Genomic DNA, 72089 nt, shown 5'->3' with positions numbered 1-72089 from the left:
TGGTCGATGTTCAAAAATCACTTGTGGAAGCCAGTTATACCCAGTAAACAGAGATGTGAGAAACACAACATGTTATATTGATGTGAGTTTGTACGCTGCTATGTCTGCTCGAGCCAAAGCTGCTCTCCATTTGACAGATATTAGTTTATAGTCGAATCCTTATTGGCTATAATTTACTTGTCCATATGTACAACGCGAAAAAAGGTGCAAAAGTCAATAAAATATAATTTCATTAACACTTTGTCCACCAAATTAGAACTACTGTGCTGAGCCATTACTGATACTATTGTTCAAGCTAATTAATATGTCATTTTAGTATTTATTAGAATGTATGTATGTGTAAAGAGAGAGTAAATTTATGTAGAATTTGTGCACGAAAGAAAATGTGTAAACAATTTCCCGCATGCATGTATGTATGTGTGTGTGTGTGAGTGAACATATTGTAGTGCATATGTTAACAGCATGTGCGTGCCAACGATTTGACTTACTCCATATTTGTTTGAGGCATGGGCAAATATGTTGATATCAGTATAAAATCAGCTGCACACATATGCATTTTGAGAGCAATAAAAGGTTAATGTTGTTGCCATGAATAAAATAAACGAGTTGGCCATTTGTGTGCATACATAATATGCATGCATATATACGTACAGATGTTTTGATAAAGAAAAAAAATTATGGCACAATGTTAAAGATAAATGATTGTAGCAAAGTGATAATATCTATACACTGAACAGGGTATATTAAGTTTGTCACGAAGTTTGTAACACCCAGAAGGAAGCGAAGGAGACCCTATATACATATATAAATGATCAGTATGTTGAGTTGAGTCGATTTAGCCATGTCCGTCTGTCTGTCTGTCTGTCCGTCCGTCCGTCCGTCTGTATATATACGAACTAGTCCCTCAGTTTTTAAGATATCGTTTGGAAATTTTGCAAACGTCATTTTCTCTTCAAGAACTGCCGATATCGGACCACTATAACATATAGCTGCCATACAAACTGAACGATCGAAATCAAGTTCGTGTATGGAAAACTTTCACATTTGACGTGGTATCTTCATGAAATACGGTATGAGTTATTGTTTTAAAAACAATGTAATATCTGAAAAATTGTTCAGATTTACTATAGCATGTAGCTTCATACAAACTGAATGATCGGAATTAAATGCTGGTATGGAAAGCTTTTGCATTTGACAAGATATATTTACGAAATTTGGTATAAATTATTTTGTAAGGCACCAATGAAATCTGTGAAGGGTATATTAGCTTCGGTGCAGCCGAAGTTAACGTTTTTTCTTGTTTTTTACACATTTCGACAGTTTTGAGCCTGTTTTTCAGTTGAAAAAAAAAAGTTACCTCAAAATGGCACACCCTAATGTATATACATTCGAACATGGCTAAATCAACTCAGCTGACCATCATAATATTGGGTAGTTGAAAAAGTCTTTTCGTATTTTGTCAATAGATGTCGTTGCAGTCGTATATCTCCAGTGCTACCAATCACGTTGTATCATACTATATAGTGTTGGAAAGGTAAGATTTTAAGCTTCATTTAATCAAAAAAGAATTAAATTCGGAGAAGTTTAAAAAAAAGTAACAGCTGTTTAAAACTGAGTGAAAATAATGAAAAAATTCGTTATATTTTGAAATTTTTTGTATAAAAAAGGGAAGAATGCCACGAAGGCCAAAAATGAAATTTGTGAAGTTTACGGAGACAATACTGTATCAGTTCGTGTAGAACAACAATGGTTCGCTCGCTTCCGTTCTGGAAACTTCGATGTGAAAGATGCATCTCGCTCTGGTTGACCTATCGTTGAAAAAGTCAATGAAATTATGGAAAAGATTGACCAGGACCCTAGACATAAGCAGCCATGACATAGCTAAGCAACATTTATCATCAAACAGCTTTGAACCATTTAAAAAAGGCTGGTTTCAAAAAAAATCTCGATGTTTGGGTACCACATTAATTGTCTGTGAAAAACTTAATGGACAGAATTAACATCTGGAATACTTTGCTGAAACGAAATGAAATCGAATCATGTCTGAAGTAAATGGTAACAGGAGAATATAAGTGGATCAATCTCATTATTGTCATATGTGCGAAAAAGATCAAGTTCCAAGCGTGGTGAAGCTCAACAAATGGTCGCAAAGCCAGGATTGACGCCTCGAAAGGTTATGCCGAGTGTTTGATGGGATTGGAAAGTAATCATTCACTATGAGCTGCTCATAGCCTGGTCGGACGGATTGATTCTACATTTTACAACTGTCCAAGCAAGCAATCGTAAAAAACTGATGAGATTGACAGAACAACGCTAGACTCTAATAGTGTAAAAGCAATGTTGCCACCCTCCAAGTTTTGAGTTAAAAAAGCCAACTGAAGAAAGTCCGAAATAATATAAAGAAATAGTATACAAAAATGTTCCATAAATCCTTAACAACATTCAAATAATCACAAGTCCGATTAAAATACTCAACCCTACTCAGCAATCCATTTATTCATGTGAAGCACATATTCTCTAGATATTGCGCATGTTATATTCACATATTTTTTTTTTTGGTATCTGCAGAGTAGATTTACAGGTACAGGTATGATTTCGTAGCTGAAATCATTCATTTATTTTAACTAAAAATGACATATTAAAATCAAATAAATTGTATAAAAGCTTCTTTGGCACATTTATTATTTCACAGCGCAATAAGTAGATAATTGAAAACACTTAAGTTCTGAAATACAATTCAATTATAATTAAATTTTGACGTCAACATCTACAAACATACATACGCCTGCATTTTCACATAATCCTATTATTTTACTCGAAAAAAAACTTCTGCACGCATAATAAATTTCCATGCATTACTTTATTGCACTCGAGCGTTCGATATGCATCAGCAATTTACTGACCCTTGTTCAGCGTTTAGCTATAAAAATGCTATTATCCTTAGTACATACATACATGCATATGTGTATGAGTACAACAATATAATAATGATGGCAATTGTGATATTAGATTAACGATCATTTGCTGCTTTGTTGTTATGTGACCACAATTCAAAAACGGGCAGTAAGTCAATGCGTTATGGAACGGTTAGCCAACAGAAAGGTTGATGATGATGTTAATCGTAAGCTTTTTTACTAACATTAACATGCATTATTTTTTCTTTATTTTTCCAATGGCATAGTACCAAGTTCTTTATGTATATACATATGTATCTCATTAAATATTCTGGTGTTACCTTTAACTTAATACTTTGTATAATGAATGTTTAAATAATAATAATTGCTTAATTAGAAAAATTCATTAATTTTGGAAGATCAATTTGTTCCCGAGAATCAGATGTGAGCCTGAATTGATAGCAAAAAATCTGAAGATAAATTATAAAATTGTTTTAAATTAAATGAAATCTACAGTTCTTTAATATACATATATATATATATATTATATATTGTGTATTTTGGAATAGAGTTATCAACTGCCGAAGAAAATAAAACTGACATTTCTTGGTTTTATGTAAACGATAAACACCGAAAATATACTATTTTATGATTAAAAGATTGTTCCTCCTCTTGCATTAAAAAAAACACTAACTGAACGGTAAACATGTAAAAACGGCCTAAGTTCGGGTGCCACCGAACATTTTATAATCTTGCAATTTGCAGGAATCCAAGCCTTAAAGAGTAAAAACAACCACAGGATTGGAATCCAATTCAATTTGATGTATACATATGTTGACGTCTAAAAATCTTACAATCACAAAACATCGGCTGACATTTTTAGAAAAACGAGAGTCATTATATGTAGTATATGAGAGTCGACCCGATTTTATCCATTAAATATTATCATACCACATACTAAAAAAAATTTCCCTGGGTTTCATTAAGGTACTTTTCATACAATCACCAATCAAATGCAGTAAAGTCACCCAGCAGTTCGAAAATCCTGGTAATAGTTATATGGGGGCTAGATCAACTTTTCGCCCATTGTATCTTATTGTTATGAGTAAAACATGTTCTGTAACTTTCATTGAGATAACTCAAATATTGGCCGACATATCCAGTATAAAGTAATCTGAAAGTTCGAAAATCTTTATATTAAATATATGGGGGATCAAGGAAGTATTGACCCGATCCAACCCATTTTTAATACAAAAAACTATTATTGTCAGGAAAGGAATTTCTCTGAATTTCATTTGTATAGACCGTACATTGACCGATATATTCGAGCAAAAGTCAACTGGGGTCCACATATTCGGTACCTAATGGCTTAGTCATAAATTGACATACTTTGAAGGCATTATCAGTGCGTAATTTTATGCCATTATATTAACTAAGTTCTAATTTAATTAAAATCGGTCAGTCGGGTTTCGAGATATGTGAGTTCTACAAAAAGTGGCCGGTACTACGCCCATCGTCCAATTTTCACACTGGCTAAGGACCTCTCATACCATCTCGCAGGTAAAATTTAATTTCTCTGGCGTATTTAGTTATACATTCATAGTGCTTTTGGTATTTTTTAACAGTACCCTTATATGGGGAGATTATCTTCCGACTTCTTCCATTTTCAAACTGTCGGTAGGAGTTCTTATAATATTTGTTCTGGGCGAATTTTGTTGCTGTAGTTTTATTGGTTTGGGATATATGTACAATAAACTTAATAGAGGGCGGGCCACTTCCCCTTTTTAAAAAAATTTTACCTACAGGTGCCCTTACTACAGCGATTCCCTGTGCGAAATTACAGTTTTATATTTTACAAATTTTGGTGCTTAGTTATGGCACTTTATAAGTGTTCGGTTAATGGCGATTTGTGGGTGTGGCAGTGCTTACGCCCATTTACGAACTCAAAATATTTTTGTACTAAAGAATCCACATCCAAGTTTCATCAAGATATCATAATCAAGAATTTTTACTCAAGTTAAAGCTTGCACGGACGGAAGGACGGACGAGAAAAATAGCCTAAAAACTACATATAAGCCAAAACACAGTAGTTAATGTCCAAAAAAGGCGAAATATTGTACATGCGCAACAAATTGGCGGACGCCCTAAACTATTGATAGACTCTGATGCACGTTTAATGGAATGAGAAATGTATAAAAACAGTTCGACGACAAAAAAAACGGCTGAAAAAATGTTTAACAAACCAGTTAGCGAAACAGCTTTAAATAGGATCGGTTCGGAATCAGCTATTAGGGAAAAACCAGCTTTACCGACCAAAAATATTAGGTCGCGTCTAGCTTTCTGCAAACAACACAAAAATTGGAGCTTAGAGGACTGGAAACGTGTGATTCGGTCGGACGAAGTGAAGATTAACCTACTTCGGTCTGATAGGATAAGTTATTACTGACGCCGTACTAAAGAAAGTATCCAAAGCATCATGTAAAGCAAACCGTAAAACACGAAGGAGCCAATTTGATGGTATGTGGTTGCTCTATATGGTGGCATATTGGTCCTCTTGTTGAAATAACAGGAATAATGAAGAAAGCAGAATAAGTAAACATTTTGCAGTCCAATTTGCCAGACTGCGCAGATTTAAGCGCTAACACTGAAAACAAAGTGATCTTCCAACAGGTCGGTGATCTAAAAAACACCGCCAAGGTAGTTAAAAAGAGATTATCCAAGCAGCATTTTCAGCTAATGGAGTGGCCGGTACAATTCCCTGATTTCTCAATCCAATTGACAATTTAATGATAATGAAAAGACGGCTGGGAAGTTATTAAGTTATTTTAAGTTTCTTACTTTTCGGTTTATTAATTTGGCTTTGAAGTTAATTTTTAAGCAATTTTTGCATAAATGAATTAAAGATTAGAATACTTATTGTTTTATTGCATTTAGTTACGTATTCATATTTGTACAGCATTTTAAAGTTCAGTTGTATATACATACATATGTACATATATAGCAATATATTTTCATTTACATGCAATACAACATCACAAGGGAGCTTTATCATGGTTGACAATCTCCTTTTATGTAAACAAGCCTCACAATGATAAACTTCGTAACTTTGACGCGAAGCAATTAGTCAATAACATGTCACCGTTAGTTGAGTTTGTCAAAATTTGACACTTCGACATAAGCTGTGATGTTATTCATGCCTGCAAATCCTTTGTGTTTGCTAAAGCCTTACAAATGTATTCATGTACATACATAGACTGCTTTCGGAGATGGTTTAAAATGTGGTTTGACACAATGAAATGAGTGGTCTTCATAAAATGGAAGGTTGAGCTTTGTAAATTATGCTTTCTGCAAAAGATTATTTTCGTATATGTGCTAAAGTACTTGAAATCAGATTTTATACCGCCCCGAGCTGGCAATATTACGGTGTAAATATAATAGCTTTTGAAGGATTTTGTTACAAAAATATCAAACTTTATAAAATTTGTGTAAATCGTCAAACTTTTCAAAAAAATATAAAAAATTATTTAAAAAATAATTTTTTTTAGAGCTAAGCTGTGCCCCTTAATGACTATATTACGAAAATACATTACCAAATATGATAAAATATGCGCTCATTTATCTCAAAGAGAAAGCGCGCCTTACAAAATATAAATTTATGTAAATTAGCACACTTACGTCATGCTAAGTACCGCTGCTTTGACAACACATTACATACATTAAAATATGTGTGCACTATATGTATAAGTGGACGTACATTCTACATGAATACTTGGCATTACAAAGGCATCCAACAGCTGAACTTGTTGTTTTTGTTAATAAGTGCCGACCTCGATGACGGCGTTAAGCTGCGGCGACAAAACCTTTTAATTTCATGCAAATTAATGTTTGCACGCACACACCCCCGCACTCACTTTGTGGCAGCGTGAATTCATTGTTACTTGTTGTTCTCACCGCTCAAATCCACGCCTGCAACAACATATTGCTTAAGTAATTATGTTTGCCTGCGCGGGTTGTTAGTCGTATGTAAATCTAGATAAAGCCATTTTTATGTGATTCGCGCTTTAAAACTAAATCATGCTAACATGGTTCAAAATTATATACAATGTTATAAAATTTAAGAAATATTATACTTGAAAATATATTATTGAGTTTTATAATAAAAATTTTCAGAGCAATTGTTTCGAAGTAATGACTTGTGATACTTTAATCGAGTTTTTAATGCAATTACTTGCGGAAAATACACACAAAACACACATTTTTAACACAAAAGAGCTCTGCAAGAAGTACTCTACCATATTTAGGTCTCAAAATTATATGAGCGAAGTTATCAGCCCTTAAAGCAACAAACAAATTAAATTAGTATCCTTTGCTATTAATGATGACTTCTACTAAGAAAATTATATGCTAAGCATTCTTCTTCGTAATAACTAATTAACTTTTTAACTTGTTAGTTAAGAAACTTTGCCAAGTCTGTCAGCGCCTTGTAAATTGCTTTGGTATATTTATGCGTTATATTTGTAAGTATATAATCTATATATATTATAGGTGTATATTTATATATATACATAACATTATTCATTTCTTTTATTCAACGCTCAACTCGTTTTAACTTTCCAACTATGTGCGGAAGATTTCGTGAGCAGCAGCAGAAGATAGCTTCAACAAAGCTGATAATTTCACTTGAAAAGTTGTGAAATTGATGGTTGCGAAAACTTATTATTTGCATGTATTTGGTACAGGGTGAGATATCCTTTGAGCTTCACAAAAAATAATTAACTTTTTGTATATAAAATACTTTATATTATAATTTGGCTCATTTCAAAAGGAAGGATTACGACAGATATGTAACATTAAAGGGTATAAACGTATATAAATACATATCCGTCAATTTTTATGACAGCTACATTCTATGTGCTATATGCTGTCATACAAACTGATCGATCAAAATCAAGCCACAGATCTTTTTATACACTCTATGTTATAAGAAACACAACTGTAAAGAATGTAAACAAGTAAAGATGGGCTAAATTCGGGTGTAAACGAACATTTTATACCCTTGCAAATTTTAGGAATCAAATCTTGGGAAATTCCTCCAGGAAAGTATGGAATTTGAGGGCAACACAAAAAGCCAACTACAGATACTTTAGTCCACATTTCCGATATTAGTGGACTTGAAAAGTTTTGTTTGGATTTGGACAATTTTCGCTTATAGGGTGACATAACATAAAGAAATTATTAGTGCAAAGTTTTATATCGTTATATAAATTTCTTTTTGATTTTTGCATAAGAAGAATGTCACGTACTTAATTTAGTCGAAATAGGTCTCGGGTCTCGAGACATGTGATTTCACTTAAAACCGGCTACATTAAAGCACTCTCCATCAGGGGTAGAATTTTATGTCTCTGATATTACTAAGTACTGATTTATAGCGCTTTTGGTTGTTTTTAGAAGAATGGCAGAAGAAAAACCAAGAATCTGCGAGCGACAAACAAAACGCAAAAATTTCTGCGTGAGAACTTACGAAAAATACTACAAGCTCATTGCAATAAGGTAGGTAGGTAGGAGTGCAGCCCTATCGGGCTCAATTAGCACTTGATGTGCCATTTTGATGCACTGTTCGTAGAACCTCCTGTATCTGCTATTACGTTTCACCTTCTCTTTCAAACCATTTTGAGGTTTCGATGAAACTACTTATGTCCGATATGCTTTTAGTGGAAATCCATTCAAGGTTTGGTGCTAGATGGATTCCAAGTGTTTTGTGTCGGATCTGTGCTAGAGCTGGGCATTCGCAGAGAAAGTGCAAGATTGTTTCATTGTACCCTGCTACTTCGCAGCAACGGCAGATGTCGTTGTAAGGCATACCCATTTTGGATGCGTGTTCCCCAAATGGCCAGTGCCCTGTTGTGGTAGCTATTACTCTGTAAATAATTTTCCTTGACCTATTTAATAAGTCGTTGGTTCTTTTCCTGTCATATGTTGGCCATAATTATTTAGTTATGACGCATTTTGTAATGTTTTTCGACCTGTTATTTGCAACTTGTTGAAATTGTCTATTGATCTCTTCTTTGATTGATCCTAGCGGACTTGGTATTATCTCCGCCTCGGATTCGTTAAGGAAAGTTACTGCCTTTGCCAACTCGTCTGATTTTTTGTTACCGAAAATGTTCCTGTGGCCGGGAACCCAGATCAAGTTTAGTTGGAGCTTGTCTTTTATTGAGCTTGGTGCTCCCTTGCAGCTGTGTACTATGCTGGAGTTTGTCATGGGTGAAGACAAGGCCAGGAGCGCCGCTTGGCTATCCGTAAATATAGATGCTTTATCTATATTCCCGCGGTTTTCTAATAGAGCTTCGTAGGCTTTTCCATTGCAATAAAGTATGTCACCAGCACGTCACGATTTATTATGTGTTTTTTTCGATTTAGTAGGATTGGTTTTTATATGTATAAAGACTTCTATATTTAATATAATAAGCTTCATGTTTTAAGTAAATGTTTTTTTCACACCCCCCAAAAACTATTTCCGGATCCGCCCCTGACTATAATGACACCTTTAAAAGCCACTCTATATTTCATGTTATACAGTTTTATCCGACGTGTCACACCTAAACTTGCGAAATTTTTGGAAGCATAGATTCCACAATGTACATTCTCCTTTTGATGATTTCTTCATAACAATTTATCTCAGTCGAAAATTATGAAATCATGGTGAGTAATGCTTTGAAAAATCAAGCTCAAACCAAACTTTTTGTTGTACTTTTAACTATATCAGACATTAATATCATTCAACTTCACTTTGTCCACTCTTTGTACAACCTTAGTGTTGCGATTATTAATCTCAATAAAGCATAATTTCAAATTTAAGTTTATGCTATTTTTACACACCACCCCGCACACAAAAAGTATGCAAATTCGGTCACTCTAACACCGTAGCCGACCGCCAACTGCCGGCCACGGCCAAGAAATCCCAGATTCTTAGTAGCAATTTACATATTTTTTAAACACTGATGCACTGTGCGAAACTGATATTTTAATAAATACAAAGAAATTTATTCTGGCAAAACCTCCGAGCGTAAAGCAAAGTCTGTGGCAAAAGTGTGGAAGCAGAAGTAATTTAATATAATCAAGCATTTGAAAAATTTCCGACTGCCTTTTACTCGCATAAATAAAGAAAACTGTAATAAATCAGTACACTTATGTGCGAAATGTTAGGGGAAAAAGGCTCATAAATTATTAAGCAGTGCAGAGATTGCACAACCAGTTGCAAGTGTTTGTTGTAAACGCGCTCGCAACCAAAGTGCGGTTAGTTGCAAGCTATCGATTTTTATGCACTCCAAACTAACATGCTTTCGTACTTTGCTGTGAGTGAATTTGTGGCACACATCAAATATGGAGCGTGTTCAAAAATGGCTGCAACACGCAACATCCTTTCGACTTGCACTCAAAGCACGCTTATAAAGACTGCACTAAGCGTTGGCAGCAGAGCGTTTTACTATTTTTATACTTTTTTATAGACACAACGTGTTTTTTAATAGTTTTCGCAAGCATCACTATGCATTAAAATTCAATTATTTAAAGTTTAGTTTGTGTTGGTTTGCCTTTATGCTTGCTAACAGCGCAGCATAACTCATACGCCGTGGCGGACACAGTGTGCAGTAATCCAAGAGGCAGCGGTGACGGCACGTCTCCAGCACGTAAACGCTATGAATAGCGGAAAGTTGCACACAAATTCAATTTAAAATGGCGTTGTCTTCGGCGCCGCCGCTCATTCTTCCTCTGCCTTTCGAGCTTCTTTGCGCTCTCCCTCCGTGACAGTTCCTTCGAGCGCGTGCTCACATTTGAAAGCTGTTAGGCATTAAAATTTAATTGGAAATTTCTACTTCGCATTTTCATTTTATTTATATGACTGTAGCTGCAGCTTGACGGCCGTTGACGGCTATTGTTCCCATCGGTTAGTGGTTCCAGCTATCTGGCTGGCCGCAATTGCAGCAGAAAGCTGAAAATTACATAATAAACGTCGAAGTGCAAAGCCGAGTGTAAATTAGCTTGCCAATCGGCGATTATTCTAATAAATAACAAACGCTTAAACAACAGTTAGCGCATAAGTATGTGTATGCATGTTTGAGACTCGTTGCTGCTGCTGTTTTAGTTTTGTTTGTGCAGACAATTAAGCCCAAGTGGCATGCGTAAATTCAACTCAACAGTGACTATCAACGCAAGTGCTAATTAAGCCCGTCTTAATTGTAGTGGCTTGTTACGGAATAGGTTAATTAATTGTAGCAAAAGCTGGCGAAGTTAGAGAAAAGTTTCAAACGAGCAATTAAGTAATGGTTAGGGACTTTTATTGAAGATATTTATTTTTTTATTTACAACTATTTTGAACATATCGATTATTACCAATATATTATCATAAAAATGAAGCTGCTAAAACTCATCTGTTATCAGATGGAAAGAAATGTTCGAGGTCATAGCCTATTCCTAACCCCAGACTCTGCCATGGAACCACCTGAATAAGTATTACTTCGTGGGAGTGATAAGGCATTTAAGTCTCCTCGATGCCACGGACTAAGGGACGCCCAATCTGCTATATATGTCTCCGTTTTGTTGCGATTGAGACTGCCGCTTTGCTGACAGCTTTTCAGTTCACAATGGACTGATACATAAGTGTCAGCAAATTTTTCACGGTAAAACTACCATCGAGTGAAAGTTTAAGTTTTCCCTTCTACTTAAAAAGCGACAAGAATGCATGCTCAGAGTCTTCAAAGCACTCTGAACATGTCGTACAATCCGGACTAATGTCATGCTGGAATATGTACAGGTAGTCGTCTGTCTATCCACGAATGGATGTCTGGTATCAGTCTGTGGATCCAACGTCATTTGAGTGAGGTTTACCATCGCTACTGCTATATTGTTAAGTTATTGGCTTTCTCTTCTCTTTTGGCTTCTATACTACGACTCTGATAACTTGTACTTGTATACCCGCTCGTATTCGTTGGATGTCAATGGACATCATACGGCCATTACTTCAGGAGCATCGCTTGATATTGTTCGAAAAGCATATAACAAAGCAAGATAACTCTTTGTGCCGACAGCCTGTGCACTGTGATTATTTGTCTGACATATGCTTTAATGACTTGCGCCTGGATTCATATTGGAGCCACTTAAAATACAACCGATCTCATTACCTTTGCGAGTAAGTAATTTGCCATCGGCCTTGATAAGGCGTTTAGGATTTGATTCGCTTTACCTGCAGTGTATTCTACGTGATCCCTAAATTTGAGCCTTGAGTCTATTATTACTCTCAGATACTTAGGTGTGTCTGTGAATGAGTTTCACACTCCGTATGATGAGAGATATTCTTTCCTCCACTTTGCTTGTACTTATTAGCAAGATTTCTGTTCTAAACTCATTGAAGGGAACCATTGGCGCAGACCATTTATGTACTCATTTCATTTGCTCCACAGGTCATCTTGGCATAAGGTGATCTGCGTAAGCAATAAATTTAACGGCTTTTAGTTTATTTAAATGTCTATCTGTCTGTAGTTGTAAAAGCAAGCTAGTCTCTCAGTTTTTGAGATATCCACCTGAAATTTTTTTAATAAAGGGCTCTTCATTTGTTGGAATCGCCGATGTTGGAGCACTGTAGCACATAGCTGGCATACAAAATGAGCTGTCAAAATCAAGACCTCGTACGGAAATGTTTTCTATTCGACAAATTAACGTCATAAAATTAAGCATGGACTACTGTCCAAGTTAACGGTACAATCTCGGAACGTATTGTTTAGATCCGAACGCTGTATCATATAGCTGTCTTACAAACTGACTGAACAAAATCAAGATAAAGATCTTCATTAAAAACAGATTAACTTTTTCTGTTCTCTCGATTGTCCATTTACTTTATTTATTGAGTGTAATTAGACATATCATAAGAGATACCCTTTAAACAACGTGTTTTTCATCGATCGAGGCATCGAGTATTAAGCTTACCACGATCTTTGTAACACCCAAATGAAAACGTCGAAGACCTTATATATATTTTTGAAAAGTTTGTTTTTGAGACGTCGGTTCGCATACGTCCTATTCTTACCTACAAGCTTCCATACAAACTGAAAGATTGAACTAAAGTCCTTGTATGGAAAACTTTTTTTATTTGTCAAGGTATCTTCACGTAACTCAGTATGTATTATAATCCCAGGCATCGCTAAATCTACGAACATATTGTCTAACCGTTTCAATCAGAAAAGTGCAGGCGAAGTTAACGTTTTTTTTGTTATTCATGCGAAAACTCCGCTCTCAAATAACAGGAGAATGTCGAGGAAATACAAGATTTTTATTTGTTGCATATAATTTTTCGAATTATTGCCTTAACCCTTTGCACTCCGCACTATTTTGGACGTTCGCTATCAGCTAATCAGCGCCACTTTACAACAGAAACAAATATTTACAAACCGTATCGTATAATTTTAGAACGAAGTAACGTATTATAATGGTATTGGAATGATATGAATTGGTTGAAATCAAGGATTGTTTATTTGTAAAAAAAATCAATATTTTATTGTTTATAATTTTGCAGAGTACGGTGCATTTTAAAACTCCTTAATATGTATTATCTAATTTTCGTCCCCAGAATTTTTCTTGTATATATATTTTAGTATCTTTACGATATTTTGATGTGATTTCTTATGCTATTTCAAAAAAAACCTAAAATTTTCAAAAAAAATAACTCAATTCACTATAATGTCCCCTGATATTTATATTAATAAAAATGATTTATAAATGCAAGAAAATTTATGATATACATGCATAAATATATTGTATTAATATTTCTTCAATAAAAAAATATAATTCTCGAAAAATATTTAATAAATTTTTACATGTTTGCTTACCTCAACGACAACCCCATTTTTTATCTATTTACAGCTATGACTTGCAAATCAAGGCAATATAAAGCCTATTAAAAAATACTTAAACTTAAGTGAAGACATTGCAACATGCAAAGTGAACGACTTGTCGATTTCTTTGACGACGCCAATGACAAATGAAAGAACAACAAACACGCAGAACTTTTCAAGGAGCCAAGATAAGTTGGACAGCATGGGCGGCGGCATTTACAGTCACAATAAAGTTTAACGACGCAGAGTCAAAGGTGAAAATGTTGATGGCCAAACTGGCATGCTTAAAAGGCAACTGAGGCAAATATTTACACAGACGAGGGTGGCTATGCTCGCCATGTTGGACTCAAGAACACGCAAGCCAATAAAAAATGATAAAAAGTGGCAATTTCATGAAAGAAAACAGGGAGAAAATAGCCTGGTTGCAGCACAAAGGCAAATGGCGCTATGAGTGGTAATTATCGCGTGTTGACAACACATCAAAGCGAAAGGCTGAATCAAAACAACGGCGAAATTGTGATAATAGTTAGAAGTGCTAATACTGGTTAGAAGTGCTGCAGCTGGTTAGTAAAGCAGTGTGTAGAAGCGCGCTAGGGCGGTTTGGCTGGAGTAAAAGTGACGAATGGGTGGTCGCACGCAGCGAGCAACATGCTGTGGCAACTGCTACTATAGCTAAAGTGACATGCAACATGTATAATAAATAATAAATTATATTTAAGTGCATAACGGTAGCTATTTTTAATATAATATTCGGTGGAAAATAAAAATAGATAATTCTGGCTAAATAAAAATGTTGGAAAAAATAAACGCCACAACACTACTAGAAAATAGCTTCAGTAGATAAAGACCCCAAAAATAAAACAATAAAATATCAGTATGTATCACAAAATAACGGCAAATATTAAAGCAGCGATTAATCAGCATTGTCACGATAACATAAAGTGAGGCCGCAAAAGCAATACCAACAAGTCATAAATGTCAGACAACAACAAATCAACGTTAGAACGTTAGCACAGTGCATTAAAATAGCATTCAACAGTAGACACAACAACAAAACAACTTCGTTGGCAACTAGAACATTTTTGCACTTACTTACACCCTCCTAAAAAGTAAGTGTCGGCGTCGTTATCGCCAACAGCAAAATGTCATCGTCAGAGCAATTTGCAACACCGACTTCCTCAACAGGTGAGTTTTTGTGGCCGAATTGGCTGTCACTTCATTTTACACTTCCCTGCATACAAATGTGTGCTTTTGTCTCGCATTAACTGTCAACTTCCGCCTTGTTGCTGGCTTTATTTCCGCTTCTGCATTCTGCGGAATTTGCAGCAATTTCATTTTGAATGGAAGCGCTGGCAAAGGTTATAAAAGCATTTTGCATTTATGGAGCCACAGCAACATCTCTTTTGTATTAATCTTTATTAGTGAGAATGGAATAGTTTGCTCTTCACAAGTTCAGGTGGTAGGTATTTAAACTTCGGACCTTAAGCTCGTTTATGGTAGTTCTGAAAGAACTCTTTGAAATGCAGGAGATTTTTTAATGAGAAATATTTGGATAACGAAAATAAATGACTCCTGCTCACGGTCGCCTTTCACCTCTAAGTGTGTACTTCGATTTAATTTTTCAGGGACATTATCATTGACTTCTGACACACCGGTCATATTTCAAACTTTCGTTTCATCATTATTAGCGAAAAAAAAATTTAAATGTCTAATCTTAATTATACTAAGGAAATATCCAAGGAATAGTGATTATGCCCTCAAGAGTATATAACAAATTTACCACGATGTTTTTAACACCCAGAAAGAAACGTCAGAGACCCTATAAAGTGTTTACCTAAATAAATCAAAAGCCTGGCGAGTTGAGTCGATTAAGAAATGTCTGCCTGCCTCTCCCTCTATATACGGGAATTATCTCTTACAGTTTTTCAGATATTGACTTGAAACTTTACGCATGTTCTTTCACCAAGAAATTGCTCATCGGATAACTATAGCGTAAAGCTGCCATACAATTGACTGATTTAATTTTAGTTTTCATATGGAAAAATTTTCTGTTGAACCAGGTATCATCAAGAAATTTGATAAAATTGCTTAGATCGGACCACTATAACTTGTAATGGAAGACTCAAGGAGAGGTATTTTTTTTAATAGCTACTGAACGTACTATTCCCAACACCATCACCTATCTTGAGACCTAACATTAAATATTGGATAATACTTGTACTTGACTGAATAGATCACTTCCAGCACGCAGTGAATAAAATATAGCAGCCCAAGCTGAGAGTGTACACGTAGACCGTTCGCAGCAACTCGGACTAGGATTGGAACGACTTGGCACATTTTACGTAGAGATATTAAATTTAAAGCATGCAAAATACAGATTATGCGAGAACTGAAGACGCTTGATCATCTTAAGTGACATCACATCGCTTTATGGGCTCTTGAAATGTTCGAAGAAGGTCCGACGTTTTTGAGCCAAATTTTGTTCAGCGATGAGGACCACTGGAACGAAGAGAAACCTGATTCAAGAGCTGCATTTTCATGCAGAAAAAACAACGGTTTGGTGCGGTTTGGGGGTCGGTGGAATCATCGGTAAAAATTTCTTCAAAAACTATGCCGGTGAGAACATGAACGTTAATGGCAACCCTTATCGCGCCATAATAACCGACTATTTGGTACGTGGAATTGAAGCTCATGATCTCGGCAACATTTGATTTCAACAAGCCAGCACCACTTCGCACTCCTTGCCTCAATCAATGAATTTATTGAGATAACACTTCGGTGAGCAGATAATTTCACGTTTCGGACCAGTCGATTGGTCACTAAGTTAGTGTGGAATCACACTTTTAGACTTTTTCCTGTGGGAAGTCCAAATATATGCGGAGATTCCCGCTTCGAAGCAACCCTTGGAGCAAACCATCACGCGTCTAAATATCGAGAACTCTCTCGTTTTATGGTATGAACGATAGTGTTTACAACAGAGTACTTTTCTATTCATAAATCCGATTCTTACTTTTTTATATCACTTCGTGTCCATGACTCAACATCGTCAGGGTTTGATCTGCTCGAGTGAATCTGTGCATTTTTTCCATCATACCTCTGCACTGATTGCTCCCACTGCAATATGCGAACCAAAAATGGTTTATATGTGAAAAGGCTTGGAGCTCGGACTACATGCCAGCAGAAGCACTCTAAGTCAAAAAAAATTTCATTCGATATATTGATAGACTTTATTATATTCGACATGACTGTTATCAAAAACCCTCCTAATAAATTGAACTAATATTAAATATGTATATATGATGTCAAATGAAAGAAATGACCTAATAATTTGAAAAAAAGTGGTTGAAATTGCAAGTATTCTTAAAATTCAAAGGACCCAGCTGGTAGCCATATGCCATGCTGGCTTTAAAATTCTATAGTCCGTAATACTGTAATTTTATCAAACGACTTTTATTATATACTTCAGAAAGAAGCACTTAAAAATGAGGTTAAGGATTTTTAAGAGTTTCCGCAACACTTAAGAGCATTTCAGGCAGCCGACTCAACGCAACTACAAATATTTCCAAATATTTCCAGTAACACCTACCTCTTTCTGTGGTGAAAACACTTTCATATGCGTAGCACATACTATGTGAGCCGTTATGTATACGACAGAAGGATCACAAAACGCAGAAAATAACAATTTGTGTCAAATTTCTCCCAAAGGAGTTGGTTGCCGCTAAAAATGCATAAGCACATATTAAATTACGGGCATTCAAATATGCACATGCTATATATGGTAATAACGCATATGAATACGCACTTGCATGTATGTGTATGCACGAGCACATCAGCGGCAACAAGCTGCTCTCGTCGTTTATCCTTTGCAATGCATGGCCTGGATAACAAATAACAAGCCAAGCAGCAGCTGAGTATACAAATGACTGCGTACTCATTCACCAAACCCACTCTGCTGACATTAACTATTGATGTTCGTGTGTGTATGTGCGTGGAAGTTGCTGAATTGCCGGTAATTTGCCAGAAAGATAACAGAGAATTGAAAAGCGGAAACAGAAGGGTAATCGCATGCTATCGACGTAAGACCGTTAAGACTTACGTGCGCATGTAAGATAAGTTCACGCAAATAAAGCTGGTGGAAGTTAACAACAAAAACGGAAAACAAGAAAACCGTTAACTTCGGCTTCAACGAAGCTACATACGCATTCAAGTACAAATTGCCGCACATAATTTCATATTTCCATAAAATTTTTTTGTTTACTTTCCCCAACGAGTGACAAGCGATGTATTTTTGTCTCTGTCGCGTATAAAAATGATGTAACGGTACTCGTAGAGTTAATTAAAATTTGTCACAGTTAATTTGCCAAAGTGCTTTTATGTCCGCTTCCAGGTGTTGTCTAGGTCATTACTATATATGGCGTGCAGTACATGAATGCATGCGCATTGGCTGGTTATAGCTGGCAGGTGCCTCATTTTGACTGAAGCGGCTAATTTGCAGGTTGACATTCCACTACCTTAATATTGAGGATGACACACAGTTATTGCCTGGCTATGGCATGCAGCCAAGCCTAAATGACATTATGAAACGCATAAATATTTTATTATGATAATCAAGTGAACTGCTGGTAATATGATACTATGCCGAAATAGTTGTCTCACTTGCTGTTGCAGGAGTTCAGGTGTAGAATTAGAGCTTTCTCTAGCAATTTGTGGAAAAAAGTAAGTAATTATTTACATAATAGTTCTTTTCGCTTTTTGATGCAATTATTCTCATAATTTCGGTATCGCAAGTGAGAATTTTTCGTATTTTGGCATTTTATATATGCAGTGAAGGCTAAAAATTAGTACAACAAATATATCACATTGTAACATTAATTTAGGCCAATTTGCTTTGTGTCTATCAAATTCTATGACAAATTACAAATTAGTTAAATTGACAAACATTTAACTTTGACTACCAAAATATTATTTTATATCGCCCAAATATTCAATTGTGGTGATATTTGCATACTAAATTAAGTTTATGCACGATATTGGAAGCATTTTACCTTGAATTTCTATAAAAATTCAATGTCAATCTTTGCTATCGGCTTAACTAAAACTAGCAGTGAGTTAGAGGTACTGTAAACCGCACATAAACTATTTTTAAGTTCGTCTTACGATAAGTGCTGCTCTCTGTACGAACAATATCTTCCACTCAGTAAATTTTGTTTTCGATTTCATCCATGCAGAAGGCTGAAATCACTGCAGCTATGGATCAGCTCTTGCTTTGAATCATCGTAGAACGCGTTTAACTCAAAAATTACTTAATTTTTTTTATTGTGGAGTGACAGAATGATGTCAAGATCACTAAGTCTACTTCGCGGTTTAGACTCGTCAGTAGAGAATTAGAAATTGTCGCTCATAAATCACTATTGACACCTAAGCATGAGAGGGTCTGATTTCCTTATGTGTAGGTGGTTCGGGATGGCACTGTGTCCAAATATTTCCTGTTCTAAGCTCTTAATTCCTTTATCCTTATTCATTTCGACGTTTCCTACTTTTTTCAAGAAAAAACACAGAATGTTCAGATTTTATGAAGAATGTTTATTATTATTATTCGAAAGAACATTCTTGGAATTTATTTTTTGAAAATTTACTCTTTCATATGTTGACAGCGGCTATGTCTCAAATGGTACATCCGTTGAGCCCAATTTTCAATGACTCGTTCGAATATTTCGATTGGTAACTGGCAAATGACAAGCGTAATGATTTCCTCCAAGACCTGAATCAAAGTGGAATTGTCCGCATAGACACTAGACTTTACACATTTCCATAAGAAAAAGTCTAGCGGTGTGATATCACACTGTCTTGGTGACCAATCGACCGGACCAAAACGTGAAACGCTCTTGAATTTCTTCAGGTTGCTCGTTTTATTGCGAACAAAACTACAGTACTTGGAAATATATAATATAATAATAGTATTAAAAATGTATTCAAAAAGACACAATCCAACCCACTCGAAAGACTTTAGGCCTATAAGCCTCCTTCCTGCTGAAAACATCAGTGACAACCTTTGGTACATTGCCACATATACGAAAGGCAGATCAGTCGAGACTGCACTCCATTTAATATTGAATGAGCTCTTGATCCTTCTATACAAAGCTGGATCCGAAGACAATTGACCTCTAGAAGGACAAGAGCAGAATGAAACGACGCTGGAATGACGAAGGAAGTATGTAGAGGTATTACGCTATGCGGAGTGAGTGCTATTTCCGCTTCTATGGACACTAGTGAGGAATAAATTGCAAAGGAACTTGGACGGCAAAACCCGTCTGCTTTACGGTGTATGGTGGATAGGCATACAGAAACCCACCTTCTGGAAGCCAACAGAAAAGATTTAGATACCCGCTGCCCTGTGCAAAAGGTGAGTTTTAGGAAAACCTCCATCGATGGTTATTGAACTGGTACTAAACCTCCCACCTACGGACCTCTGCGCTGAAAACTGCGCAGCAAAATCGGAGGGACGATTACTGGCTGCAGGAGAATTTCCATATAGCACCTTCGGGCATTGTTCAGCGGGAATGGCGGTTTGGCAAGCACCGACTACATGATCCCACTTTCCAACTAGAAAGAAGATTCAAAGTAAACATAGGAAAGTATGGTTGGCGTAAAGGTATGTTAGCTACGCTCAACACTCTAAACATCCCGGATGGCACAAAAATGAACGGTGGAGTTGCATATACTGTTCAGAATTAGGCATAAGGTAGCCTTTTATGTTGTGGGACCACTGCAGTATAATTCAAGCTGAGGTCTTTGCTATTTCGAATGCTGCCGAGCTGAACTCTAATGCACCTGCAGGCAATTCCAAAGTCAAAATCATTGTAGACAGCCAAGCTGCAATAAAAGGAGTAACCTCGTATCGCATATCGGCCAGAAGTGTCTTGGGAAGCAGTGCAGTAGTGAAGAGTGTTACCAGAAGCAAGCAATTTCACTTTTACTGGATACCAGGTCACAAAGACATCGAGGACAATGAAATAATAGACGAGGTTGCCAAGAATGGTGTACGGCTAACACCCGAAAACGTGATCAACATTGGGAAGCTCATGCATTGTCTATACGACGATCTGAACAAGCTCAAGCATCCTATAGAATGACTACTCCTAAGGGACTTAGTAACTGAACTCCATTTGGTATCGCAAAGTACCAAAATTGGTCTATGTGTGGCTTATTGGCCTACCAGATCTAATTTTTATCTCATTTTTATTAAATTTAGTCACATAATTTCATTCAGAAAGTTCTATCGGGTCAAAGTATATGTAGAAACTGCACGCGTTTATTGTTCACCTATGTATAAACAAATTTTCACTAAACATTTTTTCTCAGAAAAAGTGAAAACAGGTGTCTCATCAATTAGTTCACGTGGTGTTTAGACACGAAATATGCATTTATGTATGCATAAAAACGTTAATTGATCTTTATATATATACAAACAAATCATTTCGAAGCGAAAAATTTAGTTTAGATAATAAACTTGCCGTTCTATGACCATGAGTTGGCGCATGTATTCGAATCTTATATGTATATGGGTCATGCCATATACATACATACATATAGACTGCCAAAGTAAACAGACAGTGAGACAATGCTTGCCACCTTTGCTCTGGTCGGAGTGAAACCAAACAATAAACAAACAACACCTGCTACAACTTGAACTGTCCCATTTCCATTTTGCCAAGAACTATTTGCATACGTAGCATACATATCTACATACATATTTATGTAGAATGCTTATGTGAGCTTACATAAATGTTAAATATCTGCATATTCATGATTGAGAACATAGCAGGGGTACTTGTATAATATGTTTTGGTTGCCTTTGCGGTCAGGTGGAGAGCTTTTGACTTTAGCTTTGATACATTGCCATATGGTGAGCGCAAATCTCAACGAACTTGCGGTAGTTGGCACATTTGCAGCATTTAATTAATTTTTTTTTTTATAAAAAGGAAATAAAATTCATAATTTTTACTGCGGAAAAAGTAGAGCTTTATCTTCGAATAAAAAAACACCACTTTTTCTAACGAGTGATCCAAGTAAAGGTACCATTTTCTATACCATTTTTTTGACAGATTGAAGAAAATACATAAAATACCAGAAATATGGACTATAAATTATATATAAAATTTGCTAAATGGTTGTCTAGGGGGATGGCTTCATCAAAATCTGATTCGATAAGATCCAGAGAGAAAAAAAAATTTAAAACATTCTTATTATCGCCTTCAAAATAGGCTTCATTTTAGACAATACAAGCATGACAATTCTTAATTCATTTATTCATATACTTGTTATAGGTCTGGGATGACCTTCAGTGTCGCCAGCGAATTTTGGTGTTTTCGGTTTCGGCTAATTTTTGAAGCGCAATTCGTTGAATTGTTCAGCAGTTCCGATGTCATACTACCATCCGCCTTTCTTCACCATTTATGATAAGTGTGATGTATATAAGGTCCTCAGCTATGTTGTCAAGCATCCCTTTTGGGATATCTACTCGCCATCGTTTTTGCAAAAGATATGAGTCTCTTATTACGAGTTTAATATTGAGACGCTGCATATCTAAAATATTACCCAAAAGGTAACCCTAAAAAATACCCGAAATATTGACCAAAATGTGTTGGAAACAAAAAAATTTTAAACAAACGCGTCGTTAAAAATTTTACAAGCCAAAAGTCAACTGAAAAACTTAAAACAATGGTTTACCAATACTGAAAAAAAATCGATCCGGGTCAAATTTGAGCCGACACCATATGAAGGAATACTAATATTGTGATTTATGAATAATTTTCCCGCCGGGTTTTAGATACCATCTACTTGCTTATATAGTTCAAAATGTCACATGTATGCATTTATGACTTCTCACGCCTACACGAGGCCAGCTCCTTTAATATTTGAAAAGCGAAATTGACGCAAAAATTTCTCACATCCGCTACCATTTACCACTCAAGCGAGCGCGGTTGTAAGTACATGCCACGATTTCTATGTACTTAGCATACATTTGCTCACACATACAGGCAGCCAAGGCGTACGTGAGATGGCAGAGCATAAACAGTTATTCAAAATTGGTTCACCTAGTCAACGGTGAATGCACTCACCAAACAACAACGCCACATGCATACCAAAGCAAGTCACAACATGTAATCTCGGTAACCCACATCAACACGAACAACAACAACAGCAACTGCAGCACCCGCGAACCGCATTATGAGCAGCAGCTTCCTTTGTGTTAAGGACATACATACATATATACCCACTACATGCATATCTTTATATGTACCTACATACATACATACATATATGTAAGTATATTTGTTTGTGCCTGCTTATGTGGGTGTGTACTTGCATTCGTTGTATTTGCCACTCGAAACAATTTTCACTACACCGACGCGCGCTAAAAACCACCCACACACACACATAAACATATGTGCCTACTACTTGTCTATATGCAGCGCCTGGGGATATGCTACACGTTTGTTTGTCGCTAAGTATGCATGAGCACATCTGTAATAAAAATATTTACAAATTATTGTGGGTACGCGAGTGCTGCTCAGCGCAACACATTACACAGCAGATAACATTCAACATTCGCGCTGTCAGACAGTCGGGCGAGGCGTTTATTTTGAAGCGCAGCTGGTGTCCAATGTCACATTCCGATGCCAGCATGCGCATCCCCCCTGTCGCTGTCACTGTCACTTTCCTCGTGGCCGCTGTCGTTGTCGTAAGCGTCATCGTCGTCACCGTCGTCGTCATCGCAGCTGTCGTCTCATCACGTCACTTGTGTGTTCACACGGTTGGCAGTCTTTTAGGCGCTCGGCACACAACCGGTTCGAAATAGTTTTCCACAGTGCGTGCGATGCGTTGCACATATCTAAACTTAGCGCTTATTAACTTGTAATGAGTTTCACCTTTGGCAATTTGTGACTTTAATCGTTGAAATAGTTCGTGTGAAAAACTCGTGCGGAAAATTTGACAGTAAAAATTTTTACCGTTAGCAAGTGTTTACATTGTTTATGTTGCTGTGTGCTGCAGTTTTGTTTTTTACTCTGCTATGGTGTTGTGTTGTACAGTGCGTATGAGTAATATTCTGTGAAAGTTTGTTATAATTGATAATATTGTGATAACATCAACTTGGAGTTACAAATAAAAAATGTAAACTAAAAAAATTTTAAATTTGAAATCAATAATTAAATTGCAAAAATATAATAATTTGAAACTAATCTAATTAAATCATTTGAGTTTTTTGGAGTGCGCTTTGGATTTTAAAATTTTAAAATAAATGTTTTATATTTGGTATACGATTGATTGAAATGATTCGAAGTTTTTTGAATGGAAAAGTAAATTATGAGCATGTATAACAATGATGCCTCTATAAGATTTTATTTCTTAATATTAAAAGAATTAATTGTCTTACATGTTCTATACCCGTGCCTCACGATTTTTTGAGAACAGCTTGCGCAGTTTTTTGTTAATAAAATTTTTAGAAATAGTAAATAATATAAGTATAGAGCTATTCATAAATTATAGCATTATTGAATTGCATCTTGAGAATTCAATTTATATATGATACTGATGTGATGTCAATTATCTCTTTTTAAATGTGATGATAATAGCAATCAAGCAGTGAATATCTCAGGAAAAATTTTAGTGATCTGCAATAATGATCAACCAAATGGCTATCATACTGGGTTTTTTCTAACAAAAACATTAAAAGAATCAAAAACAGATAAAGCTTCCAGTTCAGCTTTTTCATACTCCCTTTGAACACCTCTCTTTCGTAAATTTTGAAAAAAATTTCTAAGTTAGATGTTAGAAAAGACGTTTCTATGACTCCGTGAAAAACGTCACGATAACATCAAATAAAATTTTATTAAACCATTAAAAATTTCGCACGAAACCCGAATCTTTAAAAAAAAATCCGAAATTGATCTTCATATGTCAAATGGTTTGTGTTTCGCAGCTGTTTATTTTGATACGACAAATTTGGAATCGCTGATTAAATTAAAAAAATGTTTCAGTGAGTCTACTTTACCACGAACTAAAGTATTTGAATGGCTCAAAGCACTTAGTGAAACGAAAACTTGCCTCATGCTTTCATGATTCGTTCAGCCACCTCTTAAAAAATAAATGCTTACTCAACACATTGTGGTTAACATTTGGGGTATAAAGCGTTTTAATGATACACCTGAATCTTTTGAAAAAAAGACGTCTAGTAGAGATCGCAAAAGAGGTGCGATAACTAACTTATTGGACGATATATCCAGCATAAAGGCACCGGGAAGTTCGAAAATCTTTATATTAGGTATATGTGGGTTCTGGGAAGTATTGACCCGATTCAACCCATTTTCGATACATACAAAATGGTGACTGCAGGAAAAGGATTCTGTCTGAATTTGTATTACATGTCTCGCACATTGATCGATATTTTCGAACAAAATTCAACTATTGTTACTGGGGTCCTCATATTCGGTACCTAGGGCCTTGAACAGTTTTGGTTGGATTTGAACAATTTTTGGTGATAAGGTGGCATACACTAAAGACATTATTCGTGCAAAGTTTTATTCCGTTATATTAATTGCTTCCTGAATTGTGTTCTGGAAACTGAACGAATGAAGTGGAATTTAAAGTTGTGCTATATAGGAAGTAGGCGTGGTTATTGTCCGATTTTATCCATTTTCACAATAGGACATAAGAAAGTGAAAAAAATGCTACGTTCTAAATTTTGTCGAAATCGATGGGACAGGTCCCGAGATATGGGATTTCACCAAAAAGTGGGCGGTGCCACCCAATTTTCCAATTGTCCAATTTACACACCGGCTCCCATAAATCCCTCTCATATCATCTCGGTGGTAAAATTTAATGTTTCTGACGTATTTATTGATTATCGGGCTTTTAGTAGTTTTTAACAGTACCGTATGTGGGGAATGAGCGGGGTTTTTATCCGATTTCAACCATTTTCGCACTATCGGTAGGAGGTCTTAGAATATTCGTGGGGGGCGAATTTAGTTATTATTGCTTAAGTGGTTTAGAAGATATGCACATTATACATATTAGGGGGCGCGCCCAATTCCACTTTTTCAAAAAATTTTGCCCACAAGTGCGTCTTGCTACTGCAATCACCTATACAAAATTACAGTTTTGTAACTTAATTTAGTGCTTAGTTATGTGATTTTCGTTAATGGTTACGCCCAACTACGAACTAGATTTTTTTTTTTTTGTTTTAAGGAACTTGTATAGCAAGTTTCATCAAGATATCTCGATTTTTACTCAAGTTACAGCTTGATATAATATATATATAACCCACAGTTAGAAGACCGAAAAAAGCGAATCTTCCAGAAGTTTTTCTGAGAAAACTTTTAAATTTATTGATTCAAAAATGTTAAATCTAGTATTGAATCGAAGGAATCGGCCTTAAATTGTTTATAAAAAAATATTTATCGGTGAGAACAATTCTTCATTTAATTACAAAAATATATATATTTAAGAAGCTCAATTTGAGACTAATCGATTTAACGCTTTTCGAGTAATATCACCGATTTAAAAAAAAAAAACATTTTAAGGAAGATTTGAATGCACTTCCGAACACTTTGAAACGCCTTTTCAAATTTGCGTGTAACTTCGAAAATATTCACCGGAACGATTTGAAATTTCCTGTGTGTATACTTAAACACACATATATACATTAAGATAATAAAATAAAATAAGAAAATAAAATTCTAACTCTAAAATTTAACTCAAAGGCCTATTTTGAAGGCTTTAACAAATTTGTATTAAAAACGTAAAAAGAAATTTGTCTGTCCGTATCAAATTTGATCGGTTAGTACAACAAATAATTATGTATATTTGAGACTCCCCCCGTTTACAAATGCTTACAGTTTGTTATTTAATAAATAGATAGCATTAACTCCTTAGCTTATTTTATCCTAGTGCTTTTATTAAATTAAAGTCATACTCACTTGAGATTTTGTTATGCTCCTTAACATTATGATTAAATTATTTGTTATTATTATTTATTTTCACCGAATGTCACACAGTTATTTAATTGAAACATCGTGGCAATTCTGCTACATATAATATTTGCTAGGGCACCATGGCGTATAAGTGACAATTTCCGTACTTCAGTGAGTAGCGTTTGCAACAAATTTCAAATGCATTGCAATAAAAACAAGTGTGCAGTGAAATAAAATTATCTAAATGAAATTTATGTACCCAACATAACAGTGCAACAGAATATATATGCGCCGTAAATGCACGGAAGTGCCAAATGCAACTCCTCGGAGAATCCACATAAAACCACAACAGCAGCAACTGCAAAGTGCACATGTACATATTTCGGTGGATTGTAAATAATGCGGATAAGTGCAATTTACCAGCGCATAAGCAAACAAATAATAAAGTGTGTTATGCAGGGAACGACGCGCAAGCTTGTTTATGTACAGACAGACATATAGACATAGTATATCATGTGAACCAACGCACTCTTGTGTATAAAATGGAATTTGAAAATTTATAGGCAAACTTTGACATTACAAACACAATAAAACATTGCAAATAAACTTTGCCGTTAATTGAATAACAAAATCGAAATACAATGTAGCGGTATAATAAAGTCAGAAACTTTTATCGACATCAATGCGCCAAAAATAACGGCTCAGCACAATTGTAGAGTTGCAATGAAAGCATAAAAAACACAATATAATATTGTTAAATTATTTTCCTTTTTATGGCAGACGGCGTCTCGAGCAAAAAGTATAAGAAAAGCTTCAAATGCCCAGCGGCGCTTTGTGCTTGCTGCCGACCGAACAAAATTCACCCAGGTAATTAAAGAGCGTAATGCTCATCAAACAAAATTAGCATAATTTGTCACTTTAAAGTAGTTGTAACCGTTATCATATTTCTTACGTCAGTTTAAGCCACGTCTCAATGGAAATGCCAAGCCTGTCTCCAACCCTCGCACTTCGGCAACCTTGAAAATATTGAGACCAGCTACACAAATATATATTGTTTGTGTCGCCCGTTTTTATTCGCCGCTTTGGCCTTGTCAACTTTGCTCTTTTGACATTATTCGAGCTAATAAATATGCCAATTTAATTTGTCTGCAATATTATTTGCGTAAGTCGCTGTCATAATATTTGTTTATTTTTATACTTCTTCTGATAGCTAGTTTACTACTTCAAGCACTGAAATAGAGCTTATAGATGTCTGGAGCTCTATTTCTAATTTATAACTTTTTGCATTACTTTTTATTTATGGATATTGGTTTGTTCAGGTTATAACTAAATTTATATGCATTTTAGGTATGAGAAAAGTACATTTACTTAATTAAATTTATTTGACTAAGTGCTTTATACATATACGTGGAAATTTCAAAAACTCAATTTTTACTTTGCATATTCATATCGAATAATCGATGGCATATAAAGGAAATGATATATTTGTCTACATCTCCGAAACTTTTAAATTGATTCGAGGAATCGACTTGGACATATAAGCAAAATTGAGTGAATTTTCAAGTATAATGTAATCGCTTCTCAAAACTTTAGACCGTTTTTTCTCGAAACGCAGTTTTCAAAGTCGATGATCATAAGGATCGAAAAAATAAGAAGCAATAAGAATAAGCCACTGTGAGGTGTACTTTTTTCACAAAAGACCCTTTTTGGGTCAAAATGGTAGCTTAAGGAGGCCAAATAGGTAACTACGGCAGGATTTTGGTTGAAAATTTGGCGAAAAACTCAAGCAGTATCAATGCAGTATGCGATTTGTCTGCCCATTCAGGTCTCTTTTACGAATACCTTCGCGCAAACAATTCATAACACTCAAATAGTATTCCTTGTCCGTTCTCTCAATTGTCTTAGATCCAATGTTTTTTCTTTTTATTACAAACATTTTTAAAACTATGACAATGTTTGATATCACTACAAGTAATTTTAAAAGCTAACGAGCAGTTTGATTTGAATAACTTAAAACGAATTTCATAGAAATTAAAAATAATTTTCTTACATATTTGGTATATAATTAATTCCTTTATATTTTAGCTTCCTACTAACCTATGTGGTTTTTTCGACATAACCGACTAGAGAAGGATGTGTCTAAGAGAAGATTTCTCGCCTTCTTGTTCACATTTGCATTAAGCCTTTTGTAGTGGGCATCTTCCTGACCCCTTATTTCATCCGCGACTGTATTCACCCTTAGGAATATCAGCATTTCTACAGTACCAAGGAGCATTTACAAAGCCTCTTAGCACCTTGTTTTGAAAACGTCCTAAATGATCTTTAAAAATATTTTTTACTGATCTTTCCGATATTCCAATGATGCCAGTAAGATCTTTGACTATTACTCGTTCATTATCAAACACCAATTCCTTTACTTTATTGACGTGCTCATCATCAGTTGATGCTGATGTCAGCGAAGTCCTTTTCCAAAATTATGAACTTATCGGCAACAGAAATTTCCTTCCTCGCACAAATTTGAATCTAACTTCTTTTTGAATAATTTCACTCATCCTAAAAATCGCCGAACGCACTTTATATACTTCAGAAAGACAAGCTTGTACTAAATACTAATGATTATTTAGATGTTAAATTTGGCGAAGATATCACTGAAAGGCATGCCAACCTAAAAAAAAAATATTTTTACTAATAGGTTTTCGCGCGAAATTTAATTTAAAGGGCCTTACTATATTTCGCCCATGGAAGTATTTAAAGATTTTATTGAAAAAATGTATGAGAATATGTCACTGCCGGAATTTGTCTAATCGATGGAAACTATAAATCATTATACAATTATATTTTTAGAAATAAATACATTTCATTACAACTAAGCTTAAATTTTTCTTACAGTAATTGTTAACTTTCACATCTTCACTTATCACATATAGTATAGTCTTGGGAGTTCAGAAAAATATTTTGAATTCTTTTAAGTTCATTCGCGGTTCCTAGGGATTTCAAATTTAACTTCTCAAAATAAAGGTTTGTTTTGCAGTTTATAACACTGATCAAAAGTTCAATCTGGTTTATTTCAAGTTTTCTGAAATAAATTATCTAAAGTATGAGCAAATTGCTACTATGTCTTCATTCACAAATTTCATAACTAATTTCTAAATTCTCGGAAGTTAGTTGTCACGGTTGTAGTTTGTAGAAATATCGCAAAGAAACCAATAACTAGAAGTTTTATAACACAGTTTTCATTTATATACTAAACAATTTACGATTTTTTAAAAAGTTAAGTATTCCAAATTAAAAAGTTTCCTAATTTTTATTTTATTTAGTATTTCATTAATAATATTAATGCGTATTAATTGTATGAAAGAAGTCTTCCACATTCCTACAATATTATTATACTTATGATTAAAGAAGTTTATAACTTTTATGGTTAAATTATTGTCAAAATATTTTCAACTAAAAATAAATAAAAAATCTTTAAAGAGTCTTTGCCAAATTTTTTATCATAGAGAAACGTGCCGGAGACAAAGACTTGTGTAATTTAAATAATAAATCTTGAAAATGCACTATGTGCTCATTATGCCCAAGCTACAATAAAGCAAAAGTGCTGAAGTGTCACGAAAATATAATTTGGCGCAAAGCCAAAATAAAGAACGAACAACTGAGCTCTGATTTTCTAAGAATGCAGTAAGATCAACTACGAAACTGTATCATACATATATCGATTTTCACCTTGTTTGCTGGAAGACGAAACACATACACTAAACATAGAATATATTAAAAAAGAAAATTATTTTAGAAATTTATTTTAAATTTAAACTTTTAAAATTAAAAAAAAGCTATGATATTATGCAAACTTATTACACTGTGGAAAATTTTTGGGATTATTGTCTGGGGGGTGGGAAATTCCAAGTCAGGGTGATGGTACTAGGTCAGTATAGTAAAACCCTCAAAGGGCTTGGCGTTCGTATGTATCAGTTTTTTTTATGACCTCTTAAATTTTTTCCTTATCTTGATGTTTTTTCGCTTAGTTGTAACATTTTGGCAAAAACGTAGTTTAACATAACTCGCGAACCACTTGTCCGATTTTGATGAAACAAATTTAGAAAAATTAAGAATTACAATTTCTATTTGTTTTTATTCAAAAAAGTGTCATTTATCGCCTTTTTTTTATAAATTTTCCCCAATAACTCCAGACTTCTGGCCATAAACTACTAAAAAAAAATAAAGTAAACATTTTTATTTTTTGCTTTTTCGTTTTTGCCAAAATGTTACAACTAAGCGAAAAAATTTAAAAGGTCATAAAAAAAACTGACAGATACCAACGCCGAACCCTTTGAGGGTTTTACTATACTGACCTAGTACCATCACCCTGACTTGGAATTTCTCACCCCCCAGATTAGCTGTTGTATTGTGTTACTAATATCTACACTATGCTTCTAAGCATACATTAGTATTAACAGAAATATACATAAGGGTGTCTTGGGAATTAATTTTTTTTACGCTCCTAAAGTTTCAATTTTTACTCTAAAAGCAAGGATACAAAGACAATAATATATGTATGTATAAATGAGAGAACATAAAAGTATTGAGAACATGTCATTATAACCTCAAGAACACACCTGTGTGTTTTCTTGCAAGACTCACGCAAGCACACAAAGCTAATCTGCAATGTTGTTATTCAGTTGTGGAAGAAAGCCCATGCGAGGCATAGCCAAATGAATGAAATTCCTGCAGATGAATTTTTAAAAACATCAAGGGGCGCAGCGATTGTTTTGCGCTTTTCATGGGCAATGAATAGAATTCGCATGTACACATATATACCTTTGTAAGCAAATGGTGTATGTTATAGATACAATGCCATATATTATAGATATACATATAATATATTGCATATAAAAGAATATTCTTACAATAATAAATGTTTAGTACCGGCGCAGGCATACACGTAGCTGGCTAAGTGCACTCGAATATCAAAAACACTCAATTGAAAAGGCATAAAAGTATTCCCAAGTGGAAGATTGTTGCTTTGCTTTTGTTGGATAGGCTTATAGAGTAAATATCACAGTGAAGGTGGTGCGGCAGCCTTAGCAAGTGTGCAAGATATCTCTGTGTTTAGGGAATTGTGTTAGACGTGGCATGTGAGTTTAGCACAACAGTAGTAGTTTATGCTGAGCTACTCGTTTGAAGTATATAATCACAATTACCTTATCTTTAAAAATATGTTTGTATGTATTTTACTGGGTTCTCAACACCTTCTGGGTGTGACAAACTTCGTGGAAAACTTAATATACATACATATATGTTCTGAATCGAGCAAAGTCTCTTAAGACTTGTGAGATATAAGAGAGCACATTTTCTAAACTTTTGAAATTGGAAATTCGGTATAACCCAGAAGCTTTAGCGACATATCAACGTGAGCGAAAGAATCATCGTGACTGAAATTTAAAATATGAACACGTAATAAAATTATCTGAGGAAAATTGTATATTTTTGTCATCAGCATCTTCGTAATATGGAGAAATTTTTCCACCGGCCCATAAGCCACACCAAATCGTTGTTTTCTTTTTTGAAAGAAATGACAGCTCTTGAATCTCGGTATAACCCACAAATTCGTCACAAATGCGACAACTTTGCTAGTTTACATACCCATTGAGCCAGAAATGAGCCTCATAGCTGAACACAAATTGGCTCGAAAACGACTTATCTTCTTAGAACTTTTCCAGAGCCCATAGAGCGAAACGATGTCGCTTGGAAGGTGGAGCGGTTTGAGTTCTTGCACAAGCTGATTTCGAAATCCGGCTGGCTTTACTCCATGCGATTGGTGATTGCATGTGAGATTGCTTAATTAAGTCCATGGACACTTTGTTTAGTATTTGTTAAGTTATTAGTCAGTAGGTAAGATTGGGTCAAAACGACCCCAATTCCCATATATTACATACAATGATTTTCGACTTTTAACAAACCTTAAGACAAAACATGTCGATTAGTGTAAAATATATGTGAACACCTTATCAGATGACCTGCCGTTTTTTATGCGCTACATTTCTCCTGCACTGAGATTTGTTTCATTGATTATCGTGTACCACAAAATCCCTTACGGATTTATTACCAATACTGTCAATACACACGTCAGTTGGTTGTACAGCAACAACGCGGAAGGACGCTATTTAAGCAAAAATAAAGCCTTTCAACTTGTGTACACTTATCGCTAACTTTCTTACGATTCATTTTCTTTTCCCATTCGTATTTTCAGCGCGAATCCATTACAGCGAAGACTTGCCGAGCGTCAGTGGAGGCGGCCAATATACGCAGCACTACAGCAACAACGGCGGTCAGGCATCACAGGGTGCTACACCGCATGGCTCGCCGCAGCTCACGCAACGACTGGGCCGCCATTTAAGTAAATCCGCATCGGAATTGAACGGACACGACTGCCATAGTGAGCGTGATTCGCCACGTACATCGCCGAAACGTGCCAAAAGTGCTGCGACAGCGCATAGTGGTAGTAGTGGTGGCGCCGGCGGTTCGGGGCACAGCGGTACCGGTGGTGTCTTCCAAAAGACGCACGGCTTTTTCAATACGTTGAAGCATCGTTGGAATCGTGCGAAAAGTAAGGATCGTACGGGTCGTAAGTCGCCGAGTGATTTCCTCGAAGAGAGCACCGATTATGCAGCCGATTATAGTTCCGAGAGTAGTTCGGTTACACAAAGTCCACGTCATCGTGCTACAACGATAGGCGGTTCACCATTGGCGAAGGAATTTAGCGCTTCCGTGAGAATGGCGCAAATGATACATCGTTTTGGTGGCTCCATGGAGGGACGCATCGAAGAGCATCCAGAAAATGGTAGCGGTAATGGCAGTGCTGTTGGCAGCAGTGGCACGACGATGGAGGATTATGTGTCAACGAAGCAAATCGAAGTGCTGCAGGTGAGAAGACAGTCAGAATTGGAATCCTAAAATAAAATTGAAGAAAATATTTCAACCTTTGAAATATAGAGCTTCGACACAGAAAGTTTTCAGTTGACGCGAATATATTTTCACAAACTATACTGTAGGAATTTATTCTTTTTTGCAAATCTTCCGATACTGATTTAAATAAATAGTTTGAAATTCGAAAAAATTTACAGCTCTTGAGACCAATGACTGGTTTTTATTTGCTGTGAATAAGTTCTACACTACACTTTTACGAAGGCTGGAAAACAGATTAAATTTCTTCTCAGCATCTGGGTTACATGAAGCTCTCACGAGAGGACTTCGACTTCTTTTTAGTAGAATAGTTTAAATTTGGTGTAGAGAGAGCAGTAGATTATGTTAGGTTAAGTTGTGGAGATGTTACTAACCGGTAGATCTCATTAGGATAGCTGTGAATATAGTTCTCCGATCTTTTCTAAAGATGGATCACCAGATCTTCATAGATAAACGAAGCCCCGAAGCTGTGTTTATCTTGATATTTCCGTCTCGGTCTGGCTAAAGCCGAGCAAAGGACGATAATATGGCAAGTTAAATCGTTTCCCTGCTTGCAATTTTTGCAAAGAGTGTCTGAAAAAATCATTGGCACCACCTGTGAACCGTTTGGATTACGTTTTGTCAAATTCTTACAATTGTGTCAAGCTTGTCTTTGCTAAGTGCAAGTAAATCAGAGGACCCTCCACGGTTCACGCTGAGCCAAATAGATCTCGCAGTCCCACAAGTTCTTGTTGTTGACCAGCGCTTGATTCACAGGAGATCCAGCTAGAAAGCAAGAATACAACGGAGTACCGATTCGCTTGCAATCGTATGAAAACGGGCTAAAGATGCTCCCCCCAGCAAGCTCATCGACTCTACTATGATCTGGTAGCCTGAAGCTAGAGTTAGTGACAAGCTTTAGAGAGAAGACTCCACCTCCTAAGTGAGCGCTATGGAAATTATTTTTATGACTTAAATGAACAAAGCAATTATCGAAAACGCAGAAACTTTAGTTTCATTTGAATATAGCAATGATCTAAATAAGTTTTCCTTTTCGCATTCAATTATATCAACTTTCTCAAATGCTCTCTTCCTTGCATTAAGGCATTAGCATCCACTTCTACTATTTCTTTCCAACTTTCGTTCATTCCATTCCATCCAAAGCTCTATTGCAGCTATGCAGCTGGCATTAACTCACGTTTAATCTGCTTTGCATTCATGCGACACTCGCAATTTTATATCCTTTCTTCTCGGTTGATTTTCACTACTTTAGCTAAACTAATTTCATTTGTAACTTTCGCCATCGTTGTGTCCTCCTCACTAATTTCGTATGTAAAATACTAACGTTCTCATTTGCTAGGTTGAAGAGTTGCGCCGCAAAAAGGAAGCGCATTTACGACAGTACGTCTTCTTTCAGCTGCGCGTGCATCTGAAGAGCGGCAGCGATTTGATGGCCATGGATAAAAACGGTGAGTAGCACGCTCTGTTCGTGTGCATATGTGTGTGTGTGTTTGGGTGCCATTAAAGGGACGCCAACAATATTTTTTAAATTATCCAATTTATCTACTAAATTACTTGTGTAAGCGCTTTATTTCAACGCAGCGCTGCAACCCAAATTTAATTTCACTCATTTACATGCTTCCTATCTTTCTCTTTATATTTGTTGTTTGTGCATTTATGCAGGCCTTAGTGATCCTTATGTAAAATTCAAGGTTGGCGGTCGCCTGCTGCATAAATCACGCACAATTCATCGAGACCTGAATCCGGTGTGGGATGAAGTGTTCATTGTGCCCATCGAAGATCCCTTTCTGCCCATTAATGTTAAGGTGAGTAGGCTCATATTTTAGCTTTGTGTGTGGCCAGTCTGAGTGTGTTGAGAGAGGAAGTAATAAAATGAATTTTAATCTGCAAATAAAGGTATTTTTTTGTCATGGAAAAACCACACGGTCATACTCATTTTATTTATATCTTTTTTTATATTTTATCCTGTGTGAAAGTTGAATCTTTAAAAACATCCTTTTTTTATAAATTTGTGCAACCATTTCATCACTTTTTCATACTTGAACCAGTTTCAAATTAAACTAATGCTATAAGGCGACGATTATGTGGTAATAAAATGTAGATAATCGGTTAATATTTTCCGGTAGCCCGATATCTTAAATGTATATAAAAATTAGTTGGGTTTTTGTCTGTTCGCTATAGCAGACAAAATTGTTGCATGAAATGAAAAATGGCCTAAACCACTTTGAAGGTAATTCAATGAGAATGGTTTGTAAAAAAAAATCAGAAAATGTTCATTTCTAAACGACTTACGAGCGTAAGTTCAAAAAAATGCATTACTTACTTATAACAGAGAATGTTAAATTTAGACAGGGAATGTTATTTAACATTTAGCTAACGTGCGACACACTGATAAGGGCGAGTTATAGCCTAAATAATAATAAAAACAACATTTTTTTTGGATGCGCCTTGGCACTGACTAGACGTTTCTGGCAAATTTAAAACTTCCTAAAATAAGACAATCAGCAAAGAAAGCGATAGCAGTTGATTCGTCAGGAATTGCTACAACTCTTCTAACGGATGGAAAACCTATTCATTAATCTCTTAAACTGCCGTTATACATAAATCTTGAACGACAATCAATATGTTGTATCCGCAAAAATGCGTCGCTTGGTTAACTATTGCAGGATGCCTCATTGCTTATGTGGGATGAATGCACCATGAGCCATAAAGCACATATAAAGAACATTAAGTACCTTCGAAACATCTTTGCTCTCACAGGCGGGATAACTTTTGTATTTGCTGGAGATTTCCGACAAACCTTTGCTGTCATTAACAGAGGTACGCCAGCAGATGTCATCAAAACATGCTTAATATCGTCGCCCTTACGGACTTCGGACTGCTTAAATATGGGAAAGGAATTTTTCCCACTCAAAATTTTAGCAGTAATTGTAATTTTCTTGACATCGAGAATTTGCTCGAAAAGGTCTTTCATTGGTTGTGGTCTAGGGCAATAGTGTCATCCTGGAATGACAGTGTCAGCGAAAGAAACGATTTAATTATTCAAAAAGTTCCCGGAAAAATAACTAATATCGAAGACGCAATCCATTATGCCCAGGAGTTTTTAAATTCATTAAACCCTTCTGGACTGCCACCATATGAATTGGCTTTAAAAATTGGAGTTCCAATTATGCTTTTGAGGAATTTAAGCCCTCCAAGCATGTACAATGAGACGAAGCTGCTTTTTAAGGAACTGAAGGTCGATTTAATTCTAGCAACCATTATCATTGGCCCAGCAGCTGGTCAACTAGCTTATATACCGAGGATTCCGATGATCCCAAGTGATCTGCCAATCCCATTTAAATGGCTTCAATTTTCGTTGAAAACATATTTCGCTCTAACTATATACAAGTCCCAAGGCCCAACTTTCGAATTAGTGGCGATTGACCTACAAACTGTATGTTGGTCTATCGTGGGTCGGAGGTCCTGAAAATCAATTTATATTGCTGTCACAAAATAAATTAACATCATTATCTTTTACAGGGAAGCTCTAACTCAATAAATTAGTAAAATGTTGGTAGAGAAAGTAAAATATATTTACTATACAAAACTTAAAAAATAATAATAATACAAAAAGATATGCTTTCATGTTTGAATTTCCTTCATTCAGCTAATTTTTAATGACCCTACGCATCTGTGGGAGAGTGTGTACAAAGTTATAACTTTTGAAATGATTGTTTAATACCCGTGTGAAGCCGGGGTTGGCTACTAGTAAAAATATAAAAACAAAGAAGCTCCTATACAAATAAATAGATTTCAACTTGTCTGCTTGGCATTATTTTGGGATCAAGCAAGATATTACTCAACCAAGCTATCCGGATCACACGGCAAGCTACTAAGATTATATGTTAATTTGCTATCAAAAATGGACACAATATTTTATTTTGCCAAATAATTAATATCTTTATAAATTCTCATTGAGTTTAACGTAAATGCTTTCAAAAAAAACATGAAAAATACTTTGTAAAAATATGCCGGTCTGTAGCTTAATCCCCATCGGAAGTACATGAGTCAGTGTCACAGTAAAGGGTTTAACCTCCCATACTATTTTCCATCAATTACTCATGCATGTAAATTCGTCGAACGACAACCACAGGTAAAAACTTTTTTATGTTTATTCAATGATGTGCCACGAACGTATATATGTACACATGCATGCATATGTATGTGGTACTAAAATAAATTTTTGATGAGAAAAACTTTGGAACCAAAAGTCATGTCTGTCAGTTTCACACTTGATTTTTATGGCTTGTATGCCACATGTGGGAATGTGCGTTTTTGCACACACATTCATTATTTTATATAAGTATGTAGATATATACTATACAAGAGAAGTATATATATATGCATATACAAATATGGAAATGCTTACATATATATTTCGTATATAAAATGTTGAAGCCAAAATTACTTAAATTTTAATATTTTTATTGAAAATCATTTGGGGTTAAGAGCCACTGCGCTGCTCAACCGCGAAACTGTGAAACTGTTCAATTAGTTTTTGTTAATTTTTAATGCAAGCAATTAATAACGGTATGGTACTTGTGGTACTTAAACTAAATAACAAATACATCTAATGACACCAGCCAAATTCCATAGTCGAATTTGCTCTAAATATTTACGATGTCTACGGTAATGTCTTAACATCCACATTTATTTGTCAATATTTGATATTTCGTCTACAGTTTATTGATGCAGACATTTAAAACTTTGCTTCTGCAAACACTTGTCTTCTCTAAATGATAGCACTTGCTTAAAAAGAACCGTTGCATATTGTATGTGCATACTTATATACATCCGAATATGCACGATTACATACAAGAGCGCAAACGATAGAGCAGCACTGCTGGAAAATCAAAAAATTCAAATACGCCAATGTATGTATGTATACAAGTGTACATATAAGTATGTACATATATCTAGTGCCGGGTAAATAAATAGACAAAACACGCTTTTCACTGGAAATTAAACGATAAACAGCACGAGAAACGGATGTGCCAACTTGGTGCTAATGCTTCAGCCAAAATTTAATAAGAAAGTTTGGCAAATGTTTCTGGTTTTTTTCGAAGAAACTTTTTTGTACAAGTCTTCTTAAATTCATATGTATCGGGTGATTTTTTAAGAGCTTGATAACTTTTTTTAAAAAAAAACGCATAAAATTTGCAAAATCTCATGGTTCTTTATTTGAAACGTTAGATTGGTTCATGACATTTACTTTTTGAAGATAATTTCATTTAAATGTTGACCGCGGCTGCGTCTTAGGTGGTCCATTCGGAAAGTCCAATTTCGGCCGGAATAGCCCGAATTTCTTCGGAAATGTTGTCTTCCAAAGCTGGAATAGTTGCTGGCTTATTTCTGTAGACTGTCTACTTGACGTAGCCCCACATGAAATAGTCTACAGGCGTTAAATCGCATGATCTTGGTGGCCAACTTACGGGTCCATTTCTTGAGATGAATTGTTCTCCGAAGTTTTCCATCAAAATGGCCATAGAATCGCGAGCTGTGTGGCATGTAGCGCCATCTTGTTGAAACCACATGTCAACCAAGTTCAGTTCTTCCATTTTTGGCAACAAAAAGTTTGTTAGCATCGAACGATAGCGATCGCCATTCACCGTAACGTTGCGTCCAACAGCATCTTTGAAAAAATACGGTCCAATGATTCCACCAGCGTACAAACCACACCAAACAGTGCATTTTTCGGGATGCATGGGCAGTTCTTGAACGGCTTCTGGTTGCTCTTCACCCCAAATGCGGCAATTTTGCTTATTTACGTAGCCATTCAACCAGAAATGAGCCTCATCGCTGAACAAAATTTGTCGATAAAAAAGCGGATTTTCTGCCAACTTTTCTAGGGCCCATTCACTGAACATTCGACGTTGTGGCAGATCGTTCGGCTTCAGTTCTTGCACGAGCTGTATTTTATACGGTTTTACACCAAGATCTTTGCGTAAAATCTTCCATGTGGTCGAATAACACAAACCCAATTGCTGCGAACGGCGACGAATCGACATTTCACGGTCTTCAGCCACACTCTCAGAAACAGACGCAATATTCTCTTCTGTACGCACTGTACGCATTTGTGTGGTTGGTTTAATGTCCAATAAAGTAAACTGAGTGCGAAACTTGGTCACAATCGCATTAATTGTTTGCTCACTTGGTCGATTATGTAATAAAAGCGCGAAACACATTTCGAACCGAACACTGATTTTGGTAATAAAATTCAATGATTTGCAAGCGTTGCTCGTTAGTAAGTCTATTCATGATGAAATGTCAAAGCATACTGAGCATCTTTCTCTTTGACACCATGTCTGAAATCCCACGTGATCTGTCAAATACTAATGCATGAAAATCCTAACCTCAAAAAAATCACCCGATATATGAAGATAGAAGAAATGAAGAAATATCATAAAACAAAAAAATTGTCCAACTGGCGGACTGACTTTTGAACATCAACTGGTATCAAATTCCCATATAAATTTTAGGAGCTCTAATTGGATACTATTTTCGAATATGCTGGAGTTAGTTTTGTATACTCTCAGTTACCATCCGTTAACTTCAGGTTCAGGCTTCCTGACCATTGCAACATCTTCCAAGCAGAAGTGGCTGCACTAAATGTTGCAGTGGATGTACCTCTTCGGAGCGCTATACTTTTCAGTGTGTTGTCCATGATTTCGATAGTACACCGGGTATACTAAACTCGCTAACCGAGACTAGTGAAGGGAGCTCTCGACTCCTAACCTCTGGCATTGTATACCTTCATAATTAGTCTTGTTTAGTGTCTGGCCAAAGCGGAACCTCAAGTAAATACAAAACGGATGAGTCATTCCCACGACAGCTGGGTCTACGGAACTGGAACCAACCCGTGTTTTCATTACGCCAAAGAATGTAAACTCGCCCGTATTCTGTCACTAAGATAACAACAAGAAAAACAAAGTTGAACTTACTAGTTTAGGTACTTCTGTCTCACTGGTTATAGAATGGACTCGGGTAAGAGCACCACTGTAGGATGGTTGGACCTCAGCGAAGTGGTCGTATACTAGTAATTGTGCGCTAACAAGCTCATTCTGGGTCAGGTAAAATCATGAAAAGTCTAGGTAGCTCCTAGCTCTCAGCAAAGTTTACATTTCGACAGTTGTAGGAGTACTAACGGGACACAACCCAATCGAGATTCATGTGATATGCCAGTTGATAAGTTGTTTAGAAGAAGATGATATATAATCATCTCAATGCATTCTTACCGAATGTCCGGCCTTTGCTAGATCAAGGCCAAAATACTTCGGATCTCAAACCTGTAGACATCCAACTGAAATGATGGGAATATGAATAATATATCTGGAAGATTATAATCGCTCAAGGTACTTTGTCGAGAATTAATATCCAAATACAAGACTATTTACCTGATTTCACAAAGGAATCCAGAAATTAATCCAAGTGTGATTCCCAGACACACCTAGCCGCAAAATACCCTTCATTACTTAAACAAGTGTTTTTTTTTACCAAAGTACTTCGCAAAATCAAGCCAAAAATAGCGATTTTCTGATTTTTCGATATTGTTATATCAAATGAATGGCTTTCTCAAAAACTTCACACACTCTCGAACACTATCTCTTCATTGTAGGTAAAATTTCTTACCCAGCGTTCTATTTAGGTTTGAGATTCAGTAGAGGTCACATTGCCTTGATAAAATAGTATATTATTCTTACTAAAATTGAAACGGGTTTCCTCGATTTGATACTTCAAACATTTCAAAATGCTTTTCAGTAGATGAAACGCCTAGTTTTAAGCAGGCATCACAAACTATAGACCATAGCTCGCTGTCTCTTTCCATGTTTTTAATTTGGTTCATCGAGTTTTCATTCACTAGAGTATCGATATCTTGATCGGCTGCATTTTAGGCTTATCAAAATATTTTTTTAGGGTTTTAGGATTTTTGTTGTTTTTATTGTAAGAGTTTCGCATTTTCGATTTTTTTTTAATTTTCAAATATTTTACAAAATATTAAATTTTTCGTTTGTGTGAAATTTTTTTTTTTAATTAAATACCACAGGTACTCTGCATATCTATTTTTTTCTTCATTTTGCTCCTCATTTACTCCTACTAAATAAGACATCATAATTTCACAACTCACAAGCTCACCATCATTATTTATGCAAATTAAAGCACAAGAAATGATTAAAAGTTCAAATAATACACACCGTTGTACATACCTTACTCAATTAAGAATTTCCCCTCAGGTATTCGATTATGACTGGGGACTGCAGGATGATTTCATGGGTTCCGCACAAATCGATTTGACGACATTAGAGTTGGGCAAAGCGGAGGACCTCTGCCTGCCATTGCATGACTTAAATCATCCAGAGCGTCAAATGGGTGAAATACTCGTAAATCTAACGCTTTGGCCGCGCAGTCAAGAGGATAAGGAAATGGTGAGTTAACAGCAATTAAAACCATATTTAATTTGTCTTTAAGCGCACGCAGCGAGGACGCAATAAAAGCAAAGCAAACGACGAAAACGTGCAATATTTAAACGATTTAATTATGTTATGTGAGTAGTGAACTCAGTGTTGCGGCAACTCATTGGTGCAATACGCTAGCGTAGTTCAGAGTTCAGACAACGTGAGTGACACCTCTGCTAGTCATTTATCACTTTTGTGCTGCTTTGCGACTGCTTTGTTTTATGTGCTGCACGTGTGAGAATAAAATTCGTTGAGTAGCGGAAAAGTGCGTGAAAATTGAATATGGAAGTAGCAGAGCTGTCAGAAAACATAAACCGTTAGTTTAGCAAATATGATCTGTTTGCTGTGGAAGCGACTTGCTGACTTGTAGATGTTGTTGGTTCGGTGCGGGTGATTTGTATTGTTTTCATTTTTCATTAGTATGAAATTAATTCATCTTTTCTTTTACTTTTTGCACAAAAATAAAATTAATTCACTTTAGCTCGCAATATTTGTATTTTTTCGGTTGGACCATCTACCCTTTTTTCGTTTTCAATTCCCTTGAAATGAATTACGTGCGTAGTAAATGCTTGAAGTGCTTTGGGAATGTGGTTTCGAATAAATTCCCACCGCAATAAAATTTATAGGTCTTTTGAGATATGCTGTTTATAGCAATACGTTCTGCTTCGTCAAACAAATGTTACAATAAATAAGTTACTTATAATAACAAGTGAAACCTTACACTCATTAATAACTCTTTGTGGCAGAGTTGCCTTTAAAAAAAATGTAATTTTTTTTGTTTTTATGCCCAAAGTAGTGAAAAAATTCTAGAACAGTATTTCCGCTTAATTGGTGTTTTAAAATTATTTTCGTGGCCTTTTTACTGATCCGAAAAAATGATTTCTTGTAGCTTTTAGTGTTGACGACCAGTTTTCCAACTTACTTCACTAACATGATGACTCTGAATCAGAGTCTGTTTTGAGTTGAGATAATAAGATTAAACTACTCAATGAAGTTAAATTTTTTCATACAATCGAACTGAAGACTTTAGGAAAATAAAATTTCTTATTAATAAAGTTGACTATAATAAGATTTCTTCGGACATTGATATAGTTGCTAGATCTACATAAAATGCACGAAAAATTATTAAATTTCGGAGGAAAAATTCACAGAATCCAATCCTCAATTGGGTTGGACACTTAACGTCAACCAATCATCTAACCATGGAATCATTGAAAACGACAGTCTTTGTAGTGGAATACTTCATGCTGGAGCACGTTAGATAGATAGATAGAAAATAATTGAGGTTTTGCATAGCGACCTATGGTCTGTTAAGCCTTCTCTTATATCACATATGGTGACAAGGTCCGGCACTCTGAACAATTCCAGGAGCTTGCTTGGCGGGACTGAGGTGATGTGATCCTTGCTCACATAGATGTATCCTAGAGACTTGAGCCGTCTTCTACAAATTGTTGTCTATAATCAGGTGTTCTGGATTTTCCTGTTCCATATCGCAAAACTAGCAGTCTTCGCAAGAGACTATGCCCATGTTGGACAAGAGCTTTCTGAGCCTGTGTAGAGCTCGACAAGGAGATGGAATTTGTCTAGAGGAAGATTGGTTATATCTTTGAAAATTGCCAGGTTGTAGCCTACCAGTAGTAACTTGGCACCCAGATCACGTGTACACGATTGCAAACTGATAGGCAATTCAGCCTCCACAAATAGCGATTTGACCACATAGGCTGAGATCGCTTTTAGTGCCGCTTGACTATCGCTGATTATAGCGATACGCTGGTTGCGATGGAGATTGATTACTGCACACTTACTTCTAGCAAAGACTTCTGCTGGAAAGATGCCCGGAAAACATCCCATTGGTAGGGTAGTTTGGTATGCGGTCCCGCAGTTCCTGCTAAAATGCCTTCCAGTGTTCTGTTGAATGTCTCAACCAGCTCACAGTTCTCTCAACCTAATTTCTGGTCACCAAAATATGTACAGTTAGGAAAAACAGATTAGAAGTTGCTTGGGTGAGCACCGCTACTTCGCTGAAGATGAAAAAAATGGACGCGAAAAGTTTGCCAGGCGATTTTTACAATGAAAATGAACTGTACAGCGAGTTTTCTCGATATTTTTTGTTTTCAATGGAATCACGACAACGAAATCGTTAAGTATTTTGAGGAGTCTGCTTTATCACGAATACAATTATTTGAGCGGCACGAAGCATTCAGTGAAGGGCGTAGAAACATCGAAAACTTATCCCATGCGAGTCGTCCATCTATCTCTCTTAACGACGATTACATGGAATAATGATAAGGAAGAGTGCTTGAAAATCGTGATGTTGCCTTTAGAGAGCTAGCAGAGGATCTTTACATCTCTTATGGCTTGACTAAAGGTATTTTGGTTAAGATTTAGTGTATGAAGCATGTGAATACTAGACTCGTAGTAAACGTCCTGATTCTTTTGCAAAAACGAGGTCGAGTAGAAGCCGCTAATCGGAGGCTCGGTAGCTGATGATGAATGTGATGTCGAAACTATCCAACATTCTAGCAAATATCGCTCCAAAAATGCGACGAAACCGAAAAACCAAAATTCTCTGACCTTCTCCCAGCCGAGGCTTAGTAAGTGTATAGTGTCTGTAGTAAAATTGTCGTTGGCATACTGATTTTGGTTTTCGAGCTATTACGTCTTTAGAGACCCTTAGCTTAGCTATAAAGTAAACAAAATATGTTTTATGTTTGCTATTTGGAGACACTCAAACATAACTAAGAATATATTTTGCCTTTTCTTTACAAAATATCAATAGTATTATTCACAATTAGTTTTCATTTGAAAATCAAATATTATTCTCCCATAAAATAAAATATTATTTCTAGTTTTAAAAATCGTAACACACATATATAAACATATATACTTGTATGTTATTTCCAAAATAATGCTTACAACTTCTCAAACTTGAACTTCATTTCTCCAGCTGGGCGCAAAATCAAATCGTTTACATATTCTAGCGGCTTCTCTCCCACCCAAGTCACACGATAATTGCGAATCAATCTCACTAAAAGCGTTTCCATCTCCAGCTCGGCAAGCCGCTTGCCAATGCATGTGCGTGGACCAAAGCCAAATGGCAAATAAACAAACGGGTTGTGTTTCTGTGAGACTGGGCAGGTGGCTTTGGCTGCCTTAATCCAACGTTCTGGCAAGAATTCTGCACTTCTTTCGAAGTACTCATCACTATTGGAAAGTGACATGGTAGCCATGTAAATGCCAACGCCTTTGGGCACCTTATAGCCGGAGAGCACAATATCGCGACCGGCCAGGCGGAAGTTACCGTTGGCGATAGGCTTTAGGCGTAGCGATTCTTTTATACAAGCGCGCAAATAAGGCATATTTTTGGTATTCTCCTCAGTTAATGGCATTTTTGGATCAGGCAGCAGCTTGAAAAGCTCTTTACGCAGTTCTTCCTGCTTTTCGGGGTTTTGACCCAAAAAGTGTAGCACCGATATAACTGTGGCGGAGGTCTAGAGGTGAATGTGGGCGATATAGAATAGAAAAATAATAATAAGTTTGTAATGATCTACTAGCTTATCGCCTGTTATACATACCGTATCCAAACCGGCCATCAGCATGTCGATAGCCATCACCACAGCCACATTCTTATTGATGCGATAAAGTTTCTCCAGCACACTTCGCGCTTCGTCATTTTGCTCATTTTTGAACTTCTCCATCGCCTTTTCAATATAGAATTTGGTGGCGTCGGTTACATCATCATAAGCTTTCATCAGCTCTTTAAAGCCGGGTGTTTCAACGTACTTCCAAAAGGACGGTGACACATCGTATGTATTGGCCTTATCGAAAAATGTATTCATACCGTCGACAATTTTTAAGACATTAGCATCTGGTTTGTCGCGCGCTAAGAGACCCAAGCGCGTGTTGAGCGCGACCACCGCGACAGACTCGAAAGCCCACATTTTAATTTCCTCGGTAAAATCGGTGGTCAGTTTGCCGGTGTTGTGGTCCAACTTTGAGTCCAATCTGTTTAAGAGTGTAGAAATTTTAAAAGTTTTGACAAGGAAATATGATATCTTATCATCCACTTTTTTGATCACTTTATTAGTAAACTTAAATCAGAGCTCCAAAACTAAATTAGAAACTCATAAATTTACTCCCCAACTTACCTATCCAAAAAATCTTGCGCAATATTGTCGACTGCTGGCAAGTTCTGGCGAATATTCTGTACCTTCATCATAACGGGATTAACTTTATTGCGTATATCGCCCCAAGCTCTGCCTTGTCTGCAAAAAGTTTAAGTAAATAAATAGTATTTTCTGTAGACTAAATATAATTTCTTAAAATTGCACTAGATCTCCAACTTACGACGTCACTAAACCAGCTACGCCTTGAAAAACATCCGGTCGCTTCTTAAGCCGATAATGTCCTAAACTGTCCAAACCTACCCTTACCGGCCAGATGGTTTCATTGCGGTAGACTGTTTCAAAATCTGTCGGATTGAAGGTGAACACAGTGTCGGGTTTACCCAAAATTCCATTGATACGGAATATATCGCCATAACGTTCGCGATAATGTCTTTCCAATATATGCATGTTAGTTTTATGTAGAAGGCCTAGGTAGAATATAGTTATTTAATACATTTGAGTAACGGTGTTGAATCATACTTGGTACCTCCTGGTAATTGATCTCGCAACATCCGAAAGCTGCTAGGGCCAGGAATCTGCTTGTAATCTTTCGCATTTACCCATTCGGGGTCCTCACGTGTTTCCTCCTTTGTTTCGAAATGCTCAAGAACCACCTTAAATGGTTATAATAGTAATAAATATGCTTTAAATATAGCTTTCGTGTTTTTAAAAGGTTCTTTTCACTATTGAGTAGCAAATATAAGAAAACGAAAAGAAGATGAAAGATATTAATTACTCTTTCTCGCTAAAATTCCTGTACAGTAAGTAACACGATTGTGTTTTTTATATTATTTTGAAAGAAAATTATATTTCGATTTGAAAAGAGAATCAGTACATGGATTGTGTTCCAACAGGGCAATGTCAGGCCATGTACATATATCGATTGTGACTCGGTGTGTTCTAGGAGCTTGATTGAGAAATTCATACTCATCCACCTTATAGCTTGGACCTGGCTTAAAGTAATTACTACTTGTTTCCTTCTATGGCGAAAGATTTTGCTGGTAGAACATTTGCCTCAAGAGAAGCTAATGAATATTTATTGACCCAATATTTTGCAATAGGAGCAAGGGTTTTTATGAGAGTAGCCTTTTGAATATACTTTGTTAACATCGAACAAAACGCTGTATATTTCACCTAAATCGGATAATTTTAACTATGCTTAGTAAAACTTTCAGCAGAGAACGTACATATATTATAGAGAAGGCAGAGAATATAAAACAATATTTTAAATAAAACAATATTTTATGTTCTCTCTCTCATTGTTATTTGCTCTCTGGCTAATATTGTCTGAGTCGTGAACCTTCTCTATGAGACACGTTCTTTGCCTTCAGTTTAGCACGATGTGAGTTCAGAAGTGCTAGTCTTATTTAGCTATGCCCAAACAGTTCACATACTATAGCATTTACTATATGTGGGTATATAAATTCCCTACAGGGCGTTCAATCTTTTCGAGTTGTTTGTAAACAAACGCCGCTGAGTACTCGCATTAATGTATAATTTAGTAAGAGAAACTGGGAGGTGTGGAAAGCACAACTTGTTATTCTCTAATTTGCGAGTATGAGATTTACACAGGTAATATTGTTGTAAGCATAAGCATAAAAAATCAAAGCAAACAAATCTATTAAAAATAGTTTACTATAATTATTGTTTTTGTGAACACGATACATTACTCATGTGGTGTTAAACTCACTATCTTGCATGACCGCGCAAAATATTTGTTATCATTTAAGCTTTATCAGCCTCTATCAAAATATATTTTTATACCCTGAACAGGAAATATAAAGTTTAGCACCAAATTTGTAGCACACAGAAGAATAAACCAAAGATCTACAAATATAAATACGTAAATATATATACTTTTATATATGATCAGTTGAGTCGATTAAGCTAACCAGCCAACACAGATGCCTCTCTTTCTGTCTGTATATACGCAAACTAGTCCCTCAGTTTTTGAGAAATCGATCAGAAATTTTTCATACATCCTTTTCTCCTCAATAAACTGCTCATTTGCCGGAATCGTCGATATTAAACAACTATAACATACAACTGCCATACAAACTCAAAGAATTCAGAACTTGTATGGAAAACTTTTTTATTCCACGAAATACCTTTACGAAATTCGGCATGGATTATTGTCTAAAGCAATGGTACATATTCAGATCGAATCCGTATAGCTTCTGTACAAAATGTTAGGTTAAAATGGCGTTCATTAAGAAATCTTCTGTGTAGGTATAGGGTATTTTATCTTCGGTGCAAGCAAACTTAATGTTTTCCTTGTTTTATACCTAAATATTTTTAATGGTAATGATGACTCTGCAAAAATAACGAACTGCGTATTTTTTTTTTACTGTGGGTGTGATAGAAATTGGTAAATAAAAACTAAAACTGATTTCTCAAATCACTATACATATATATATATATATATATATTCGTAAAATTCGGACTAATATCATTTGGAAGAAGAAAAGTTAATACTTTAGTACTATGTGACTCATTAGCTTGTACTACTTGTACTATACTAAGCTAACCTAAGCTTTAGTAAACAAAATCTCAATTATTACCTAACATATAATGAACAGAGATTGATTTTACTTCTTTAAAAGTAAATAATATAAATAATCACTTACATGTTGAGCGCGCGGCAAACTATTAGACAGCTGACGCACCAACAGCTGATCCATTACGCATTTTGTCGCCTGCTGGCTACTGCCGGCGTACAAAAGTGTAAACTTTGATATCATTACTGTTGATTACTTTTAAATAATACTCGTAATAAATGTAAAAAATGGTTTTAAAAAGTTTAAGCACAAGACAAAAAAACTAAAAATATGTTCTATATCACAGAATTATGCGCAGCAATATTTAAAATTATTTAGATATTTGTGACTGATTAAGTTTATTTATTAACTGAATGTGTTGGCTAGTAGCGAAGAGTAAAGCTAAACTAAGCAGCAAATATAATTTTAGCAATGCAAAACCAAAAAGAAAACATTAATAGTTGGAAGCTTTCACTCTATCAAATACAGGGTGGGAAACAAAGGTTATTAGTTCGCTTGAAAGTTGTTGTTGTTAGAAAGTTTAACTTAATTTTATTATGAGAACGCTTAAATAGTTCCATTTATTGTTAGTATGAGGTAGAATTATATTTTTATTAAATTTTTGTTTTTAATACTCATTGCAATTGAGTTATAGGAACATAAGAAAAATTTACTTAACTCAAGAAAAAGTTAAGAAATAAAAATAAAAAAAACCTTAAAATATTTTCACTGCTTCTACTATTGGATTAAATTGGAAATTTTAACTAAAAGTTGGGAAATGAAAAATAAAAAAATGCTTAAAATATTTTCACTGCCTTCACTGTTGTACCCTGTATTATAAGCGCACCTAATTTCCGCGTTATTATAAAAGCTTCAATGAAAAGCTCTTTAACGTCGACCATCTAACGCACATTTACATATATAGTTTATTAATCTTGCTAACAAAATTCGCTTGTACTTTACATAAACAAGTTGTGCTTTTGCGAGCCTGTAGGTAGCCGGTTCGGTTCCTACGTCTGACTTTTAGCATCCGAAATTTACTATTAAAATTGGATATGTTTAGTTATTTACATAAAAAGGTTTTATACAAGTTTCTTTAACGAATTTTTGTATTTTGAAGTTTTCATAGAGCATTTTTTATGTAAATTCCATATATTCGTATACCCATTATACGTGAAAAGTCGGGCCCTCAGTTTTGTATGCGCTGTATGATTAATTTAACCGTAGTACGAATGTATACTAGAACCCTATGTGTTATTTTAAATTTAATAATATACATATTTGTATACTATTCCTGTTTATATTACATTCATGATACATATTTGTACACAACTCGTCAGCAAATTGGTTGCACAAGACTTTTACTTGACTTTTTATATTCTGTAAAAGTTGCATTTTAACTTTTTCAAAGGATTATCTGCCATTTGGATAACAATATTAAGCTCAAAAACCTATATTTAGCCGTAAACTAATTCATCTCGGTCACATTAGTTTGTATTGTGCTACCTAAATACTCCTCAGTATTGATCAAAAAGACTCTCAAAAGCTCACGCGGAGTCCAGAGATACAGGCTAAAGTGCAAGGGAATAACAGGATCCAATTCATTCCCAATCTGACAAAGGTGCCCGCTATCCGCACTACACTCTGTGACGCAGTTATCTAAATTTTCTGGAATGCTGTAAGGAAAAGGAGAATCGCAGCATGTACCAGTAGGGAGGCTATTACCCAGTGTTTTATGACGATCTGCGAAGCAATGCCGGCTGTATTGACAGGTTCTATATAAGGAATGACATTCATCGCAATTGTTGGTGCTGTTCATAGTGCACCACAGATACCAAAGAGAGACGGTTTTGATACACGTTCAAGCTTTTTAGCGCAGAACTCGTTGAATTTATATTATTATTTTTCGCTCAAAGAAACTATAACTTTCTCTCATATTATCATATATAGAGTGATACATTTTGAGGTTCCATACTTTTTAAAGAAACAGAAACTTCAAATTTAATAGGGAAAAGATCTAACGGTGCGATATCACACGATCTTGGTGGCCAATGGACCTGCCCAAAACGTGAAATTATCTGCTCACCGAAGTGTTCTCTCAATAAATCCATTGACTGATGCGATGTGTGGGAAGTGGTGCCGTCTTGCTGAAACCAAATAACGGTCGTCATTGACAGTTACTTTCTCACTGGCATCATTTTTGCAGAAATATGGACCGATGACTCGACCGATTTATAAACCACACAAACCGTTGTTTTTTTCTGCATCAAATGGCAGCTTTTGAATCTCCTCAGATTGCTCTTTATCCCAAATGTGGCAATTTTACTTGTTTACATACCCATTGAGCTAGAAGTGGGCCTCATCGCTGAACACAATTTGGCTCGAAAACGACTTTTCTTCTTAGAACTTTCCCAGAGCCCATGGAGCGAAACGATGTGGCTTGGAAGGTGGAGCGGTTTGAATTCTTACACACACACGTCGTTCCACACGTCAGTCCGAGTTGATGTTTTTACCAATTCTCTGTAAGGAGCCATAAAGAAGAGTTTAGTTTAAGTGGTTACATGGTTTTCCTAGAACATAAAACGGCCTATTTTCCATAATTTTTCTGTTTTCATATAAAAAATGATATATTTAATTCAAGCTTTTTATTATTACAAGATCGATATATTCAAACTATTTTGGGAAATTTTCAAATTTTCAATACGTTGACATCAGAACTTCTTACGGGATCAGTAAAATTAAAATGTCAAAAGTACCTACCTTAATTATGTCCGTAAACTAAGTATTGGATAAACTAAAACCAAATAAGGCGAAAATTGTATTTTTTTGCTTACGTTTAAAAAAAAAATGCAAATTTTCGTGATTATTTCTGGAGGTTTTTATTTTAAAATGGATGTAATTGAAAAAAAAATTGTACAATCAAGACCTTGTAAATAATATTTTGAAGACCTGTGTACAATTACATTGAAATCGTTTCAGTAGTTCACGAAATTTTGACAATCGTCTTTAAAAAATCAGTTTCGAGAAAAACGAGTTCAAAGTTTTTAGTGACTAAACCATAGCTGACCTCAGACCCGCTACTTTTCTAGGCTGTATCTCAAAAACTAGTATTTGAATCGACTTGAGGCTAATAACATTGAGACATTTTAGCATGAAATAAGAACATAAAAACTCTTTTTTTTTAAGCTATTAAACCAACTTCAGGGGTTACAGTAGAAGTAGACGTGATTCCTCGAACTGTTACTCATAGCATCGCGTGTATAATAACTTCAACCACAAGGACAGCTTTTACGTAGCAGTATTAATTAACCGCATCATATAAATTCTAAATTGCATATGCGCCACTGTTTCTAAGTGTAAGTAAATAGTCAGGCAAAAATTTATAGCACTCATGCGATCATATAGGAATATAGCAATTACAGGTGTTCATGTGAAAAATTACAAAAGATATTGCATACATTTATCACTTTTTTCACAAATGCAAGCACTAATGTAACGAATACCTGTGGATACTAAAAAGCGAAAGTAAATTAGTTTATTATATACGATCATAACCGTGGATAAAATGTTCCTGCTAGAAATTGGTGTTGAAACACTGTGAATGGCATACCTTTAAGCAACATCACAGGTTACTGTAACAGCATGAGATCATTTATGAAAAAGCAAATTTCGATTTACTGAGGAAAGAAACTACACAAATAAAGCCGATTGTAGGGAGTAATAATCACCAGTAAACTTCGGCGACTGCTTTCAAGACTACATCAATGTTTCCTCTCATACAAAAAACAGACGAAAAATAAAAGATGAGTCACCTAATGTTGAGTGCTGCTGGGGTAATAGTCTATAGTCTGTTAAAAATACGAGTCCATCAGGGTAACGTTGAAGCGACTCGAAGGGAAGTGGTATCAAATTGGAGAATTTTTCCACCATATATGATGAATTAGAAGATTTTATTATCCTTTGAAAAATAGTATTAGTCTCTTAGTAGTCCTCGTTTAACTATGTATGAAGCCTTCAGTGAAGATTGGAAATAAGCAATACTTCTATAACTCATATTTGCCCCAATGGTATAGTAAAGTATATTTTAATGTACTAATAAGCCCAATATCTGTACAAGCATAAACTCTGGGAGCGATGCTATCTCACGTTCATATATAACGGCAATGCCGATAGTGCCCGTGATGCTAATGTGCGTACTTATCGGCAACCATGGCAATGTAGTTATAATTAAAAGTTTAAACAAATCCACAAATGCCAAATGACATGGTTAAATATTGACATTCCATAAACATAAATATGTACAGGTGAAACTCCAAGTTTAGGGTCAACCCACGCACACACAAGAAATACAAATAAACATAACAAATCATTTGCATAGTAAGACGACCACAGGTGGAAGTGACAAACATTGTATCGGAGATTGCAAAATTAAAGCTTAAAACGCCAACAAATATTGCCTTTATGCTACGATCGCTGCTCGCTGAATATCGGCAATTATTTACATATGTACATATATTGAAAAAGAGAAAATAAAAACAGCTCAATTTGAGTACATATTTACATGTAGATATTGGCACTTAGTGTTTCTATAGACAGGAGCGCATTCAAGCAAAACATCAGCGAGGCCGCGTAAGAAAGGGGCGATGCAAAGAGTAATACAGTTCCACTTGAGTCAATTTGTATGTTTTGAAATTACAAGTAATTTAATTCGAGTACGAGTTGAGTAGGTTCTCCTATCGAGTCACTCAAAATATATTTTTTATCACTTCACCGAAATGATAGCGCCCCAAAATCAGCTCGTACTTCATTTCGTGTATTAAATACGACCATGTTCTGATGTCTCAACAATACTCGCAACGACAATTTAGTTTAATTTTGCATAGCTTTTGAAACCGAGGGCAAAGGTTCAGTTATAGTTGGAGCAATTTTCAACTCTTTCCTACATATATTTTTTTATGTCGCCTCATAAAAGACGCACGATGTTTGTATCTGTAATTTTTCAAAAATCCCAAGTATGACTCCTCGCTTCCATTGTGCGAGCTCGTAATGACTCCGCTAGTCATTGTTCTTCGTTTATTTACTTACATACGAGTGCGTATATGCATGCTCACATGCTGAAATAGTAATTACCCTGCAGGAAAGCAATAGACGAAATGACTTATATATGTATGAGATGAAATATTAATTCTTCTTTTCGGAGACTAATCGTTATTTTTAACAGAACCGAAGCTGTAATACAGGCACTTTTCGAAAATAAATACATTTCCTTGTAGCTGCTGATTTTGCTTAGTTAGTTTGTTGTTTCAACAGTTACCTAGTTCCCATTAGGGTTTTAAAGATTAGCTAAGTTTTCGTCGACGTCATCCAACGTGCTGTTTCGAGGGGGCGGACCAAAGGTGGAGTGGTGTCAGATGAGTGGGGTTGGTGGGGCATGCTAAGAGGTGGCCATTGTCATGCGGAGACTCATTGCACGCTGGACATATGTTGGATATGGCGGGGTCTATTCTGGATAACGTCCGGTGTGTTTAACGTGGGTACCAGCTGACCACAGCCGTAGGCGCTCTCTATTCTGGATAAGTAGGAGTTTAACCTGCTACAGTATCCACGAACGACACCCACAACAGCCGGTTCTACGCACCGGAATTGGCCCAGATTTTATTCGGAGATCTAACCCCTTTTACATTGGTAAGTCTTATTGGTCAGTTTGTATGGCAGTTTTACGATATAGTGATCCGATTAAAAATATAGAGTCGGAGCTTATTGAGTTGCTCCGACGTGTCTTTCTGGATGTTATAAACTTCATTTCAGTTTCCTCTACCCCACTATTCTTCATATTGGATAATCATCTGTTATCTTTGAAATATGCATGAGAAACCTTAAATTATAAATTCAGAAATTTTTCAAAAAAATATACATACAAGGTGCTTTCCAAAGTAAAAAGGAGTTTAAAAAAACAGAACAAATGGTTTTTCGGCAAAATAAATTTATTTTATTCAAAATAGTCTCCTTTTACTTCACAGCTTTTCGCTCCTTGTTCGAAGCTCATTTTTGCACCGATAACACAAACATACTGACACTTAAAACGCAATAACTTTTTCCAATCAATGAAATGTCATGAAATTCTCATTGGACTATCAATAAAGATAGCAGATTCTAACGCACCAGTCGACATATAGATGGCGCTACCAGGGGGCGCTATATTTCTGTTTACTTTGGAACGCACCTTGTGACCTAAAATGCAAAACAACGTAACAACATTTTTCAAAAGTTTACGGGCGAAGGAAAAACGATATAATAGAAGCCACTCATATTGAAACAAAATTTGAGTTTTGGTTATAAAATAGTTATATATTGGTTAAATATTGGTTGTAAAATTGGTTATATATTGGTTATATCTGACAGCGGAAGCTGAAAATTTTATGCTACGTATATGTAATATTATATGATGTAGTGAATCGTAATAAAACAAACTCAGTTTCAATTATTTTAATAATACGTTGTTTTGTATTTAGCTTTCATTTCCAACAGGGCACGCATACATTATTGTAATATAGTAGTTGTATTATCGACAGAGCGTGAATTAGCCGCTGTTGCAAGCTAAAGCTTTATCTACAGCGCTCCAGTAGTTGAGTAAGCAAGCAAATGGGTTCGACTTGAAATTAGTATTGCGCGAAAAGATTCAGGCGGCGGTAATAAATTTGTGACGGGTACATTGCTAAACAAGCTCAAACCAAAAGTGAAGAAAAAAACTATGGAAATTTATTTCTAAAACAATTTCCAGTCGGAGCAGTTCAAAACTGTAGTGCAAAAGCAAAAAAAAATATTTTTTTCATTTGAAATCTTGAAATCAACTTGTTGTCTCCTCAAGCTTCCGCCATGGAGAGCTTTGCAACAGGCGGCAGTGATAATAGCAGCGAAAAGACGTGCGCCAAAAATAGCGTCGTGTTTTACGCCAATTCAAATAGCATTAAAATCACAGAAAATTCAAATCGGACGATGGATAAAACCAAGAAAAGCAGCAGTCTGCAAGTGGCTGGCAGCAGCAGGCCGTTGGGTAAATGCACCTCGGAATTGTTGATGCAACGGCTGCGACGCAAACGCTCCGTCGTGCGGCAACGACTGCAAATGGAGTTCAGTGAGTTAATGGAGGTATGAGAGCGGGTGTAGTGGGATTGAGGGGGTATAAAGTGAGAGACAGCTGCCTAGTTGAGTTTTTAGTGGGTTAGTTGGTCGAATTGAACACAGCAGATTCATTTGATTTTTTTTCAATTACTTCCTGCTCCGTCTGACCTTGTTGGTGCACGGTTTCATTAAACGTGGTTAAATAATATAGTTGACTTTTGATGTCTAACGAATTTTTGCAATGTCTACTTTTATTCACAGCACTTTCAGCGCAACACTAAATTGGCCGAATCATCGAAGCGTCTGAAATCACAGATCTGGAGCTCGGTCGTCACGATATTGTTGGTCAAAGCCAAAGATCTGCCATTGGCCGACGATGGCAGCAAACTTACCGATATACATATTAAATTCAGGTGGGTTCAATTTAGACCACAAAACTACGCATTTAGTTACCAAAAACTAAAAATTTTCTTCGCAAATTTACACTCCACCTTCTTTCTCTCTTTTTCATATGCCAGACTCGGCAATGAGAAGTACAAAAGTAAGTCTTCCTGGACCGAACGTTGGCTGGAGCAATTCGATTTGCATCTCTTCGATGATGACCAAAATCTGGAAATCTCGCTTTGGAATCGCAATGCGCTCTACGGCAAAGCCAACATCGATTTGAGCGTGTTCCAACGTGAGACCACACATGGCATTTGGCGTGCCTTTGAAGACTGTTCCGGTGAAGTGTTTCTTATGTTGACCATAAGCGGCACTACCGCTCTAGAAACAATTACCGATCTCAAAGCGTACAAGGAGGATCCACGTGAGATGAAAATCATGCGCGATCGTTATCGTTGGCATCGTTGTTTTCAGAATTTACGCGATGTCGGACATCTGACAGTAAAAGTGTTCGGTGCGACGGGTTTGGCGGCAGCAGACATCGGCGGCAAGTCCGACCCATTTTGTGTGCTCGAGTTGGGTAATGCGCGTTTGCAGACACAAACCGAATACAAGACGCTAACGCCGACGTGGAATAAAATTTTTACCTTGTAAGTGGAAATATGTGTGAAGAGAGGCTATGATTTTTGAGTTTCACAGAGATAAAAAAAATTGAAACTTAGGTATGGTTTCTTAAGTTAATTTGTGTTTCCAAAACTTATATTCTTCGAATTTATACATCTAAATAGTGGTAAAAGTTCGGCATGGCTTACAATAAAGAAACTCAGTTCTATAATGTTTGATCTCAAAACATACTTCCATATCTCTTTTATCCGTCAGTAATGTCAAGGACGTCACGCAAGTACTTGAGATAACTGTCTATGACGAGGATCGTGATCATCGTGTCGAATTTTTGGGGAAGCTGGCAATTCCACTGCTGCGCATCAAAAATGGTGTCAAACGTTGGTATACTCTAAAAGACAAAAATCTTTGCGCGCGGGCCAAAGGATTATCGCCACAGGTAAGTTCCGATTACCAACATTTTAGATTTTAGCGGACCTCGCGAACCTACTGATTTCCACAGAACTTTTCCTGAAGTATAACTAAATTATTTTTCTTCTCTCAAACCACAGATCTGTCTTGAGATGACCGTACTTTGGAATGATGTGCGCGCCATTTGTCGTATATTACAGCCGAAAGAGGAGAAACTGATACAACAGGAAGCGAAATTCAAGCGTCAACTCTTTCTACGAAACGTCAATAGACTGAAAGTGATAATTATGTATATCTTGGATGCGGCGCGTTACGTACAGTAAGTAATAAACTGAAATTAAGAAGTTAAGCACATCGCGTGTTTTACATTAATTGCTTTCTTTCTTTCACTTTGCATTCGCAGAAGTTGCTTTGAATGGGAGTCACCGTTGCGCTCAGCCATTGCTTTTGCACTGTGGATATTGGCCTGCGTCTATGGCAATTTGGCGACTGTGCCATTAGTCTTGCTGCTAATCATAATCAAGTGCGTTGCCGTGTTTGCAATATTTTATGTATTCGCAAGTATTTACTTCAATATTTATGCTCTTACAGAAACTGGTTGGTGCGCATGATTACCGGTACGAGTAATGATCCTGCCGCTGGCTACTATGATTATGACTACGATGAGGATGACGATGATGATAAGGAGAAGGAGGAGAAGAAATCGATTAAAGAGCGTCTACAAACCATACAGGAAGTCTCACAAACGGTGCAAAACACGATTGGCTATCTGGCGTCGCTAGGCGAAAGCACTAAAAAGTAAGTGCGAATTACCTGTGCAGGTCTGAGTGGGGGGAAGTTAGAGTGGCTTGGTATTTAGGCAAGTTTTCGATTAGTCATGGAGTTCAAAGTTTGCACAATTGCCAATTAAGAAAAGATTCCCACTTTGGATGCAACCATCCTATTCTTAAAGTCCAGGTTGTATAAGACTGCTAGGTTGAGCTATTTGGGACAAATATTGAACTTAAAGAATCGAAAAATGATCTTTCGATAAACGGTTAGGAGAGCCATTGCAAAATCTTTTGATTGCACGAACAAGCTAAAGAGTAGTTAAATTGGAAGCTATACTTAAGCTTTCAAAAGCTCTATATTTTCGAAAAGGTCTCTATATTACCTTGCACTTTGTCATATTATTTAAAATTAAATTGTTATAAAAAATTTTAATTTTAGTTATAACTGGAAACATCATAAAGGCTTTCTTAACTAGCAGCGTTGCCACCTTTTGTATCCTAATTTTTCACAGATTCAATTTATAATTATATTTATGCCAAAAACTTATTGAAATTAAAATTAGGTGGCAACTCCAAAATAATAATAACTGTTTTTATAATTTTTCACAATATTATTTTCATATATTAACTCATTTTCAAAGAACTTGAGTTTTCAAACAGGTGGCAGCTCTAAAAATTATAACTAACAATATTTGCTCACCCAATAAACAAAGTTCAAGTTTTTCATATTTTATATTTTTTTGGAATTAAATTTTAAATAAGGTGTCCATAATTCCAACAATTTGAATTTTAAAACAGGTGGCAACTCTAAAAATTACTACTAAAAATATTTGGGCACTCAACAATCAAAAATCAGGTTTTTCTTATCTTATATTATATATTTTATTTAAAATTTTCTAATTGTTTATAATTTTCAACAATTTCAAATTTAATTTTGTTTGTTCTCGCAATATCAACATTTATAGTTTTGCCATATTTTATATGCTCCAACAATTTGAAAGTTTAACCAGGTGATAACCCTAAAAGTTATTAATAAAATTATTATCTCACCCAATAACTAAAAATCCAAGTTTTCTTATTTCATATTTTTTTTATTAAATTTTAAATAAGTGGCAGCTCTAGAAATAGTATTTCTGTCTAAGTTTTTTGAATTGAATTTGCTAAATTTTTTTACGCCGCTATGCATTCTAGCACTTTTAATTTTTCCGTCCCGGAACTGACGTGGCTCGCAGTGGCGCTGCTAGTTGGCGGTATTGTGGTCTTGCACTTCATACCCATACGCTTTCTGCTACTCTTCTGGGGCATTATGAAGTTCTCGCGACGCATTCTACGCCCGAACACGATACCGAATAATGAGCTCTTGGACTTCCTATCACGTGTGCCAGACGATGAACAAATCGTGAGTATCTCAGTTTTAGTTTTATATAGATTTTTTCATGGTTTGAAGCTTTTTTATGCGACACCTTATATTTTCAGAATCAATTCCGTGAACTGCCACCCACAGCGCCCACCGATCAGTCGCGCAATAATCCTAAGAAAAAATTCAAAGCTTCATAGTCCATTGCCAATTTAGATGCCACTGGCGCGCTGCAAAAATTCCAGAGCACGACCGTGTCGCAGCAGATTGGTTTCAATGATGCTGGCGCCGACGCTGGCATGTTGCCGCAACATGTTGGCAGCACAAGAACACGCTCCGTGCGCAACATATTCAAAGCAAGTCGTGACAACTTGAAGCAGCAGCTGAATAAAGCTTACGGTAAAAGCGTAAAAAAATCGAATTAGCGGAAATTGTGTAAATAACAAGTGATCCATACATACTTTAGCATAGAATCTCATCAAAAAAAAAAAAAAAAAACAACAAAAGAATAGTACTACTTATGACTTTATTAAACTAAACTTAATGATTGACTTAAATGTGAACTTTCGAAAACTTAAGCAATTTATTGAAAACACATACAAACCAGGCACTTCCAAGTTCCAAAGCTTACACAATTAATGATATATGATATTCAAACTTATGCAATTAACTGTTGATTACTGATGAAATTAACTGATAATTAATATTTTTACTTACAAATATACACTCATACAATCATTCATATAAGTATTTACGGAATTTATTGAAAAGAGCAAACTACACTATTTACAAAAAAACCAGTTCTTAGCACTTTACTAAAACTATTTCATTCGAAAATTTAATTAGTATAACTGTAAATACAAATATAGTTGCTTAAGTACTTATTAATTCCACTTAAGTCATACCCAAATATTTTTCACAAAATAAATAAATAATTTTTTTAAACAACTAATAGCATAATATTCAAATTGTCAAATTAAAATTGAATTAACAAATACCAAAAACAACAAAAAAATGCTAGCACATACCTAATTATATTGAAATTAATATTTAGCATAGATATTCAAATATTATTTAAGCGATTTGTTACAAGATTTGTGATATTTTCTAAGAGATATATTTATTAGACTCATATTTAATAGGCGCACGAATTTAGTTAACAAATTTTCTAAGCTTAATGAAAGTCAGTATTCCTGCTAATTGTCCCAGCAGTGTAGAAATCTATTATTTAGTTATGATAGTTATGTACAGTTTAATTCATTTGTTCAGGTACAATTTTTATTAGCGAGTAAGAAAACATTTATTTTAACCGCACACGAAGCTTATGCACCATTAAACTATTAACAACAACAGTATTCTAAAAGAAAAATTTTATTTTATTTTATTTTTTTTTTATTTTACTGCAAAGTAAAATTAGAACCCGAAGATTAGATTTTACTAAACTTTTATCAAAAAAATCCATTCCGCTTACTAAAGAAATTTTAGCTCTTTGAATTAAATATCACAAACGAAATCCTGCCATGAAAAAAACTTTTAAGCTTTAAGCTTTTCGTTTACATCTCCTTTGTTATGTTTTTCAACCTCCATATCTTAAAAATCGTTTCCCAACTTTCGGAGGTATCAACAGAATATATAAGCTTCAAAGCTCTATACAAAATGAGTGAAAGCTTTGGGAAAGCTAACATACACTTTTTTTAAGACATCGTCTGTGTGTGAAATTTTAGAAAAATCTAATTTTTTTGTTGCGTTACGGGATAGTAAACACTGTAATAAACATTCTCTTTTGAAATCGAAATTCAAATCGAATGTAGAAATCGAAGAGAGTGGGAAACACTATAGTTGACTTTTTACCGAAAATATCGGCCAATGTGTTTGATATATAATTGAAATTCAGGGATAATCCTTTCCTGAAAGTAGTATATATGTATATGTGTTAAAAATGTCACTCCGATTTCATCGAATTCAGTGAAAGGAGGTCGGGCAACATCATGTTATAACACTCAGTAAAGATGATAATGGCATTTCCTGTCTCATTTCGAAAGAAATAAAGCTCGATGATACCACTTTACCGCAATCCACACTAAACGGTTTATTTTGGGGATGCAATTGCGTTTCCTGAGCCAGACGAGAATTTTACTCACCCCAATGGCGGCAATTTTGTTTGTTGATGAAGCCTTTAGCCACTGAGGAACTTGAACCGTAAGCAAATATTGCCGCCACACGTTGTCATATTCACGTCGTCTCTATTGGTAAACGCTTTAGTTGATTAATTCCCATTGAAAAAAAATTAACATGAAAAATTTCTTCTGCTTCCGGATTCTACCAATAAAACTTGCACCTTTTATGAAAGCTTTGAATTTTGAGCAGAGTGCGGTCGCTGATCACGAGTCAATAACAATAATCACACAAGAATCTTTAAAATGACTAGCACTCTTGCTTTGGAATTATATTCATTTGTTAATTTCAAAACATCGATTTTTTAGCATATTGTATATCGAATGTGCATATATTTTTTAAAATTGTCCGAAAAATGAAAAATATTTGAATCGAAAATAGTTTGAGAGATATTGGCAAAAAAATATTTAAAGAAATTAGACGCGTTTTACTTTAACTGTTGTTTTTGGAGTCGGTGAGAAAAATTTCTTCGAGACGTCTGAATCCCTCGACCTGAAATTTTCACTCGATTTTCTTAGATACATTTTTTGTCAAGTAATTATTGAAAAAATAATATTTTTATTAACAATTTCGATTTTTTTTCGATTGTAAATTTTTTCACGAAAAAACGATTTTTGTTTGGTAAGCCACAATTTAGTCAAAAACAAAAATTTTTACAATTTCTTTGGTCTTTACTTCTAAACTTTTCTTGGTTTGAGATAATTTTAAGTCAGAATAATTTTATCGGGACTTTTTTACAGAGATTCTATTGTTTCAAAAAATTGTCATTAAAAGAATGTTTAATCTATGTGTGTACTTTATTTTTATTTATTTAAAAACATATCACAAAATCAAATTGCATTTTTTAATCTGACTTTACTTTGCATTTTCAAAGTGTCCCCACCAGGTATATAATTTACCATTATAAAATGTCTCATCGGTAGTTATATCTCCATATATACATAATTCGCACGATTATGTATATCGCTACTCTCTTTGAAAAAAATTGAGTTTTACCAGGACAGTCGTGTTTTGTCACAATGTATAATCTCTCTTCGAATGCTTAATATTTTATACTTTATGTTATAATATTTCTTTACATGGTATTAATCGGTCGACTAAATTAGTATTAATTGTTATGCTTAAAATTAACTTTTTATACAGTTATTAGGAATGATCAACACCAGCATACGAGCGAAGAAAACTTTTCACAATAAAACTTTTTGTTGCTTCCAAAACTTTTAAACTAAATTATATGCACACTAAATGGCGTGATCGCTTATCAAATAAGTTTTGTTGTACGCAGCACTGACGGTAGGAATTTGTGGAAAGCTGTCTATTTGAAAAAAGCTTTCGCATTTCTGAGCTTTCCGAGAAAATATTAAGAAAATGTAAAGTTATTTTCAACATCACATTTTAAAAACTTAAAAAATATAAAATAAAATTTATGAAAGAGCTTTTCGAATTTAAAGTTTGGCATTATATTGAAATACTTAATCCGAAAGTTCTCACTGAGCATGAGATATTACACTCTCTCGCTACGTTATGTATATGGTATTTAGTAAAATTTTTTGTTGAGTTAAATGTGGATAAAGAGTTGCTAAGTCCTCACCTTTTCTTGTGAATGTTTTATGTATTTTATATATGTATATACAGGTATATTTCAGTTACACAAACAGTTGCGTACACATGTGTAGTTGGCAAATGCTGGTCTATAAAAATTTAAAAATCTTAATATCTGCAGTCCAACTGATAAGAAAAGCCATGCCGATAAGCTGAGTTCTTGAAGATACCAACAATTCTAAGTGCCAACCCACGCATCGTAAGAGTTTCTTTTGATTTGCTTAAATAGATTATATAAATTTGGCATTAATATAAAATTAATATAAAGACATTAGCTTGTATTTAAAAAATATAATTTTTAATTATATTTAATTTTTAATAAAAAAATGCTCAACACTTAAGTTTATATACAATGAGGTGTACAAGTATATAAGATTTAATATAAAAATATTTCAATAAATGCAATTCTGGTAAGAATTCTAAATACCACAAGTACAGTTATGAATACTTGCAGCTTAAAGCTAAACGCCTCCTTAGTTGTTGGCCTCATTCTTCATGAATTCATAGACAACCGAAAAATCCTTATTGCCCAAACCGTGAGCCTTCAGTGTACGGTATATCTGATGTGACAGAGCGCCCAATGGAATAGGCGTGTTTGTCGCGGTGGCCACACCGGCAGCCAAACCCAAATCCTTAGTAATCAAATCGGTGGAGAAACCGCCAGCATAGTCTCTGTTACTCGGTGCAGTAGGTGTGACGCCGGGCACTGGGTTGTACAGCTCCGACGACCAGCAGCGGCCAGTCGACGAGTTAATGATTTCGGCAAATACATTTGGATCCAAACCTTGGCGTATGGCCAAATTCATGGCCTCCGATGTGCCAATCATGGAAATGGCCAACATCATGTTGTTGCACAATTTCGCCGCCTGACCCATGCCATAGCTGCCACAGTAAGTGATACGTTTGCCCATACCCTCCAGAATGGGTTTAACTGTGTTGTATTCATCTTTCGTACCGCCAACCATGAAGGTCAGTGTGGCCTGCTCAGCACCGGGTACACCACCCGAAACGGGTGCATCAATAAAACGCGCACCCTTATCGCTAATAAACTTCTGCAAGTCTCGCACCAAATTTGGATCGATGGTGGATGAATCGATGAAGACAGTGTTCTTGTTAACGCCATCGGCTGTCATATCGTTATAAGCCTTCCACACGATATCATTATTGGGCAGCATTGTGATCACGTAGTCAGAGTTCTTCGCTAAGTCGGTGGTCTTATCATAGACAGTTGCGCCCTTGGCTTTCAAATTGTCGCAAGCCTGCTTCGAGATATCGAAGACATGCAATTTGTGACCCTGCTTGATCAGATTGCTAGCCATATGACCGCCCATATTGCCGAGTCCGATAAAGCCAACATTCTTGGAGGCAACGGCCTGTGACGACATGGCACGCACCAAAGTTTGGCTCATAGCTTTGGTCACGGGCATTGTGAAGACGATACGTAGCGCCATTTTCCGTACGATTCAATTACCTACAATCGAAAAACAATAACGATTGATCAACTGTGTGTTACGCAATTGATACTTCAAATATTCCACGCAGCCACATAAATAAAAACATATGCATATAGGTATGTAAATACGTATCACCAAGGCGTAAATATTCTCCAAACACTCGCACATATTTATTTATGTAGTGCTCACTATATTTCTACATACCAGTTCTGCAAAAGTTCCACAAAAGCAATCCACGTCGTTCAACGCTCAGCAGCACACTGAACTATCTTCAGCTTTCGTATTGCTGCCTAACCTCCTAGAATGCTAAAAGAACTTATTTGTTTGGAAAACTAAAGTAGCAAATACATACATTGTGACAACAGAGTACGTGGAAATTGTAAATAAAAGGCAAAACATATATTTATTCGTCAATATTTATTTTATATACTTACGTCAACGACTTTTTCAATCATCGAAACACTTTTCATAAAAATTTTTTAAGATGGACTTCAGGTCCTTCAGAGATTTTGTTTTATCTCTTCGATCAACTGAAAATGGATTCCACAAAGCAGAAATTCCAGTTTGAGGAACAATAAAAAATGAAAAACAAATCAAAATACGGAGATCAATTCATTGATTTTTGAATAAAATCGGTCACAATCGATCTTTATGGTCATTTATCGGTACGAGTCGAACAGGAATGCGTTTCATACCCATAATATCCACCAAAATAACTCGAACGGACTCGCGAGAGATGTCGAGCTCTCTTGCCAACTCTGTAACACTTGTCTGAAGATTAGTGTTACCACCACATCTTTCACTCTTTTAATATTTTCATCAGTTGAAAAGGTCGAAGGTCGTCCAGAGTGAGGCATGTCTTCAACGATCTCCCGAACGTATTGAAGATACATTTTTTTACAATTCCGGGTGTTTTTTTGTCACAATGTATGTATAAAAACGTGTTTTGCACTGGCGGATCGAAGAGCTTTGTTTATGGGGGACGAAGTCTGGACTATGTGTGTTCAAAAAAATGCTTACAACTTTCATAGGGAATTTGCCAGTTGGTAACACCCAGACAGGATCGTCGTATACCCTACAAAGTTTTGATATGGTCGTCATAAAAACTAATTCATCAAACTCAAGTTCCTCTATCGGAACCTTTTTTATTTGACAAGATATTTTCGAGAAATTTTACACCTATGAAGTGGATCTTAGATTTGTGTAATCGAGTTTAACCTTTTATTTTGCTTTATATTTTGGTTTCGGTATCCAAGGAAACCCTCTTCATCTGAGGTTTTGAAAAATCGCAATTGATTGCCGAAAAGCTACAGTAACCTCAAACGACAGTTTGGAGTAAACCTTTGAACTTGTTGTGATGTTTTAAGGCCTTATAATATATTTTTCTGACTTGTTCAAACTTTAGTTCCCAAACGTATTTTGGCGTTAATTTATATTGGATGAATTCATGAAGAATCAATAGTTTTCGAATGATCTTTAGTTGTTTCAGTTCCTTGACTTCTAATCTTGCGTGAAATATCACCGAGGTCTTTCAAACATTTTATGAATAAGTAAAATATTTGATTTTAAAGCATGATCTCGGTTTTCTTGTCTCAATTGCTAAAATTAAGCCAATTTTGGAAACACCAAGTATTTAGTGTGAACCTATTACTTTAAAAATTCTAAAAGTTATAACATAAAACTTGGCATTTAGTAGGATTTATTTCATTATTCATTTTTAAAACAAATCAGGAACTACTTTTTTATTAACTCATTCATGCTTTAAGGGTATAAGACCCCTAAGACCACTTTTGTTGCCCAGTAAACTACTTCGCTGTAATTTTGAAATTTTTCCATCCTAAGTATATATGTACTGGAAAGAATAAATATAAATAGACATAAAGAAAAAAGCCAGCGCGTGTTTAGGTAAACCCAATACGCACACCTCTAGTTCACCACCTCTCCTACAAAATAAATATGTATGTATAAGCTCAGTTGTGTGGGGGCACGATTGGCAACGATATCGTAAACAAGATAACGAGAAACAAATTCTGTCACAATGTACATACTTCTATACAATTTCCATATATTAATATATATTAGCATATATTCATACGAATGTATTGGTACATGAGGCTACTTTGCTAATTCATCGTATGTGCATATAATATAGGTATATCGTCACCTAAAATGCAAAACAATGTATCATCAAAAACATCGAAGTTAAGTTTTTTATGGCTTACGATTCACTATATCATATTACATATGTATATGTAGCATAAAATTTTCAGCTACCGCTCTCAGATATAACCAATATATAACTATTTTATTACCAAAACTCAAATTTTGTTTCAATATGAGTGGTTTCTATTATATCATTTTTCCTTCGCCTGTAAACTTATGAAAAGTGATGTTATGTTATTTTGCATTTTAGGTGACGATATACATATATGAGTTTATGTGTTTACAAGTATATGCGTTTATAAGCAGCCACTTGTTACACATGCTTTGCCGGCTACTCTCACCTAGAGAACAAAAATGATGGGAGAGCGCCAATTGTATTATAGGAGCATACACATCTTCATGTGTAGGATAGCCAACTTGTTATAAAATGGGATGTGGTTGTGGGGTTTGGGTGTTTAAAATAGATATATTGGGACTAATATTTTTTCAAGTGGAGTGAATTATTTGTATGATATTAAATTAATTTTGTACAAATTAAGCTCAGAAAAAAATTTTTAAATATTAATTTAAAAAAACAAAGTTTAAAGTAATACTATTTGTCAAAATTTTTAAAATTGTTCAAAAAAAACATATGAATAATAATTAAATTAAATTAAATATATTTTTATAATAAAGTCATTATTATTACTAACATTATTATTATAGTGATAAACTTTTTTTCTGGTTTTCTTATTAATTTAAAAAGAATTAAGTTTCTACAGATATATGTATATATGGGGTATTCCATACCAAATCGACCACTCATTTTTGAAAATTTGACAATTTTTTTAAATAAATAAAAAAAATATAAAAAAATCGGCCCACTCCGGGAATAGCAGGGATAGTTGTCAAATTAATTGAAGTTTTTTTTTGAGGAAAAAAAAAACAAAAATAGCGAACTTTCAAAAAATGGCGAACTTCCAAGAAATGACGATTTTACTTAAAAAAACCGATTATTTGATAAAATTGATCGTGTTAAATTTTTTTCGTGTATTTTTTCGAAAATTTAATTCCAAAACAAAAATTAAAAAAAAGGTCCCCAAAAGTCAATTTCTACAAAAGTTATGGCTATTTGAAAATAAAAAAGCCTTTTTTTGAAAAATGCATAACTTTTTTTGAAGTTGGACAAAAAATTTTGAAAAAATTCTCAAAAATGTTTTTCAAATGGTAGAAAAGGATGGATAAGTTTCAGCAAAATCTAAAGGGGTCGGGTTCAAAAGTGGTCGATTTGGTATGGAATACCCCATATACAACTAAGATATTATGCAAAAATATTGTGTACAATTTTTATTTATTCTATTATTAAATTTTTTTTTTTGTGTTTGGTAAATATCATCAACTATATACATATTTATTATTTATTAAAACACTATATTCGAAGTACAATAGACAAAAAATGAGAAGGGAGAGAAAGTAAATGTGTAAACGCTCTTTTTGCACACACATACATTTATATACGTGGAGCAATGTGTTATCGGGCCCATGACATTGACATTTTGATGCCAAACTTGTTCTCGAATTCGCAGCGTGTTTTTTCACCACATATAAATATATATAGAACAGCCAACTAGTCAATTTTTTCTGAGAGTAACGCATGAGTAAAACGCGCTCTTTGCCTCTCCAATGTGTTATCAATTTACTGTTTATTTATAAACATATTTATTTGCCTTTCATTTAATTAAATTAGAAGCGTTTCTCTATCGAATCATCATATTTACTGAAAAGCTCGCCATAGTTTGTGATACCCTTTAACGCTTTATTTACATAGGTACTCAAGTACATACAAACTTATTTTCGTACATTCAATATTTGTTTATATTGTTGTTAGAACTTAACGCGCGTGCAGTTGTTTTTGTTATTATCTAGAGTAGATCAGCGCGCACTGATTAAAAATATTGATAACTGTAAGTAATTGCTTAGGGTGGGTAAACATACTAATTTGCTTGGCTATGGTTTTAACATTTTTTTTATAATTTATTTCCTCTGCTAGCAATTATATACCCCACAAAATATTTAAAATTTCAATTTAGTTTTGCTCCTTTCTTCTTTTGAAAGTGAAATGAAATAAATGACCAATATTTTTATATTAGTAGGGAAATGAATATCGAGTTTCTAGTCTACGTCCGACTGCGTCTTGAAAAGACAACGCCTCAGTTCATGGCTGTACATAAATGATGATCCATTCGAGATTCTTTAATGAAACACAGAAACTTCAAACTTAACTTGGAATGTTTATTAGCATTCGACAGAACATTCTTTGGTTTTTATTTTTTAAAGATTATCGGTTTCACATATTGACCGCGGATACGTCTCAAATGGTTCATCGGTAAAATTAAATTTTCAATGATTCGTTCGAGCATTTCGATTGGCAACTGGCGAATGATACGCGTAATGTTTTCCTCCAAAGACTGTATCGAAGCGGGATTGTCCGCATAGACCTTAGAGTTTATATAACGACTAACGGTGTGATATCATACATCCTTGGTGGCAAATCCACCGGCTCAAAACGTAATATTATCTGCTCACAAAGTATTCTCTCAATATGGGAAGTGCTGCCTTGTTGAAATCAAAAATCGCCGATATCACGAGCTTCAATTTCTGGCATCAAATAGTCGACTATTATGGCGTGATAACGGTCGTCATTGATGGTTACCTTCTCACCGGCATTATTTTTTAGGAGATATGGTTCGATGAATACACAAACCACACCAAACCGTTGTTTTTTCTGGATGAAACGGCAGCTCTTGATTCAAGTCTTCAGGTTGCTCTTCGTGTCAAAAGCGGTAATTTTGCGTTTACATACCCATTGAGCCAGAAATAGGCCTCATCGATGAAAAAAATTTGGCTCGAAACCGTAGGATTTTCTTTGGACCATAGAGCAAAGCGATGACGTTTGGGAATATCGGATGGATTCAGTTCTTGCACAAGCTGTAATTTGTTCGCTTCCAGTTTAAGATCTCAACGTAAAATGCACAAAGTCGTTTGTCAGTCCGAGTTGCTGCGAACGGCGCTGAAACGACTATCCACGGTCTTCGTGGCTAGCTAGTCTAAGCTGCGGCTGCTATATTTTTGCACTCGACGTAGGCTATTCGATCACAATATTATCCAATAATGAATGTTGGGTCTCAAGATGGGTGATGGTGTTGCGAGCACGCTTAGTAGGCCGATTTTATTCATCATAAGTTGAGCGAAGCGCGCGAAACTCATTCTTTACATTTTATTAAAAAAATTAAACGATTTGTAAACGTTGTTCAGGCGTAAATCTTTCCATGATAAAATATCAAACAATACTGAAAAAAGTAATATGACAGCCTGGCATACATATGTACATATATACTGAAACCCACTTGATGGAGCATAAGTCTACAATTAAAATCTAATTTTCAAGCTAAAAAAATATTTTGAATTATTGCAGAATATTTTTAATCCTTAACCTGTTTTCTTAAGACTAAATTTCTATTATGCCCGTGTTTACTTAAAAGACGTAAAATGCTATTAATATAATACTATATAAAACACAAAAATGTATTGCCTTCAAACTTCCTTCCTTAAAGTATATTAAAATTTTTATTAAAAAATTGTAAAAAAAATTAAAAAAAATAAGACGGCAATCTTTATTTGCTGAGCGAAACTCCAAATCGAATTAAAGCTATTAATATATTAAAGAAAATGTCAAAATCCCGTCAAATGCACTTTATTCAAAACTAAAAAGCAAAACTTCAAGCAAATGCTTTGAACTCAAACAACTTAGTACCTAATTGTTATTATAACGAAGGGTTCAAAGGAACAGCGCGCACGTAACTAGCCGTATGTATATAAATTTCTCTGTAAAGCTGCTGTTACTACTGTTACATAAAATTTACTGACATTTCTGCAAATGTGTTTTTCAATATGTTTATATTTCCACTTTACTTAATTAAATAATATAACAAGCAATTGCCAACAATCTTCAAATATTTATTTATTAAGTCACATTACGCGAAATTCTATTATTGCACGGCTACTTGTGTACATTCATACTATTTACATTTACAATTACATAATTCTGGTATACATAAGACATTTTTACAAAAACAAATTAACATTAACTTTTGTAAACCATTGAAATATTGAATTTGTAACACGAAATAATTCTTTATACATACATACTTTAATTAAGATCAATGAAATAAAAAACAAAAAAAAAAACAAATAAAAATAAAGTTCGATTTAAAATATTTTGGTAATTTCATTTCGCCATATAACCTACGTATACGTAAACGCCTGAGACACAGTGTCTCGAAACCAGGCAGCTGATCGGTCTCTCACAACAGAGTACTGGCATTTTGAAATAAGTAGGGAAGTTTATGGCCTGAAAGTGTAGATTATAGATTAGTGTGCTATTTCCTTGACTTTAGGTTAGTTTTTCTCGATATGCGGACTCTACAAATATATATCGACTTCAAACCCATTCTAATAGAAAATTTGTCTAAATCATAGGATGTTATGTGTACAAAATTGTTTTTATCCAATCGAAGAAAATTATTGGATTCATATCGGCATGAGGGGTTACATGAGTTTACGAGTTTTAAAATCGATTTGTTTATTGCCTTATTCTACAACACCTCTTGAAAATTTTCCCATATTTTCAAATTGATCCGACTAATAATTTCGGAGATACAGCCTCGAGAACTTGTACGCGGTCTTTAAACACATTTTTCGGTGGGTAAGATTTCTCGAGAACAACTCAATCGATCTGCGTGAAATTTTACACAGGTGTTTGAGATACAATTCATAAAGACTTGGACAAAGAATTTTTTTTTCGATTACAACTATTTGAAAAAAAAAATCGCGAATTTTTCACTGAAATTTTTATTTTTTTGTTAAAATGGATGTCAATAATCCAACTGTCAGATTTTTGCCTTCGTCCAAGTACTAAGTTAAGGTTTTAACTAAAACACGTATATTTTCACTTTAGATGATCCTGTAAGGAGTTATCCTGCCATCCTAGGTGCAACTTTTTTTCCGAAGAGTCACCGGAAATGGCGACGCAATGGCCGAGTTTAAGATATTTTTTTCCAAAAATTTCAGAATTTCTTT

At 35.3% G+C, this 72089-nt stretch overlaps 3 protein-coding genes across 4 annotated transcripts; 1 reads left to right on the top strand and 2 right to left on the bottom strand.

The window, feature by feature from the left end:
- Positions 1–26906: 26906 nt before the first annotated feature.
- On the top strand, positions 26907–60086 carry LOC126754440 (multiple C2 and transmembrane domain-containing protein). Of its 2 annotated transcripts, XM_050466398.1 has the most exons (13): positions 26907–27621; positions 33002–33675; positions 35054–35162; positions 35377–35519; positions 41988–42179; positions 56296–56447; positions 56553–57068; positions 57298–57478; positions 57591–57769; positions 57854–57973; positions 58042–58248; positions 59412–59619; positions 59697–60086. In XM_050466398.1, the coding sequence occupies exons 1-13, from the start codon at positions 27528–27530 to the stop codon at positions 59775–59777; spliced, it is 2856 nt and encodes a 951-aa protein (XP_050322355.1). In that variant the 5' UTR covers positions 26907–27527; the 3' UTR covers positions 59778–60086. The 2 variants fall into 2 exon arrangements, with proteins under 2 accessions (XP_050322355.1, XP_050322356.1); XM_050466399.1 differs by lacking the exons at positions 26907–27621; positions 33002–33675; positions 35054–35162; positions 35377–35519; positions 41988–42179 and adding an exon at positions 55497–56061.
- On the bottom strand, positions 44989–49299 carry LOC126754441 (probable cytochrome P450 12b2, mitochondrial). The gene is made up of 6 exons (XM_050466400.1): positions 49003–49299; positions 46863–46989; positions 46557–46803; positions 46358–46474; positions 45785–46214; positions 44989–45700 (listed from the first exon to the last, which is right to left on the bottom strand). The coding sequence occupies exons 1-6, from the start codon at positions 49114–49116 to the stop codon at positions 45122–45124; spliced, it is 1614 nt and encodes a 537-aa protein (XP_050322357.1). The 5' UTR covers positions 49117–49299; the 3' UTR covers positions 44989–45121.
- Positions 60087–63630: 3544 nt separating the features above from the next.
- LOC126755725 (probable 3-hydroxyisobutyrate dehydrogenase, mitochondrial) lies at positions 63631–65109 on the bottom strand. Its single transcript, XM_050468469.1, has 2 exons — positions 65013–65109; positions 63631–64825 (listed from the first exon to the last, which is right to left on the bottom strand). The coding sequence occupies exon 2, from the start codon at positions 64803–64805 to the stop codon at positions 63828–63830; it is 978 nt and encodes a 325-aa protein (XP_050324426.1). The 5' UTR covers positions 64806–64825; positions 65013–65109; the 3' UTR covers positions 63631–63827.
- Positions 65110–72089: the final 6980 nt, after the last annotated feature.

This window comes from Bactrocera neohumeralis, chromosome 4, assembly GCF_024586455.1.
Source record: "Bactrocera neohumeralis isolate Rockhampton chromosome 4, APGP_CSIRO_Bneo_wtdbg2-racon-allhic-juicebox.fasta_v2, whole genome shotgun sequence".
In the NCBI taxonomy this organism is placed as follows: Eukaryota; Metazoa; Arthropoda; class Insecta; order Diptera; family Tephritidae; genus Bactrocera; species Bactrocera neohumeralis.
The sequence above is the reverse complement of the archived record's forward strand: the minus strand, read 5'-3'. Positions and strand labels throughout refer to the sequence as shown.

What these genes read in the sequence shown, in the direction of transcription:
- LOC126754440 (XM_050466398.1), top strand. Translation starts at nt 27,528, where the DNA reads ATGGCAGACGGCGTCTCGAGCAAAAAGTATAAGAAAAGCTTCAAATGC. An exon ending in ACCGAACAAAATTCACCCAG is followed by an intron (nt 27,622 to 33,001) that starts GTAATTAAAGAG and finishes TCGTATTTTCAG; the next exon opens with CGCGAATCCATTACAGCGAA. An exon ending in AGCAAATCGAAGTGCTGCAG is followed by an intron (nt 33,676 to 35,053) that starts GTGAGAAGACAG and finishes CTCATTTGCTAG; the next exon opens with GTTGAAGAGTTGCGCCGCAA.
- LOC126754441 (XM_050466400.1), bottom strand. Translation starts at nt 49,116, where the DNA reads ATGATATCAAAGTTTACACTTTTGTACGCCGGCAGTAGCCAGCAGGCG. An exon ending in GTAGCTGGTTTAGTGACGTC is followed by an intron (nt 46,475 to 46,556) that starts GTAAGTTGGAGA and finishes AACTTTTTGCAG; the next exon opens with ACAAGGCAGAGCTTGGGGCG. An exon ending in TGATGGCCGGTTTGGATACG is followed by an intron (nt 45,701 to 45,784) that starts GTATGTATAACA and finishes ATTCACCTCTAG; the next exon opens with ACCTCCGCCACAGTTATATC.
- LOC126755725 (XM_050468469.1), bottom strand. Translation starts at nt 64,805, where the DNA reads ATGGCGCTACGTATCGTCTTCACAATGCCCGTGACCAAAGCTATGAGC.